The sequence below is a fragment of the Bactrocera dorsalis genome, chromosome 3 (assembly GCF_023373825.1).
Source record: "Bactrocera dorsalis isolate Fly_Bdor chromosome 3, ASM2337382v1, whole genome shotgun sequence".
Classification (NCBI taxonomy): Eukaryota; Metazoa; Arthropoda; class Insecta; order Diptera; family Tephritidae; genus Bactrocera; species Bactrocera dorsalis.
In genome coordinates, this window is record NC_064305.1 from 18105420 (window position 1) to 18177508 (window position 72089).

At 38.2% G+C, this 72089-nt stretch overlaps 3 protein-coding genes across 5 annotated transcripts in view; all 3 read left to right on the top strand.

Moving 5' to 3' along the window:
• The first annotated feature begins 323 nt into the window (after positions 1-323).
• On the top strand, positions 324-6503 carry LOC115066039 (uncharacterized). Its single transcript, XM_049452553.1, has 3 exons — positions 324-1067; positions 1175-1654; positions 5474-6503. The coding sequence occupies exons 1-3, from the start codon at positions 639-641 to the stop codon at positions 6449-6451; spliced, it is 1887 nt and encodes a 628-aa protein (XP_049308510.1). The 5' UTR covers positions 324-638; the 3' UTR covers positions 6452-6503.
• Positions 6504-13838: 7335 nt separating this feature from the next.
• Positions 13839-48414, top strand: LOC105224709 (sphingomyelin phosphodiesterase). Of its 3 annotated transcripts, none has more exons than XM_049452551.1 (7): positions 13839-14347; positions 41954-42165; positions 42227-43475; positions 43539-43792; positions 43862-44156; positions 44920-45105; positions 47562-48414. In XM_049452551.1, exons 2-7 carry the CDS (start codon positions 42090-42092, stop codon positions 47617-47619), a joined length of 2118 nt encoding a protein of 705 aa, XP_049308508.1. In that variant the 5' UTR covers positions 13839-14347; positions 41954-42089; the 3' UTR covers positions 47620-48414. The 3 variants fall into 3 exon arrangements, with proteins under 3 accessions (XP_049308508.1, XP_049308507.1, XP_049308509.1); XM_049452550.1 differs by lacking the exon at positions 47562-48414 and adding an exon at positions 47161-47455; XM_049452552.1 differs by lacking the exon at positions 47562-48414 and adding an exon at positions 45629-46025.
• A 21837-nt stretch (positions 48415-70251) lies between these two features.
• LOC105224710 (CCAAT/enhancer-binding protein) overlaps positions 70252-72089 on the top strand; it is a 4880-nt gene continuing 3042 nt past the window's right edge. Inside the window, exon 1 of the mRNA XM_011202872.4 lies at positions 70252-72089. This exon is cut by the window's right edge and continues 3042 nt beyond it. Coding sequence (XP_011201174.2) covers positions 70802-72089 — 1288 coding nt within the window. The 5' untranslated portion in view covers positions 70252-70801.

Consider the following 72089-nt stretch of genomic DNA (forward strand, 5'->3'; position numbering starts at 1 on the left):
GAGCTTTCCATTTCCAGGCGTAGGTGTAGTTTATTGCGGTCTCGTTGAAATAGGGAGTCGTTGTATCCCCTCCAATGGTTTCCTGTGTGAGATTTTTCTGACCGCGTTCCTCTATACCAAAGCATCGCAAATTATGATTGGTTTGACAAGCACTGTAACTTAAGGACCAAAGGACATATGCAAAATCTCAGAACATTATCTCAAAATTTAACACATTAGTTCGCATATATGCGGACAGACGTTACTAAACCGAGTCAGCTTTGTCCCGCCGATAATGATCATTTAAATAACTTATAAACCTTTCTTTATAGGGTCTACGACGTTTTCCTATCCATAAGTTTAAAAATATAACTTCTTGACCTGTATTTCGACCGTCTCATAGTTTTTTAGCTGCTAGACTAAAATATATGCGATCCTGTCTTGACAAAATCGACCAGAATATTCTCAATTTCTATCCCTGTTCCAATTTTATTTAGTCCTTGCCTCAGAGAGTTTGTGAAGTACTGTAAAAATCTAAGTAATATCCTCTTAACAAATTTGTTATTTAACTCTTTCCATATTCACGAAATGACTGTTCCCACAAAACCGGAAGACTTAGCCTCGTAGTAGACCGATTTCTGGTTCACTGGTTACAAAATATGGCCTGCTTGTTTGAAAATCGAAAATACATTGAAAACGCCGTACGCCACGCCAAAAGTACGCTCAACGTAAGCGGAGCGCAGGGATTTGCTAGTGATGACGAAGTGGTAGTGGAGGATGGCTTTACCAACAACAGCGCAGAAAATGACACTAAAATATTCGTCGTGGGAACATATATCGGCATATTCAAGGAGGATCTGATCACGGTGACCGCCACCGAACGTATTACGCTCACAACCGTTATGTCGTTGTTGCTGGTTATTTCGCTTTGTGGCAACATCTGCTCGTTGCTTGCGAACATGCGACGACAACTCCGGCCGTTTTTTCGTGCTTGTCTCATATCGTTGGCGATTAGCGATTTGATTAACAGCACCTTCCTCACAACGGCCTATTTAAGTCAAATATTACAGGAATATTCGCAGGTTTGGGTAAGTCAGTGGTGTGTATCACACGTCTATATGGATTATATAATATGATTTGTTTGCGCTCGAAGTAAAAGTGTTCCTATTTAAAGTTAACTCGTTCGATTTTTCAGCTACTCGGACGTGGCATGTGCCGTGTGGTGCCATCCATCACCACTGCCGCGATTTTGGTGAGCTCAATAACGCTTGTCGGCATAGCAATGGATCGTTATTTTGCCGTTATGCGCGCGGTAATTAGTTTTTGGAATCCGGGTGTCATTTTCTGTGTGCTCAGCATGCTCACCTTATGGGCAGCGGCCATTGGCACATCATGGCCGGTGTCTCGTGTCTATGAATTATACCCCGTTCACATACTAACGAGACACTGGATTCCTACACACAACACGAACAACACTACCACTGCCAGTGCCGGCTCAGCTACGGTAACAACAGCAACAACTGTAGCGGAATCTCGCACAACTATGCCCACGTTATATGCAAACTCTGTCGAAACAGTAACAAAAAGCCATTGGGAACAACAGACGGCCAACAACAATCAGTCTTACACCATGCTGTTGACGTCTGAGCTGGTGATGATGTGCGTATCCGATCAGGTATGTATGTATGTGTTTGCTTTACTAGCGTTTCCATTTTCGGGAATGTGTACCAGTGGAAGCATAAGTGCGTGTGCGTGTGTGTGTTGGGTTGTGTGAAATGTGACTGCTGACGCTGGCGTGCACTCAAAATTCGCATTTATCTTTGCTGCTCATTGCGGGCGCTCACGCTAGCACACCTGTACGTGCACATATGTTAGTAGCTATATACCCACATCTGTCATTCTGCCGGCGAATTCGTTTGACTGACCTAATTAGTGCCACCGACGACAAATGAGGCCACGCATCAACCTAAAACGCAATATTTTTCTGAAATTGACCGATAATAGCCAAACTGTCAAGATATTTTGTATTGTCCTGTCAACTTTCAATTTTCCCCAAAGTTATCTCACTGCTGATAGAAACAATATTATTTGTTATCAATATTAGTTAGTCGAGTACATGATAAACTAGTACAAGGAAGGGCTAAGTGCGGGTGTATCCGAGAAATTTATACGCTTGCAACTTGTAAGGTTGTAATATCTAATCCATCACCAATATATAGTGAGTAAAGTCAACCGGTTGTTTCCGAATCCTTATATTAGTCAAAGTGGGGTTATGGTGTTGGTGGTATAAAGTTAGAAAGCCGAAAAAAGCGAATTTTCAAAATTTAGTTTGAGGAATTTGTTAAACTTATTGATTCAATCAGCCGTCGCTGGCTTGTTGGCATAAACCATAGACTTGACTTGGCTCCACAGGAAATTGTCTAACGGCGTCGAAACACACGATCGCGGCAGTCAATTGACTGGACCACTTCGTGAGATAACAGGGTCATCAAACTTGGTTTTCAATAAATCGATTGTAACATTCGCTGTGTGGCTTCAGTCGCCGTCCTATTGTAACCACTTATTGTCCAAGTGTATATCATGCGATTCGGGCCAAAAATTTGAGGGTTATCATTGAGCGATGGCGATCCCCATTCACAGCAACGTGCTGGTCTTGATCACCACGGAAGAAGTACGGCCCAATGACGCCGCCGGCCCATACACCGCTCCAAGCCGTAATTTTTTCGGAATGCAGTGGTGACTCATGGAGTACGTGTGGATTGCTGCCTGGCCAATACCGCATATTTTGCTTATTGACAAAGCCATTCAGCTGGAAAAGAGTCTCATCGCTAAAATGATTTTTCGATGAAAATCCGGATCATTTTCAGTTCTTGCTCAGCCCAAATCATGAACATACGACGATTCTGGTGATCAATCGGCTTCAGTTCTTTCGTCAATTTGATCTTGTAAGAATGTAGGCCAAGACCTTTTCGCAAAATTCGCCACAACGACGTCACAGAGATGCCCAACGCTTGAGAACGACGTGTGTGAGAGACTGATTTGGATCTGCCTCAATTGATGCGCTAGCGATAGCAATATTCTTGACACTAGGGACACTTCTTTGTCTCACTGGCACGGAAACATTTTGTGCTGTACCTGTGGATTCAAATTTTTCTAATAGACGCTCAATTGTTGATCTGACGACGACGATTATCACGACCATAAATTGGACGCAGCACTCCTAAAGTTGAGGCCGCTAACTCCGAATTTCGGTAATAAATTTTATTAATTTCGACTAGTTGTTTAATCGTATATCTTTCGGTGATGAAATGGCAAGCCTTACTGAAGAGAATTGTTAAAAGAGCGGGAAAAAATATGATGTCGTTTGCTGTCCCCATCAGTCTGCTTTTGAAAACCCCGTTATTATTAGATACAAAGATTTTACGTTATTACATTACTCACATTGCCGATATCTATATCTATATATATAAAAGAAAGTTGTTGTTAGTTACACCATTTATAACTCAAGAACGGCTCAACCGATTTGTCTGAAAATTGGTGGAGAGGTAGCTTAGAACCAGGGTAAGGACATAGGATACCTTTTATCTCTTTATGTCAAAGTTTAATACAACTCATAAATACAAAAATTATATTTCAAATCATAAGCATTTGTTCAAAATTCATGTTTGTAGGAATCATTTGAATATATTCGTACAATTCTTCCTCAAAAAATTGCTAAGTATTTGGAATAGTAGAAAAGAAGTGCAACCAAATATGCAGTGAAATAGATTATAACTGGCTCGGTAATCAATCATTGAGTATGTATTATACCACCTTCATCCAAAAGACTGATGTAATAACCTTTCTAGCCGCCTTTTTCGTCTTTCCACGCCTGAGAACCGGTTCATCATATGCAGTCCACTAGAATTACTCTCGATTGGACTCCAGTGGGAAATGTTGGAGCAATGTTTCTATCACCGACGCAAAAATTCGGCTTGCGAGGTACCTACTTTGCACAGAGCTTTCGCCTCTTTAAGCTTAGCAAATATATTTTCATCGGTGGATTTCCCTGAGCTCAAATTCAACAGTATTTTCCTCCAAAAAGCAATGATTTATTAACACACGAAATGCTCTATGATCCATTTTTTTGTAAACTGACAGAAGTAGCTTCATATATTTCATTTTGTAAACTGACAGAAGTTGCTTCATATATTTCATTAACTAATAATTATAATCCAACTAATAGAAATAATATAGATGGTAGTAGTAGTATTATCTATGTATCAGCCACAGTGAAGCGTGAACGGGTCCTCTAGTATGCGATAAAAGTTAAACGAAACTTCGGAAGTATTTCTATCTGAAACATGAGGGCTAAAAGCAGTATTGTGCCGATTCAATTCAATTTTGACACACATACATACATATTATTAGCAGGATAAGATTCTCTATGAATTTCAGTTATATATCTCCCATATTGACCGATATTTTCGTTAAAAAGTGAGCCATAAACACTGGGTTTTATATATCCCGTATCAGGGGGTGCAGTTGGGTGCAGTTAAGATCCGATTTTGCCACATTTTTGGATTAGTTATGTTAATGGTGTGGGGACTTTAGAGTCCGGAAATATAGTAAGTGATTTTATCTAAAAGTGAGCGGTGCTTCGTCCATTGCCCAATTTCAATACCGGCGTCTATTAAGCCTTCCTGTACATTTCGAATCTCAGTTTACTGACTCTGACGCATTTATTTATTGATTCACCGCACTTCTATTAGTTTTTAACAAAAAAGTTATAAGGAAAATTTGAGGGGTTATCAGCATTGCACCTATATATTTTCCCACCGTTGGAAGAGCAGCCGTAAGGATTTTTCATTTGGAAATTTGGGTGATATAGCTTGAATAGTTTGGGAGATATATACATAAAACCTAATAGAGAAACAATTGTGAAAAGGGAAGAAATGAAAAGTTTGGCCATAGAGGAACAGCTTATAGTAGCTGATTCCCTGCCAAACTCAACCAAACACACAGTAAATTTTTTCTGGCAGTCAATCTTGGCTTGTTCACCGTTTACCCACCCAAGCACCCACTTTTTATTACCAGTAACCAACAGCTTCTGTTATGTACAGGGTTTCTTGCGTTTCGCTGATAGAAATTCGGTGCAAGGAGTTTTGCGTCTGGCACCCATACAACGAGCTTCTTTTAGTATCCAGCCTTATATAAATGATTTCAATCCGTGTTTAACACAAAGTTTATGGGCAATCGAAACAGAGCTTACACAATGATCGAACTTGACGATATGCATGATTTGATCGACATTTTCGACAATTGGCCTTACAGAGGGCAACCTTTGACATCATTGATATCTCACCCACAAACACTATTTACGTTTTGAGGCGCCTGACTTGGGAGTTTCCATTACTTAATAATTTTTTTTTCGCTGGAATAAAACAAACCCGTTACTTTCCATCATATTTTATTTATAATGTATAATAATTGTTCCCACTTGACATCTTTTCAGTCATCTATCGCCATGTACTACTTTGCAATTTTTGGTGTCATTTTTGTTCCCACAATAATTGCTTTTATATGGATGAACTCGGTGATTGCAAAGCAATTGTGGAAAAGTCGTCGAACCGCCGCTACAAGTAAGAGACACAGTAAAAATTGGTGGAGACACCTCCCCTGCATCTGTTCGAGAAAATGTAAAGACGACGAACGGAACTTAAAAGAGGATCCAGTCGATTCGAAGGGACGACAAAGCAGCTGCCTAACTATTTCGAATGGAGCTGGCATAAATACGACCGACTTGAAAATACCGCCATTAAGTCAGCCGAGCGTAACCAACATTACTTTTCCGACGAAGGTTACAAGTTCTGCGCCTATTAGGACGAGCAACAGCAACAATCGTGAAACACGTCATCTTCGCATGTTTACCGTTATCATTTTGTTAATTACCGCTTTTCTCTTTCTGCGTTCACCCACCTGGATTTTGATGTTAATGCGCATAGGTGGCATTTATGCCGGTCACTTTCCAATAATTTTGCATTACTTTTTCGGCATACTCAACTTAACCAATTCCATGCTGAACCCCTTCTTTTACACCTTTCTAACCGATATCTTAAAATTTGCGCACTTTATTAAGACTACTTTCTGCAGTGGATTTTGCAGTTTTCGGTTGCGTAATCAAAGCAAACAGCATATCCCCAAGTATCCAACGGCAAGCTCTGCTGGATTGGGTGAGGATGGTGGTGCATCGCAGCTAGCGTCGACATCCACTTGTTGTGGCCGCTTTTGGATAAATAAAATGGCCGCGCTTACTCGGAGTTTGTGCTGCAAACCTGCTGCGCGAAAAAGTAGCGGTGTTACCAAGCTTCGGATTCAACCGTTAGATGATAAACTGAAGGGCGACAGCGAATTGTATGGCAATGAGCGGGACGAAGGTGTCGATTGTAGCGATGCAAGTGGTTATAGTAAAGAGCTGGATTCGGCGCAATAAACCGGTATATACCTGTGGAACGGATTCAATTATTTATACTGCTTTGGCACATTCAGCTAATATATGTATGTACAAAATATTTGAAATGAATAATAATATATACTGTACTACTATATTCTTATATTCATTACTCTGCTCTTCTCTTGCGCTCTACCGTTGGATTTATGAACTATACGCAATCTTAGCAAGCGCTGATCAGCACCCAGAACTTGTACGGCTACAAGATCCTCCTTGCTTAGGATATTTGTGGAATTCAAGATATCCTCTGAACTACTATCCCTTAGCAAAGTTCTAAGCGCTGTATGTAGACGGTGTTCTGGGTTCCATCTGGTGAATACGCTGGTTGATCGATGGTATTCGTTGCGATTTTGGCTTTAAATTCAGTCACAGTTGTGACTCGAGGCGAAGATGCATTATTATAGCGTAAAATCCATGAATTGTTCTTCCACTTTGCTTCAGAAGAAACTTTTGGCTGTTAAGCGAAACGAGGTTATGGCTTGCTTGGCTTTGAAGGTAGACGTTAACTCTGGTGTATTAAAAGCTCCATGGCTTCCCAATAGCAAAGACTTATATTTGAAATAAGTTGCAGTGTTGACTGCTCCAACTGTTTCCTCCATTCTCCCTATAAATGTTTCACATATTTCAGGCAGAGAAAATATATTAATTCAGCGCCATTACCCACTGAGCTATGCCAGAAGGTTACATATGTATGTCAATTGTCCTGCAGCAAGTAGTTCTCCCCTCGATTTTCCAGTTCAGTTCTCAGTGAGGTGAGGTCTATAGGTGGCAGCTCCAACACTAGTTCATAAGCCGTCGTTACAGCGCAGAAAGTCTCCAAACCCTTTCCATTGGCCTCCGGTAAGTATTATAGATTTACATAAACATTTCCACCAAACTAGAAAAAAACAAGAAAATCCGTCTTCTTTAGATCCAATACCAGAATCGGTTTCGATGTTCTGTCGAGAAGACTTTGCTATCTAAGTTCTGTAACAGTTTCTTAAGAATAAATATGCATGGCGACGGAGGTAGCACTCCATCCTACGGAGTGCCTCTATAGACTTGCTTGATCATTACATCGTCGTTCTCTTCTTGTTTTATGCTTCTTGTTGCCTGGTATTATTCAGAATCGGTTCCGTAGAATCATATTAAATGCTTCAGAAATGTAAAGGAACACTTCCAGAGAGCATTCTTTACAGGTATATTTCCGATCTTTTTTTAATTTTTACTACACATCAGTACGTGGAGTACAGTCTTTACGGATCTGCTTTAGTGTATGCCTCTTGATTCCAGCTGATGATGTGACCTTGATTTGTACGTTCAAGATTTTCTCTAACGTTACCAGCAGGAAGGAAGTTTTAAGCTTATAGGCTTTCGCGTAGGTCGAGTGACTTCTCTTAGATTCCGGCATGAAAACCACCCTCGCTTCTCTTTAGTGCAATTTTATAAAATTATTGACTTCTTTTGTTTTTTTAAAAGACTGATAAAAACCGCAAAGAAAGAAGCGAATTGCACATTTGGCTCACAAAATTCGTGCAGCTCCAATCCCTTTACTCGAAGCACTTTGTTATTGCCAATACAAAGCTGCCAAAGCGATTGCCATTGCAGCAAAGTGGCGGAGTATCGCCAATAACGCAACACCGTGAAGGGTGCGAGTTACTTATTTATGCATGTAGAACTTAATAAAGATGGCGCAAACTGTAGGGGATTTGTACGAGGGAGCAAAAGTTCGGCAAGTCACAAGTACAAATAGTTTTAGTTAAGCCACGCACAACACTTATGATCGGATATACAAAACAAGCCCAAAACATTTGCAAGCAACTTAATACAGACACTGCCAAAAATTGGTGGAGAACTCTTTAAAGAGAATACACCACGTATTACTCTCTATAGGGAACAATTATGAATGATATTAGATTCGATATACATATCTCTGGGTTACAGTTATGTAAGTATTAATTAGTACGAACAAATAGCTTTAGTGCGTTGAATCTTTGTTTAATTTTGCCTTCAATGCTACCATAGAGCAGATTTATAATTAGTCTCTTTTCGTAGGATTTGGGGTGAGAGGGCGGAAAATGCCTTCCACATCGTTAGAGCTGTCGTCACAGCAACGGTATGTGCCACTTGTAGGTCAGTAAAAACCCTTCTCTAAGGAACCGTCGGCCACCGGACCGCATGATGGCTCTTTGACTTTACCCATACTATGAAGGCTCTTTCAGAAATATCCGTGTTCGGATAGCAACTGTGTTGTGTAGAAGACGACTTCTTCAAATTTACGACTTGTCCATGAGTTTAAATATCTTATAAGTCTAGCCGTTATTCTTTCGATTGCGCTTTTGTTATTTTCATCTGCTTTCTTTGGCTCCCACAGCATTTTTCTTTCGTGCGCTAGTAGATCAATGGAAGCATTACAACTTAAGACTAATATTGTATTACCTGGCACAGTTCGGTAAGCTGTTTCTAACTACTCTGAGCGCTGTGAAGCGTTGTCCTCCGTATAGTAAGACGCTGGTGGTTGTTAACATTAAGAGCTTTCACTTTTCTTATGTGGACCCTCCTATGTTGACCATTAGTCTGCTAAGATAGGAGCTGATGTTCGCTGAATTGCCTGCGGCTTACTAAATTTATACCTAGAAGTTTAATCAGGGGACAAGCCTTTCGTCTAGGTTATGTAAGCCAAGCCAGTTTTGCGTCCGAATCATGACCTGATTCAGCTTTCTTCGAGCTTCCTCTGTGTCTCGGGCTGTGATAACTGCTGCTATATCATCCACGTAGCCGATTAAATATGATTTATGACATTTTCAGTTTCAGTATTCTGTCTTAACTAATGTTCCACAGGATTGGTTATAAAATGGACCCTTGTGCTGCTTCTAACGTAAGTTCTATTTGTCGTGATCCCTCTCTAGTCTGATACAGCAGTTTTCTGTATTAAAATAGCTCCGTACCACAACATCGAGGTAAGCGGGGATACTGAAATTTTTTTCTAAAGCGTCGATGATGTCCGCCCATCTCGCGCTATTGAAGGCGTTTCGAACATTTATAGTAGCCACCAACTATTCGCTTGAATTTGGGGCTAACGGAACTATTCGCTTGTACTTTGGCTTTGTGATATAACAACGTACAATTCGGCTCTTTATAAGACAGACTGAAACAAAAAGGAACAGTTCGTTACATTTAAAAAGATTTGTAACACTATTATTCACTTGTTGCTTTGAGACTAATCGCGGACTAATCCCAGACTTGTCTCATTTTTGCAGGGTTCATTCTGCAACATTTCGGCGTAAATGTGGTGTGTTTATGTACTTGTTTTCGCGCAATCCGCTGAAGTGCAAACCGAGAAGTTTGGTGCAACTTTGTAAGCATTTGTTACCGTTATAGCTTAGAGATATAGAATATGGAGTAAAAACGGCCATGCTAAGCGCATGTTTAGGTATCTGCTCATATAAATATGTACAAGCATGAGTAAGCATTTTGCACGTGGAGAGCGGTACATCAATGCTGCCGCAACTAACTTTCGCTTGCGCTTTTAAATGGCACTATCGAGGAAAGTACGAGTATGTTTGAAGTCAATTGCACTGTCACTAGCTCAAGGGTACAGTTGTGTCGTCGGCAGTTAGGAGTCAAGCCACTTGAAAGTTCAAAACTATGTGAGCGGTTCAAAGGGAATATATATGTATATTGGAACATCCAACGAAAAGTGGAAGTTTACAAAATCGCATTTCATATTACAAAGGTAGCTTTTTACAGATATCGGGTTTAAATGCCTAGAAGCCCATTGGAAGTTACTGTATAATATACTTTAAAATGATGAGTATTAATAGAAACAATAGATAAAGATAGATAAAGGGACACCTCAGGTTTTGGAACACAAGCAAAACAGGATACAAAATTACCCAGGGGGAGTGTTGACAGTGGGCAGACCAAAAGGCTGATACTTCTATATACTCACAAATCCTGCGAAAAAGCGTCAAGGGTGACGGCGGCGCTAACGATGGCTAACATTGGTGGAACAAGCTAGATTAGACGAGCAGTTTTGGCAAAAGTAAGTCTGTCCATACTTACGTACGCTGCACCTATGCAGAAAATCTACTCAGAAAAGGCGAAGTCAATAATCCGACTAAGTGCAATCAGGGTTCCATGTGTCTACTGAACTCCATCACATCAGGCGGCTGAAGTCATAGCAGGTCTCATGCCATCACAGATAAAAGCATGGAAATTAATTCGATGAAACTTACTAGTCTTATCAGGTTTTAAGAGAAGATCGTTGTTATAGAGAATATTTCTTCAAATATGGACGCAATGCACAAATTGCTCCTTCTGCAGCAGCCCAAAGTATAAAAAGAGAGATTTGAAGTAGAGAAACTGATAAACAATCCAGTGACGCCGGAGAATATCGGTCTTATATGATCCAATCGAACGTGATCTGAGACACAGAGAGAGCGTGGGCAGCTATAACTATGCAAGAGCTAAGCAGGAAATAGTGGCAACACGGCGAAAACAGAAGGATTAACCGGACTTATGGCGAAAACGCATGACTGAAGAGCCGAATGGCTAATGCTTGGCAATTTTGTGGGTCGGAATGCAGGGCCCGCATGGAGGATGATGAGACGTTGAAATATTAGCCCGGCCTTCAGCCGAATGAGAGGATTGAAAAGAATCAGGTTTTTTTGTTTATGTACTAAAATACACTCCGTTGGTAGACACGGCTTATTGTGATTAACACCCTGGAGCACCAAGTGACCTCATTATGACTTAACAGGGACAACCGCTCAGATCGTTTTGTGATTGTTGGACTCAGTATTTTTTAAGCACGCGTGCAAAATTTGACAATTTTTCTTCGATAAAGATGAGAACCTAAGCCAGGCGGCTGAATATATGAAAAGTTTTTATGATTGTAATCCATTCATTTGGGATTACTCAGAAACGATCTTTTACATATGCCTCAAGCAGTTCACGACTTCCGCTCTTAGACCAAGTATCCTCTGGCTAGCCAAAAAAGCGAGCTAAACATACATATGTACAGTGGCGTGCACAAATGAGTACATAATTCATTTCTTAACTTTTCTGAACGATAAAATAAGTAATAACAAAGAAAATAATAACAAATATTTTTTCGTTTATTCGTTGTTCCATTCTGAATAAAACAACAAAAAATTCAAAACATAAAGCAACAAATTCATAGAGATAAAAAACCATAACAAAAATAACTCGCATGTACTCAATTTTGCACTTTTGTATGTACTCAGCATAAAGCCAGTTTATACCGTTAGTTTTGAATTGTTTGCTATCGTCTACGACCAGTAATGCAAATTTATGTGTAAAAACGTGTGATTAGTAATAAATAAAGTGTTATATCAAGTGTACCGCAATAATATTCTGTATTTAAAAAAATGAAAAAGTTATCGCGTGATGTGGAGAATAATGTAGTTTCCTTAACAAATAATGGTGCTTCATCTCGGGAAATAGCCAAGGAGTTAAATATTAGTCAATCTGTGGTCATTCGCGTTCAAAAAAGACGACATACTGCTCCCAAAGAGCAAACCAAAGGCCGCCGCAAACTGTTGACCGACGCGGATGCACGTCTTATGATGGCAGAAATGAGGCAGAACAAGACCATTACACCGAAAAATACTTTAGTTGCCAAAAATAAGCACGTTAGTGAATGGACAGCACGACGAGCGCTCCACAACATTGGCTATATTTCAGCCGTTAAAAAAATAAACCTGCATTGTCCAAAAAAAACCAAAAGGCGCGAATGAAATTTGCAAAAGAGCATAAAAATTGGACGATAAATGACTGGCAACGAGTTATTTGGTCAGATGAATCAAAATTTAATCGTTTCCAATCGGACGGTAAGCAGTACTGCTGGCGTCGCCCTGGTGATAGCATTCAACGCCACCACGTCAAGCAAACTGCGAGGCATGGTGGTGGAAACATCATGGTTTGGGGATGCTTTACTTGGTGGCATATTGGGCCATTACACAGAATTGAAGGTATAATGAAAAAGGAAGATTACCTCACCATTTTGCAGACTCATCTTCCCGAGTTCGTTGACAAGTGTGCGTATCCTGAAGAAGAAGTCGTGTTTCAGCAGGATGGTGACCCAAAGCATACTGCGAAAATAGTGAAAAAATGGTTGAGTGAGCAAAATTTTCATCTGATGAATTGGCCAGCCCAAAGCCCCGACCTCAACCCGATTGAGAATTTATGATCAATCGTGGGAAGACGGCTGGGGTTGTACCAATCAGCTCCATCAAACCTAGAAGAGCTATGGGCACGAGTACAGCTAGAGTGGCAGAATGTACCAAAAGAAATAATACAGGAACTGGTTGAAAGCATGCCAAAGCGCATTAATATGGTACTAAAAAATAAAGGGTTATGGACCAAGTACTAAAAAAGTGCTCCACTAACAATTTTATTGAAAAGTGCAAAATTGAGTACATGCGAGTTATTTTTGTTATGGTTTTTTATCTCTATGAATTTGTTGCTTTATGTTTTGAATTTTTTGTTGTTTTATTCAGAATGGAACAACGAATAAACGGAAAAATATTTGTTATTATTTTCTTTGTTATTACTTATTTTATCGTTCAGAAAAGTTAAGAAATGAATTATGTACTCATTTGTGCACGCCACTGTATATCGCAACGATATCGATACCATTTCTAAACCGGAAGGTTACAGCTGCTGAAAAGTAGAACAATTACGGCAACGTCAAGCGAAACGGTCGCGTTTGAAACGCGGTGAATGAAAAAAACGGTGGGAAATTCAGGATTGACGGTCAGGAAGATTTTGCTATGTTTTTGATAAGATTGGGTGGGAATCATCTACTATACACTGCGGCCAAACTCTTTTCACGGATTTCAACTATAAACAATTGAACGATCATACAGATTTACGAGCGTACAGATTTAGCTTATAGGAGAGGAACAGTAGTCAATCAGATCATCTTGTTCGCTGGTGTAGTCTAGTTAACAAGAACGCGAATCGTTTCTTCTTTTCGTAATTTGGCGAAATAAAATTTTTAATTTAATACTAAGAGATATCTTTTCACTAGATCCCTTTGTAAAGATTAAGGTGAGCTTTTATTTTTTTGCTTGCACTTATCTTTTACAAACCACTGTGAAGCTCAAAAAAAGCTTCAGAAAGCTCATACAAAGTTTTCAATCAAATGGGTGTTCACCATAAAGTGCTGTGCCCAGTGATCGTGTAACTGTTAGCTTTGAAAGCATAAACCGCCCACACGGCAAGCTTCACTGTAAGACATATACGAAGCTCCAAGCTCCAAGCTAACGCTAAACGAGCATAAAGCTCGCGTTAACCCATAGTCACTTCTTCATACGCTCCATCCGACTACTCGTTAGACGCAAGAGCACAGAAAGCTAAAATAACAGTTGGTCAGTTGAGTGCGGTACTTAGCAGCAAGCGGACGTGTCTTTCTTCGCCGACAGTGGAACTAGACGGACCGTGGCGATCAAGCGTGCGTGTGTGTGTATGTACGTTAGCAAGTGCGAACGCATAGCGATTGTTGTGTTTTGTTTTTGCTCCCGTGCGAATATATAATATAATAGAAATGAGGAAATAAATACATGCGTATCAAAAAAAAAGAGAAAACACAATTTAAAAGTGACAACACGGCGATGTGTTTTGCATAAATTTGCTCTAGAATACAACAACAAAGCGCAGCATAAATTGAAAGAAAAATTGTGTGTTTCGAAAGAAATAAAGCAAAAAGTGCAGAGGGCGGGCGGAGAAAGGCGCGCAAAGAATATAGAAAGTGACCTTTAGCGTAAATTTCGAGACGGCAGCACGTTTTCGAAAGCGAGTGACAGGCTGGAGCCGTCGTTAGCAGTGGCTGCTCCTGTAAATTGAAATTAAACGCCGCACAGTCGATGCAAGGTAAAGTTTTTGAGTTCGTTTCTTTTTTTTCGAAACAAGTTGCGCGCATGCGCAGACTGCCATGTCATGTGAAGTTTCCCCCTGCCGCTGGCAGCTCATATGAAATACAAAGTAGCCGTTGTGGACCCGCTCGTAACATGTTGTTTGCATTTTGTGTTATTGTGGCATAAACGCGATATCTTCGATCTGATCTTGCGCGTGTCTTCAGCCACTGTTGGTACTTTTCCGAAGATGCGATTCGGTTTCAACGTACGTCCTGTTGCTCATGCTTCTTTCACTTTTATCGCGGCTGCCTTGCGTGTCAAGCGGTTATTTATGGTTGCACCCGCCCAACGAAAATTCGCGCATGTGCAATCTGCACAGCTGTTTGTCGCGTTGCGCTGTGTATTGTTGCAGTGCAGTGTTGCCATATCGCGCGCGCGCGCACTTTTTCAGCTTTGTGTTGTGTTGCAGCATTCGCTATTATTAAGTCGTCAAAAAAAAATAAAAAAAATAGTTGACTATATAATGAAAGGCAAGCGAAACAGGTAAATACTCGTAGAAAAAAGAAATCGCATTCTTTGGCGTCTGCTCAGCTGGCTGTCGGTGGCGGAATACAAGCGCAGCTTAGCAAGCGGCGATTGCTTAACATAACGTTTATGGTCTCCGGCATTTCGTGCTTTTCTTTTACCGTTGCGCTCTTTATCTCATGCTTCGATTTCTTTGCATTGAATTATGTTTTCTACGCTTGTTATTTACTCGCATTGTAACGAGTACGCCAGTCGCTTATTATTCATTTTATTTTACTTCATTTTTTTATTAATTTTGTGTGAAACGTGTGCGGAATTTTCAATTGTCACTGGCCGCAGTGGCCTTTTGTGTGTTGACGTGTGTTATTTCTTTACCTTAGCTGCCATAGTGGTTCAATTGTTAATGGCCCAAATTGTAAGTCACATTGATTGCGATTGAAACTGCTATTGCGTACTGAACGAGTTCGCTGGTACTAGCAATATTGAAGGTATGACATGAGTTTATTACCTTTATTGTAGACTGGACTCTCTTAAGCCGAACTCGCAGTTAAGTGATCCCCTTTACAGTCTATAACGATATATAATCCTCTCTTTAAGGGGGGGTGCTAGTCTAGAAATCTGAAAAATCGATTTTTTGTTTCAAATTTAAAATCGAGGTATTTTTTAAGTGAGACTATAATTTCAAAAATTAAAAAAGTATTTATAATGTATATATAAGGACCACATATAGGAATCACATCTCTTCGCTAGCCCTCTGCAGTATAGTATATTGGACTTTATCAATATGTTGGGACTAGGTGAGTCCTTATGATTTGAGAAAAGGCAAAATAGAACTATAATCGCAGTGCATTCCTCGTTTATCAATCATATATAATAATATATAATTTTTACTAAATGAGTATGTATAAAATATTTTAAAAACAAGAAAAAATTAACTTCGCTTACAAAGAAGCTATAAAATCTTTCAGAGCTTCAGAGCAAATAAAAAAGTTTTTCATACAATCACTTGATTCTGTTGGTTCCAAGCTGTCTGACAACTACATCCTATAGTGGTCCGATATCGGCGGTTCGAACCAATGTACTTGAGGAGTAAAGAAGATGGAAAAAAATTCAAATCGATATCTCAAAAATTGGTGAGTTAGTTGGCCTACACGGATATACCGCTATGGCTAAACCGACTCAGCTCGTCACGTGGAAAGCGTATAAACACATATCTTGATATTGATCGACAATTTGTATGTGAACTACTTACTATAGTATTCCCATCTGAGCAATATATTCGGAAACTTTAGGGTTATCTTGGACAAAACGCTATCTTCATGTAGATACCTCGTCAAATGAGAAGGTTTTCCATACAAGAAGTTGAATTTGGTCGATCGACTCGTATGGCAGCTATATGCTAAAATTGTCCGATCTGAACAACTTTTACTCAGATTATAAAACTGCTTTGTGTAATAATTTATGTCAAATTTCATGACGATATCTAGTCAAATAAAAAAGTTTGGCATACAAGGATTTGATTTTCGTCGATCAGTTTGTATGGCAGCTATAAGCTATAGTTAACCGATCCGAACAATTTCTACTGAGATTGTAGCGCTATCTTAGAAAATAAATTTCGCCAAATTTCATGTAGATATCTCGTCAAATAAAAAAGTTTTTCATACAATCACTTGATTCTGTTGGTTCCAAGCTGTCTGACAACTACATCCTAAATTGGTCCGATGTCGGCGGTTCGAACCAATGTTCTTGAGGAGGAAAGCAGGTAGGTAAAATTTCAGATCGATATCTCAAAAACTGCATAAATTTACGGTTAGTTGGTCTATATACCGACATCACTAACCCACTCAGCTCGTCACGTGGATTATTCTATACCTTCTAGCCTGCGAAAAAAAGCTCAAAACTATTTATAGATTGCGAAAATGTATTTTATGTTGCATTTATTAGAATTTTTTGCATTGCTAAGACAAGCATGTGTCAAGTATATTTAAATCTGTGATCTTCCATTATGCACCACATGCCTCACTGCTCGTGCTCTCTAACTATTACGACTGTTGTAAATAGCGCTTGAAACAATGTCATGCGCGATCTGTTATCACTGCATATTATCACTATATATATGAACTTTTGTCCATTCATTATTCAAGTAAATCTGTAAGCATGTAGTCTGTACTCCACATCAAATATATGAGTCAAGTTTTGTTGGCTTCAGAAAATAAACATACATAACTGTGTATACTCACTGTATATGCTTAAATGACAGCTGATAAGAAGCGCTGTCAGTCAGCAAAGTAAATAAGTACACAATTTACATATGTATGTTATATAGCTTGTAATTATTTTTTAGGTGAAATAAACTTTTTTATTATGGTATCAAATATTTATCAAATGAAGATGACTAAACAGTTCCATAAAATTCGATATACATATGTATGTATGTACATATGTATTTATATACATACAAAAGACTATTTTTTGAAGTTCAGCAGTAAATATAACCCCTTAAATCAATCAGAAGCTTAGAAATATTCGACAGCAGCATAAGACGGCTAGCACCGCCACAAATGTAGGAGCATTATTTGCTCTGTTTTGGACCCTTTATTAATACGCGAGTATTCTATTATGTTATGATTAGAAAGAAAAATAAATTGTTGACCATAAAAAAGTGTGTTCCACAAGTGATTCATCATATTTTGATTTATAGCTTGTACTTATCTTGGAAGACTTGAACAGAACCTTTACTTTAGTTGTGGTCGCTCTATTACGCTGAAATTTCTTGAAGAAATGCACAAATTCCAGAGCTTTTATAAACAAGTCCGCGCATAAATTACATATGTATGTACTTGAACATACCACATATATATGTATGTATATATGGATGTGTATGTATAAGCCCTCTTTTCAAGCATAGGCTTCTGGTAGATATTATGCACTGTCGTGCATATTAATGGTAGCGTGGGTAAGTGATTATATTTGCAGGTATGATAAATAACTACATACATATGCAAGTATTTGTATAAGTAACCACTAACCTGCATATTACGCAATGGTAAAATAATTTGCGCCGCAAGAAAGTGCAAAAAGTAGCAATTATCAGAAAATACAGTTTTACGTATGTGCGAATTTCCTCATATAAAGCCGACTTTTTTGTGCCCTGTAGAGAAAATTTGGAAATTCTTACTGGTGCGGGAAATATACATTTGCTTATTTCTCAAGTGCTATGCGGCAAAAGCACTAGTATCGCCTTTTTTTTTTTTGAAAGATTTTTTTGGTGAAAAATTTTAACAAACAAAGTCGTTTTAGGTAAACTAATACCTATAATTAATTTTAAGTCTTAAGTTACGAAAACAATAATAATAAACAAAAACGTTGACTTTGGTTGCAGCGAAGCTATCCTTTATAAATACAAAATATTCTATATAAAAACTTGAACTTGATCGGTTGTTGTTGTTATAGCATCAGAAATCTGCCGAGTTGACAGTCCTTGGCCGGATAAAAATCCGGGTTCGTACTGGTTACGTAGAGCTATGCGCTATAGAAAAATTCGCGCATATACAGACATATGTATGGTTGGACAAACGTACATGGTTAAGCTCGGTTCGTCATGCTAATATATAAGTATGTGTATATAGTATGTGTATTTTATAGGCTCTTCGACGCTTCCTTCTATTATGTTTCTTCTATTCAGGGTATAAAGCATATTGAGCCATTATCAAAAGAAAAAAACTGATCAAAAATGTCTGAAACCAAATTCGATAGAATTGAAAATAGCACTTTTACCAATTTAGTGAGTTGTTACTGCTTTTGCACGTATTTTTTTACAAGAAGGCAGCGCGAGAGAAAATAGAGCAGCAAGCAAGTCTTACGTAAGTTGCGTATTATACTTCGGGTTTTGGCAACCCTAGTATTACAATCTGAAAACTCTCAGAACGTTTTGACAAATGAGCGCTATTTATGTTGTTTACAGTAACTTAAAATATTCATCTTGATCAAAAAGTGGAATTAAAATTGGGTTATTTTTTACAATATTCGACGTAGTTTATCTCAGCAACAGTGCATCGATAAACTTTGTTCAATTTTTGGTAATGAAGCACCATATAGGTCTAGTATTTATTGATGGGGTTTTTAATCCAATAGAGGTGGTAGATCAAGACCAATATGAATTTCGTGAAGATCGTCCACAATCAGTTCTTGTCCAAGAAACTGTAGTCGCTGTGCATAAACTACTATTGCTAGTAACAATATAAAAAATTAACTGCAAAAAAAAAGAAGAAAGGCTTGTGGCCGAGAGAAGTGTTAAAAAAATACGATAGCGGTCTTCTAAACTCGTTTATGACAACACGAGAGGTGATGAATCATGGATTTATAAGTATGAGCCCGAAAGTAAACAGCATTTTTTTTATAGTAGGAGGAAGCATCCGGGACTTTAATCCGCTAAACCTAACCTACTCCCAACTCAAGAGAAGTTTTTACTTCAGCATTGGGCTGTATGGGTGATTCAAAATGAGCCAAAACCAACAAAAATTGTTTGCGCACGAAGCATTTCCAACAAATGGTTGTCTGTTTTTTTTTTTTTTTGGAAAACTGGACAAATTGCAACTATATCACTAGAGCAACGCAGAATAATATATTCTAAGTGGGACGCAACCATTTGTTTGGCAGTTGAACATCATACAAGAAATCGGGAAAACCAAAGACGGATCACTCCTCAGCACGGCAATGCGAGCTCTCACACATCGCATTTCACAAATACATTTGCTGAGTCATTCACTTTGTAGTCCCCACTTGTTTCCTAGTGACTCCATTTTATTCCCTTACTTAAAAACTAAACTAAGTGGTCAACGTAAACCTTGTCGAAATATCCGAAGAGGCGGTTGAAGCGTTCAGAACGCCTGTTTCGGAGATACCTCTATCAGAGAGGCAAAGTTGCGTTGATAATTGGTTCCAACGCATGCAAATGTCTATAGATCTTAACGGAGACATGTTTTGAAAAACAATAAAGCGATTTTGGATCATTAATGTTTCTTATTGTTCTCTAACCCCGAAATATAAAATTATGGTTAAGCGATCTCCGGGTGTTCACAAATATCAAAAGTACTAAAGACTACGATCAATTGAAGTACGAGTATACCTATAGTTTAGGTAGTAATATTTGCGATATACAAGGAACGTTCCAAAGTAAACAGGACTTAAAAAAAACAGAACAAATGGTTTTTTCGACAAAATCAATTTATTTTATTCAAAATAGGAGACTTTTTCTGCTTCAATACAGCTTTTCGCACGGTCCAAAAGCATGTCGAACGAGTGTTTTAGCTCGTTGGCCGATATGGCCGCCAGTATGCCGGTACAAGCCTTTTGAATGGCCTCTACGTTTGTATAACGCTTTCCTTTCATAGGCAAATGCATTTTTCCGTAAGGCAAGAAGACGCACGGTGCCATATCAGGCGAATACGTGGAGTGGTTAATGGTTAAAATGTGATTTTGGATCAAATAATGATATCCTTTGAATGTTGGATTCTGAGCAATTTTTGGTCATTAGTCAGTTTGTGCGGAGCAAATAGTGCAGACATCTTTCGTAAGCCCAAATGTTCGGTCAAAATGCGATAAATCGATGTTTTGGAGATGTTCAATTCCATTTCCATGAATTTCAATAATGATTTCGACAGATTTTTGATGCATTCACGCACAGTTTCGATGGAATTTCCGGTGAACACGGATTTTGATGGGTCCACATGTTGATCGTCATTTATGTATGTTCTCACGACCACTTTGAAAATGTTGAAATCACTCGTGCACTATGCTACGGAATTGACAATCATCGTCATAAACGTGTTTCATTAATTGAAAAGTTTCAGTAAAAGTTTTACCAATTTTAAAATAAAATTTAATGTTGGCTCTTTGTTCGAAACTCATTTTCGCGCCGATAACACAAACATACTGACACAATAACTTCACTTGCAATCCATAAAATGTCATAAACTTTTCACTGGACAATCGATAAAGTTAGAAAATTCTAATGCACTAGTTGATGGCGCCACCAGCGGGCGCTAGATTCAAAAAGTCCTGTTTACTTTGGTGCGCACCTTGCATGAACTGACAAAAAACTCTAAAAAAAGGTTTAAATAAGTACCAAGGTGAGACCTAGTTATTGAAATGAGTGCGGCTAAAGTTTCCTTTTAGTAACCAAAAAAAAAACAAACTTAGCAAATATAATTTCATAACAAAATGTAATAAATTTTCTTATTTACTGCTAGTATAATTCATTCGAATTGTAAAATCACCGGATACACTACATGCCCAGTGACATTTAAAGCATTTTAATTTAGATTTGAATTTCTGTTGACCATTGAACTGTTTTTTAAGGCGCACACCATTTAATTTACTAATTGAATGGCTGCTTTCATTCTTCGTCAACGTTTTTATTTCTCATTTAAGTGTAATCTACATATGTATGTACTATATAAATATATAAGTAGTATGTACATATATGTTTTGTATAAACGCACATCCATTGAAATGCCGACTGGTAGTCAGCAGATAACAATATGATACTGTGTACACAGATTCAGTTATGTTTGAAATTGAGCCACGCTGAAGCTCAAATTTAATGAATTTTTATACCCTGCATAGGCTCAATAAAATGTGTCACAATGTTTTTTATACTCAGGGAAAACGACGGAGATCCTATTCGTATTTATCTGTCAGTTCTACTCAAAAGTACTCTGCCTATCACAGGAAATTTTTTTTTTTTGGCAAAATTCGTTTTCTTTTTCTTCAACACTGTACCTTTCTAGGTTGATATACTGATTGAACAATGGCCTGAGCAGGAGTAGTTGGAATATTTTTTAGAATCTTAGTACGAAATACACTGCTTATAGCGACTCTCCAACTCTTCGATACTATTTTTGTAATACGATCTGTCCTTTGTTTCAAAATAGACCTCAGTTTCGGTGAACACTTCTTTATTCGACGAAAATTTCTTCTAGCAAGCACTCTTTTGAAATCTGAGAACAGAAAATAGTCGTTGAGAGCCAAATCTGGAGAATGTGAGGGATGTGGAAGCATTGCGCTTCGACAATTTATTGATTTTTGCCATCGTTTTCACTCACTTGTGACACGGTGCATTGCCTTGGTGAAACAGCGCTTTCTTATCTTAAATGCGTCAGTTTTTTGGCGATTTCGTCCTTTAAACGGTCCAATAATGCTACACAAATGTCACTGCTAATGGTCCTTCCTTTTTCGAGGTAGTCAATAAGAACTATTCCATGCGCCTACCAAAATACAGACGCAGTAACTTTGTTAGCCGCCTGTTGCGTTTTTTCAAGCTTTGCAGCGGATTCATCGTACGCAGTCCACTCGGATGACTATCGATTGGAATGCGGAATGAAATGATGGAGCTACGTTACATCCATTGTTAAATATCAATGCAAAAACTCTGGTTTATCACACTTGAGCATCACCAAACCATGCTCCGCATCATCAACTCATCGCTGTTTTTGATCAAAAGTGAGCGCGGAGTAGCTACCTTGCACAGAGCTCTCTCATACCCAAGTATTCGTGAATGTTATGATGTACATCTTCAATTGATATCTTTAGAGTGTCTACTATCTCGAACAACTTCATTTTGCGATCACTCAAAATTATATTGTGGACTTATTTGATGTCTTCGTCGGTAACAAGCTCTTTTGGGGATCGTCTCCTTTCAACGTCTTGGGTGCTTACTTCACCACATCTAAACTTAGTATATCATTCCTTGTTGGCTGATTTTCCTGGTTCAGTGGGACCGGAAACTTATTACCAAGCTAAGTTTTTCTGCAACTGTACTTCTTCTCTTCAAAAAGCAATATTTGAGCGAAATTGCTTTGGATCCATTTTTTCACAAGAAAAAGATTGCTTCAATCAAAATGATATAATTCACAAATTAATGAACCGACAGTTGCCAAATTTATGCACGCGTCTATTGAAGGTTAGGGGTAACTAAAAATCTTATGGATTTAACTCTAGCAGCGCCATCTATGTGCCGGACCGAGTATTTTTGAATCAACCAAACTAACTTGTGTCCAATTGTACCCTTCAGAAAATAGTTTGGTGTGTACTCGCTTTAAATATTTTTCGAGGAAATTTTTTGCCAGAAAATCACAAATCAACTATAAAATATTCATACATACAAACATACATATTTGCATTTAATTCAGTGCATTTACTTATTCATACATTTGTTGATGGCAGTGTCAATGAAGTTATTCGCTGGCTGTGTCTGTTTAATTAGGCAGTCGCCCCCAAGTATTCGAGTGACAAACAGCGATTTACTCACGTTTCGTTAGTAAATACTTTTTCCGTTTATTTGTTTATAATTGTATCGATTTCACCGACACACACACCCACCAGCCACGCCAGCACACCTGCCGACTGCAGACACAAGCTAGCTGCCACACGCTGCTCGCCGCTGCTGCAATTATTTACATACAAGTATATATGTATGTATGCATGTATATAACACATATTCATACATGTTTGTACATCAATTTGAGCTTAACAATGCATGTTTGTGTGTGTGTTTGAGCGCTCGAGTGTGTGAGCCTTTGGCATTGTCGCCAATTACGCTTATTCGATTAAATGCAGCTCGTATATTAATGGTGATATTGTTATTGCTGTTTTTGCGCGCGCCGTTGCAGCGAGAACTTGCGCTGGTGACAATACGCCACTGACAGTCTTGCGCTACTTAGTATGCGCAAAATGACAACAAAAACAAAACAATGCCATGCAAATGCATGTCTGTCTATGTGTGTGTGTGTGTGTATAACTATCGTGTATCGACAACAGCGGCAGCAACATCGATATGTAACGGTATCAACAAGCAATTGCAATAATTAGATTCAAATTAAAGCCATCCGCAATTTGTGCAATTTGTGATTCGCTCAGAGCAGCGCTGGGCCGGATTATCGCGCTGCGATCGCAAGGCAAACAATTAAAGGGAAAAAGCGAATGAAAGTGGCGCTGAGAAAATAAAATTTAATTGCAATTAAGTTCTGTACACACGCGCAAATATCACTTTCATTGGTATAACAAGTGTTTATGTATCATAAATATGTGTGGGTAGTTTCATTTCTACGTGTTGGATCAATTAAGCTCAAGTTGCAAGCCCGTTAATTTGAGCTTTGCGACAACTTACAAAGAAATCGTTTTGATCTTGATATTTGTGACAAGAATTAGTCGACGAAGCCCTTTAATACGAGTACCGCTCTTCAGCAGCTTGACCTCATATTCAATAAAGTAAACCAAATAAACCTCGGCCAGTCCTCGGCGACTCTTCGAAGCAATAAACACTTTTAAATAAATTTCAATTTATTGTAAACAAAATTTTAATATTGTAAACAGAATGTTCTGACTTTGATTCATCCAAAAACAAGAATAACTATATAGGGGGAACCATTTCGAGGTTCCCTACTTTTTTTTAAAGAAGAAATTTCAAATTTAATTGATAATGTTTATCCTCTCTCGAAAGAACATTTTTTGTCATTTATTTATTGAAGATTATCTCTTTCAAATGTTGGCCGCGGCTACGTCTAAGATGGTCCATCTGTTGAATTCAAATTTCGATGACTCGTTCGAGCATTTCGACTGGTATCCGGCGAATGACACGCGTGATATTTTGCTCCAAGGACTTTACATATCCTCGCAGGAAATAGTTTAGCGATGTGATATCACATGATCTTGGCCAATCGACCGGCTTTCGATGGAACGATGAGCTGTAGGAGATATACGACGACATTAACATAGTTCAGCGAATTAAGAGAAAGTCTGAAAGTATTCGACGCAGTACCCGCCGGAGGAAAGAGATGAAGAGGAAGACCTCCACTCCGTTGGAAGGACCAGGTGGAGAAGGGCCTTGCTTCGCTTGGAATCTCCAATTGGCACCACCTTGCGAAAAGAAGAAGTGACAGGCTGCGCCAGTAAAGAAGAAGAAGATGTGATGTGTGGAAGTGTCATGTGTGGGAAGTGACATTGAGACAGAAGTGGGCCACATAGTTGAACAAAGTTTGGCTCGCAAACGTCGGATCTTCTTGGAACTTTCCAAGAGCCCGTATAGCAAAGCGATGTCACCTGAGATGGCGGCTTCAGTTCAAGCTTTATTTTGTACGTTTTCAATTTAAGATCTCGACGTAAAATGCACGTTCCTTACATCAACAATGGTTGTTTACTTGAGTACCTGCCGGTTACGGCCTAACCTCACGATACTTTTAAAAGCACATACATATGTAGATCAATACCATGCGTTGGTCAACACCCCCAATAACACATGTATTTTTTGGTTCCAGTTGGTCGGGTGGAAGGGACACCTTTTCCACCTTGGTCGGGTTCGAGGCCGATCAAAAATCTCCGCCGTGCTGTGGGTCCAACACCCGTCCCCCAGTGCGACTCCACGCTGAATTGAGTTTAAACTACAGTCACCACGAATCTCCCAATGGACTAAACCCAATAAGCAGGTTGAACCAAATTACATGGACTAACTGCTACTCGTGGTACCAGACTTCAATCAGACCCTTGTAGCTTTTGCTACTACCAGTTAAGCACCCAACAAACTCCGTGACTGGTGACATTCGTCGCTTGAACTTCAAATATCTTTCTTCATTAGAAGGAAATTCATTCAAAGTCTATAATATCATTTCAAGCTGAGTACTATAGCTGTTTTTCTGACAAAGGCAATTTTGAAATTACGAGGCAAGTTAAAAATACAGACATAGTGCATATGGATTTTAGTCGTTTCTTACGACAGGTTCCATATGTTAGTCCGAGTTGCTGCGAAAGGCGCCGAATCGACTTTTCACGGGCTTCGTGTATACTCTCAAAAAAAGAGGTTATCGAAAAAGTACCGCTGCCTGGATCACCCGTTATATATTACCTTTCAAAAATACAAAATATTCCTAAGAACTTTATGCCGATTGTTCAGTTTGTATGGCAGCGTAAGAAAGACATGACGTGTGCAAATTTTCATAACGTTATCTCACTGAGAGACTACTTTGGGTATATGTATACAAACAGGTACGGCTAAATCGGCGCAACTGTATAAATTTTCATAATAAATACCGAAAAGTTATTCGACAATGACAATGCTATTCAAATACCGACAAAAAGTTGCGCGCCCTCACATTAATCTTCATTTCACTCGCATAAGGTCGCTTCATCTCCATTGTAATTAAAAATTTTCCTTTCTTTCTACGCACAACTAAAATTCTTTTCACATTTTCTTACCAACAACTTTCATTTTCATTCCGTTTAACTTTTCTCGGTAATCACTTTCTTATGTAAATTTCATAATATCGCTATCATTTACAACAACACAATAGCAACAATGCCCCTTCGCCAGCACGCTTGGACCCACCACACCAATTTTGGTGCATTCAGTAGCCAGCCACAACCAAGACAAGATTGTTCGAGTGTGCTCAATAACGAACATGAAAGCTGCATTTTCTACTACGCCTTCCGCTCTCTCGCCGCAACGCTCTGTATGCGTTGACGCTTTTAAGTAGCGCAGGGCGCGAGTATTTAAGGCATTCCGATTGTTGTATACCATTAACGCTATTTAGCACATTTCCCCAAATTTTTGCCCATTACACACCCTTTTATGTTGCGTTTTTTTGTTGTTTGTTGTTTTTTGTTTTTATTTTTTATCATTATCGTTCAATTCGCTTGACTGAAAAGAAAGAGTTAAGCGGCAAACTCTGCGATAAAGTTAATTTTGTTTACTTGTTTGCGCTTGCTTGTTGGTATTGTTACTGTTGTTAGTGCTGTTGCTATTGTAAATTATGAGCATGTTGTCAATGACGCATCGCTCGAAGCGAAGGTGAAAGTGTACCCGTACGAACAAGCGAACATTCGAATGTGTTTCTTTGCTTCGCTTTAAATGCCAGTTTCAATGGCCTTTGCGAGCACATTTCACATTCAGCTTAAAGAAATTTGATTGAAATTAATTTTTCATTTTTAATTAATTATTTGTATTTTGAGTTTCCTTTGGCGCAAGTTATTTCCTCAAAGAAGTGAGTCGCAGTAATGCAAGAAAACAGTCGTAAGACTTTATCTCGGTTTTTATCGGTCAGTTTGTATGACAGCTGTATGATATAGTAGTACGATCTGAACAATTTCTTCGGAGATTATATTGTTGTCCTGGACAATAATCTATGCCAAATCTTGTGATGATGTCTTGTGAAATATAAGAGTTTGATTTTGATGGGTCAGTTTGTATGGCAGCTATATGCTATAGTAGTCCGATCTGAATAATTTCTTCAGAGATTGCATGTTTATATTGGAAAATAATCTATGATAAATTTCGTTAAGATTACTCGTCAAATAAACAAGTTTTCTATACAAGCATTTGTTTCCGATCGTTCAGTTTGTATGGCAACTATATGATATAGTAATCCAACCCAAACAATTTCTTCGAAGATTATACCTTTATTTTGGAAAATAATCTGTGCCAAATTTCGTGAAGATATCTCATCAAATAAAAAAGTTGTCTATACAAGCATTTGTTTCCGATCGTTCAGTTTGTAAGGAAGCTTTACTCTATAGTCAGCCAATCTGAACAATTTCTTCGCAGATTACACTACTGCCTTAGGCAAAAACTCATACTAAATTCCGTGAAGATACCTCGCTAAATAACAAACTTTTCCATACAAGGACTTAAGTCCGCTGGTTCAGTTTATATGGCAACTATAGCCTATAGTGGTCAGATATCGGCAATTCTTGCAAATGACAAGCTTCTTGGTAAGTAAAAGACGTGTGCTAAATTTCAGATAAGTATCTCAAAAACTGAGAGACTTATTCGTGAGAATACACAGAGACGTATAGACAGATCGGCTCAAGTCACTGGTCCAAAATAGAAGAACGAAATTCGACCGAGAATAAAAGACAATTGTATTTGCAGACAAAAAAAGAGAGAGACCGAAATGCGTGAGTACGAAGAGCTTGATAAGCTGGCCGACAGGGGTAGGGTTCGAAAATTCTACGAAAAGATGGTTTCAAGGCCGGAGCATATTCTTGTAGAACCCCCAGAGGTGATTTAGTGACTGATGCCAAGAGCATACTAAAATTGTGGAGTGAACACATCTCCAGCCTGCTGAATGGCAGTGAAAGCATAACACCAAGAGATGGTGAACTCGATTACTCAATCGATGACGATGGAGAGGATTTTCCATTGCCCGACCATGAAAAAGTTCGAATACCGAACGCTCCGCCAAAATCGGGAAGAACTTCTCCGTGCCCTTCAATACCAAACAAGGTTTCAGACAAGACGACTTCTTGTCATCCGACTTCTTCAATGTTCTGGTAAAGAAAATATTTCGAACCGCGGAGCTGACTCGAGAAGGCATAATCTTTTACAAAAGTTTACAGCTGCTGGCCAACGCAGAAGAACTCCTATCGACATGTGCTACTTCGGACCGAGTTGGCAATTAAGAAATTAAGTCCGCTCTCAACGAACATAGACTAAACTCTATTAGTCACTCATCATTCCAGTCCTGCTATATGAAAAAACAAGGTGGAAAAGGACATGGCTACAATTGGAATCACCAATTGGCGAAAAGTAAGAACGACTCGGCTATAATCGCATAAGGAATTCTAGAGTTGGTCCGCGGTGGAAGAAGTAAATTCACCCCAGTAAAAAGACGATTGAAAATGGAGTAACTAAAGTTAGATTGATGCTAGTTGAGCTCAAGGGTTGGCCACAAGGGGTTCTAAGGTTGAACCATGATTAAAGCAGCTGTACTTTTTGGACCTTACTTACGAAAACACTTTCTTTCCTTACATAAATTTAAAAAATTTGCACTCAAGTAATATTCTTTAATCACTAAGAAGACGCGCTGTCATTTTAAGAAGTGTCTGAAAAACAATTACAAAGACATTCTACTTGTGAAAGTCAAGTCGCAGTTGAAATATCTGGCAAAAAGTGCAGATTATTTCTTTTCTTCACTTGTTCGTTACAATCGTTTCGACAGCAGGAGATAAAAAGCGGCGCAATGGTGAGAGTTCAAAAATTGATAATCAACAAAGTACGTCGGTGCTGCGTGTTTTTGCGTTTTCGAATGCGACAATCAAAGCCCAAAGGTCTGCCACCTTTCGCAAAACCAAAAACAGCAAAAAATTTATTGAGTGCAGTGAAATAAATGCATTAACTGTTTAAACGACAAAGTTTTATGGCGTGCGAGTTGCAACGACAGGAATGCCAAGATGACGCTTCGTTTTTGTGCCGATTTTTCAGTTTACGCCGCAGCAGTAAACTTTCCTGTATTTGTGCGGTATTTAGTCGATGGAAAGTTACGTTAATGTTTTTAAAGAGAATCACCAAAATGTTGCGTATTTGGGTCACAATAGAGTGCTGCAATAAAGGATGTTTCAGAGTGATTGGTGATATTGTATTTATATTCTGAACGGGATATCTTTAATTTGTCACGAAGTTCGAAATAGCCAGCACAAATGTGGAGACCTCATAAATTATTTACCGCGTCTACCATCAGGGTTGATAATGAGTTTGACAGCTCGTGGTGAATATATTTTTTTATGGATTTGTGTTAAATTTCGTCAGTGTGTTCAGAAAGATTTCTCATTTCACCAGGTCATGGTACGACACTTGGAAATTGTTCAAGAATTTTACGCAAATTCACGTTCTCCGGTGGCTACAATAAGAGTTGATCGTGCAAGACAAAGTCGGCATACTTCTGCGCGCTTTTCAACGCATAACTGCATAAGTCGAAAGTGATTATTGGCTCCACGAGTTTGCCACCTTTCTGCCAAAGAAAAGTCCGTAGTGAAAGAAATATCGCTGCCGTTTAGGCCAGTACTGAGATCTGGCCGAATCAGTCGGTTCAACGTCGTTCTGCACAGTTGGGTGCTATTTGACTCTGCATCCGTATACGACTAAATTTTGTTGGCAGAAGAACTGAGGTTGTCCGACCATTTGAGGTATGTATGTAGCTTTGCCAATTAGATGTTGGAAGCGATGGAAGCCAATGACGATTTTCATCGAAAAATCATGTTCTCAGATGTGACCTACTAATGGCTTAATGGTTTCTTCAACAAAAAATTATCGCTATTGGGTGATTGAGTTAAAGCCTCCCGCGGTTAGGAAATACAATAGCATCCCAAAAAACTTTAACCTTTGGTGCCGATTGTGGTATGGCGGGCCTTTATCGGGCCCAATTTTTTTTGAAATTAGGCAGGGCATATCATTACCATCAATAGCGAGCGTTATAAAACGATGACGACAGACTTTTTTTCCGGAATTTTCTAAAAATATTGCTCAGATCGGATATTCATATACAAAAATATAATTTTTATAAAAAATTTAATATTGCACGTTACGATTGCTTGAATAGAGACAAGCTGTAAATAATAACATCACTTGAATTTTTTTAGAACTTTTGTCCAGGAATTACAACTCCACGCTCTGTTGATTACATGTGCGAAAAAGGTGGTGTTGCTGTGTCTAACTAATTTGCCGCCGAAGTAATTAAGTATTCACTGAATTTGAATTGTTCTCGTCCATAGCATGACTATCGACCGTATAAAAAATTATATTATACCATATATGAATTGTTAATTGTCACACAAGTAATAACTGCATAATCGATAAGTATAGTATGCAAAAACCATTAGCCATTAGTGTGAGGCTTTAATTGTTGTTTTAATTTACCGATCGAAGATACGGCAAACTATTGATTTGCATGTGAGCAAATGCGCTTTATTGGTATATTCATTATTTTACTATATTGAAATTTAAAATTTATTAAATTAATTTGTATCAATTTATTTATGAAATTTTTTGGGTATTATAATATATACGAGTATTACTGCATGAAATGAAAAATTTATATCGCACAGAATGAGATGGAAAAGTTTTTACTTATATTTATATTTTTTATACTCTGGTCAGTACAGGGTCCGGCACGTGTAACCAATTAAAAAAGCCATAAATTCAGATTGGAAAATTATTTTTATTTATTTTAAAGTACAAAATGTGTAAAAATAATCATAAATTCAGGATCAATTCACTTTTGCTCGATATGACCACCTTTTGCCTATGCCATTGAGACGGTCAAAAACGAATCGCAAGCTGCCCGAATGTGACTTGCCGGTATTTTGGCCCACTCACGAACAATGGCTTTCTTCAGCATCTCGAGACTGGTGTATTTTTTACTTAGGACCTTGCTCTTCAAAATGGTCCAGAGAGAATAATCCATTGGATTCGCATCTGGTGAATTCGAGAGCCATTGTGTGGTCGTAATGAAGTTCGGAATGTTGTTTCTCAGTCATTCTTGGTTCACTCACGCTTTGTGAGACGGTGCTGAGTCTTGTTGAAACGTCCATGGTTTGCGACCGAAATGTTTGTTTGCCCACGGCTTCAAAGCAGCCTCCAGAACACTTTCCCGATAATATGTCGCATTTACTTTGACGCCAGGCTCGATGAAAACAATTGGAGAGCGCCCATCTGCGGTGACAGCGGCCCAAACCATTATTTGTGGCGGGTGCTGCCTCCTGGTGGCCAACCGATGACTTTGATTCTCGTATGAACGGTCGGTCAAATAAACCCTATCGTTTTGAGAGTTTACGAATTGCTCAATTTCGTCAGAAAGCACAATGTTCGGAAATTGACCGCTTTCGGCCAAGCAAAGCAACTGCTTTGCTCTCCCAAGTCTTACTTGTTGCTGCTTCGGTGTGAGATCATGGGCCTTTTGGAACTTGTAAGGCTTGACCTTGAGCTCATTTTTCAATATGTATCGGATGCTGCGGACGGATATTTTCAGTTCTTTAGCCATTTGATTCGTGGATTTCGCTCAAGTCGCTTCTTCACTTTCCGAAACATCTCACATGACGTTGCAGTTTTTTGATGACCACCTCCATGGCGTTTTGCGATGCTACCAGTATCATTGTAACGAATGATGGTGCGATAAACAAACACTTTATTCACATTAAGGTGTTTGAGCTCACGAACAATTGCTGGCTGTGATTTTCCAACTAAATATAAAGCAATCACACTATTACTTACGTTTTAATTCCATCGCTGCTCACTTTTTTTGCGTTCACTTTTGGCAAAACGCTTTTGTACACTTGTGAACAATACTCCGAACTGTCATTCAGCAAATTTATAAACAGTTGATTCCAGTGCGACAGCTGCGCGAACGGACTGAAGTAAGTTACACTTCGAGTGCCGGACCCTGTATACATATGTACACATATTCAGTTTGCCATGACGTTTGTAATACCAAGAAGTATTTCGAGACCCTAAAAAATGTATAATACATACATAAGTGATCAGCGTGATGGTGTGAGCTGATTTGAGCCATGACCGTCTGTTCGGCTGTCTTGATGAAACCTCTTCACTAGTATTGCAAATGGGCCCAATTGGCCCACAGCCATGCCTCCAAAAGGCATTTAATCGAAAACAGTACATTCGATGCCATTATATATGGAACTCGATTTCTTTTGCGTGACCACCGCGAGGACGCTTAGATAAGTTCAGGCACTGCACAGGCACCAAACCTAATTTTTCCGGGATGCAATTGTGACTCATGAAGTACGTGTGGACTGCTGCCTGGCCAATAACGCATATTTTACTTAACGAAGCCATTCAGCCAGAAATGAGTCTCATCATTGAATATGATTTCTCGATGAAAATCTGGAACTTTTTCAAATTGTTGCTCAACCCAACTCGCGAACATACGACTATTCTGGTACTCAAGCGGCTTTAGTTCTTACGTCAATTTGAACTTGTAGGGATGTAGGCCAAGATCTTTTCGCAAAATTCGTCACAACGACGTCACAGAGATGCCCAACGCTTCAGAACGACGTGTAAGAGACTGATTTGGGTCTTCCTCAATTGATGCACTAGCGGCAGCATTATACTCGACACAACGGGCATTTCTTTGTTTCACTGGCTCGGAAACATTTTGTACTGTGCCTGGAGATTCAAATTTTTCCACTCGACGCTGAGTTGTTGATCTGACAGGACGATTATGACGACCATAAATTGGACGTAGCGCTCTTAAAGTTGAGACTACTGACTCCGAGTTTCAGTAGTAAATTTTAATAATTTCGACTCGTTGTTGGATCGTATATCTTTCCACGATGAAATGGCAAACCTTACCGAAGAGAAATGCGAAAATAGCGGAAAAAATATGGCGTCGTTTGCTATCCCTATTGGTTTACTTTTGTATAACCCTATTGAAAAACTCGTTAGTATGTCTGTACATCAAAAATGTGTTGAAACGAGTCAATATACATATCTCTCAGTAAATCATATATATATCAAAAAAAAATTTGGAACTTCAGGCTGACTTTACCCTCCATATATCAGCCAATATATGAGTTACCCTAATATAATTGAGTGAGCGTGTTTTTCTCATAAGAGTACATCTTTGCGTCATAAATGGATAAAGTCGTGTTGAAACCAGCCCAATCTCCCATATAACTAATATCAAGATTTAAACATCCAGTTGTTTTTACTTCATATTATTTTGATGGTATGTCAGGTAACTTAATGAAACTCAGAAAGCATATTTTTCCGTCAAAAATATGTTGGAAAGACAAAAATAGATAAAATCAGGTTAATATTATCTCTATCTTCCATACACTTAATCTAAGATTTTCAAACTTCTGGTATGTCAATATCGAAGATATCTTTTCAAAATTAACTGAACATATATTAATATATATACTATACTTTATTGACGAAATCACACTGTCAAATTGAAAAGGCCTTCTAGAAAAAGATTTCGAAGCTGTTGTTATTATGCAAGTTTTACCCACTTACTACTTATAGGTACTCGTATTATCAATTATCAGCCAAATAACTAACCAAACAAACAAGTAATTCTCATTTAGTTTAAGATGATTTAATCATATAACTATATATGCAAATGTATATATAATATTGTATATTTGTATGTATGTAATATGTCATTGCAGTGAGCAAACCAGTGTACTATATGCCAGTGAGCGCACTGAAACTACTGCCTTTCCAAAAACCGGATTGTTTTAGTAAGATATTAAATAGTTCAAGAGACTTTATGTGTTAACTTTTCAAGGGCGAATACGAGTATTATTCGTTAGATGCGAAAGAGAGACACACTCTTAGACATGTTGTAATGCAAATTCAAATGGAAATAAATGCTAAGTAAATGCAGATTTGCGAAGATTTCGTATATCTAAATAGTATCTAATGTATGTATTTCTATGTATTATATGTACACATATGTATATATATTACATGTGCAAATATTTTAAAATGAAATATGCAATATCTCATGTAATAAAAACATACCATACCACAGAGTCTTAAAATGCTTAAAGCGTCGAAATTTTTTCAGGCAAAATCAGCGAATTCATACTCACATTAAAATTGCTATTTGAACTGTCATGCATCGATGTCATAAAAGTAGTATGTGAATGGTCTTTTAAACTTACATGATAAAACGAGATATTCAAATATGTAAAGAGTAGTAACCAGTTTATTCTCCCCCGCTTTCCAACAAAAAACTTCTAATACTAGATTCCGGATTTTTAGCTCCACCATTCAATCCATAAGAATTTAATAAAAAGAAAAGCTGACATTCTCTTTTTAAATGAATGAGTTAATGAAATTTATTCAGTAAAATACTCGTACATATGTATAAAAAATGCAAAATCGTGTTAATGTTCGCTTCGTGAATGCTGAATTCATAAAAAAATCGCAAGATAACTATCATGAAATCTTAAGACAGAAGAGTGCGTGACTCATTTTGGTGACTCAAGTTGGTGCAATTACCTTTAGTTTTCAGTTAATAATTGGATTGGTTACTTTAAATTGCCCATAATAGAATTCGCAAGTGAACTGGACAAGCAACTTATGGCAAAAGAGCGTGTGACTCATTTAATCACCTTTTAAGAAGAGCTTTCTTGAAATTTAATCTGTGGTTATGTTGATAAAAAGGAGAGGGAGGTCATTTAACATTCTTATAATAATGTATCCTTGTGTCAAAAATTCATTGAGTTGGTATGATATGTACTCCAGCGCTTATATACATACATATTTATTTTTATATATTTATTTATTTGGAAGAGGGCTATACATATCTAAGGTTTTTCAAGTGTCCGGTTGACTTTATACTATGTACGAGTATGTACATATGTACAACTGTGATTCTTTAACACTTCTCACAAATCAATTTCATTCTCTTCAAATCTCAATCCTCGTCTGATAAAATTAATTCTTTCCAAAGTGTATTCCAGTCCCGGAAACAGTCAGAATACTCCTTTTCCAGCATAGCCTTCAAACCCCTCTATCCGATTTTTATCTCTTCAATCGTGTCAAAACGATGTCGGTGTCCACTCATTGGTCTTTGGAATTTCTTGAACAATCAGAAGTCGCATGGAGTCAAATTGAGCGAAAACGGTGGTTGAGGAATGGTATAAATCTGGTGTTTTGCAAAAAAGTATCGAAAACCCGACGACAGTATGACATTGCAACGCAGGCACTGAGCGTTGTTCGTCCATAATTTCGGCCGTGTCGAACAAACGACGAATAACGCTCAAATAATACTCTCCGTTGACAGTTTAGCCCGGCGAAGGGAGTTCATAGTGCTCTACACATACATATATAATCATTTCACCTTACTTTTTGATCACATTGTTGGATAATTTTCAATATTTGGCGAACTTATAATCTTGTTTATACTATTATATACAATATTAACACAAATGGAATCAAAGCTCATGGCTTATGATAAGACAGAGACATTTACAACATATTATCCGTCAGTCTGTCCGTACAATAGAGGAGACTTAAATGTCTTCTTCATTCCCATGAAGTAATATTTTGTCTAGTCGTCCTGTGGGAGAGACATGAGATGGAAGTAGGTTAGGCTTAGTGGATTAAATCCCGCACTCCGGCTTTCTAAATCTCATGGCTATGGATTCGTAGAAAATGTTGCAGAAGTGTTTTTTAGAATCTCTTTTAGCACGAAGATAAGTATGTATTTGAATGGCACAAACCGCTCAGTGAAAGTCGAAAGGTTATGGAAAAATTGCCTCATACAAGTCATCCAACCACCTCTATTAATGACAATAATATTGAAAAAGCTAAAGACACAGTGCTTGAAAGCCGTCGTGTCGAAATGAAAGAAATAGCAGAGGATCTCCCTATCTTATCTTTTATGGTTAATGTTTTGGGTATTAAGCGTGTCCGTGTCAGACTTGTACCAAGAGAATCGAATCCTTTGCAAAAACAATCTCCAGCAAAGTTCGCCAAGGGGTTATGGTTAGAGATAGGTTGAGAGGTCAATCCATAAAGAGATCTCACTTAGAAAGCTAGAACACCGGTTCGTTGTGGTACCTAAAACTCCTTTATAATTGATCATACGACTATTACAAATTGGCAAAGCGTTTCGAGCTTAGCACAAAAAAGCAAAAATACATGCTTGACAACGTAACTGACTACCCCACATTCTTCAAACGTATAGTATCATTAATAGAGTCGATATGTGGGGTTATGAATGAAAATGCAAATAACTAAAGTTCGCTGAAGGCACTGAAGGCCATACCAGCCCTTGGAGCACACCTTGTATGATCATTATTCTAGGTTACTTAAAGTCGGCTATAAAGGCGTAAGCGGTGTCTACGCCAATAAAGAAGAAGGTAAGATCAGTCAAAGCTGACTTGATCGTCCGAATTTAGTTATCTTCATGAAATTGTGCGAAAATATGTTCTGGAGCATAGTTTAGTTTAATGTCAAAAATAAATGCAATCAGCTCAGACCTCGCTCTAGCATCAATATACGCGATATAGAGTTTCCTAGACGATCGGTTAAAATCGGTCGAATCTTTAGTCTAACCTCCATACCCTAACTACACTGACTTGAGCCGCTCTGGTTGTCTATTCATCGCAAATAAAGTTGTTCATTTAAGAAAAAAATAAAAACTTTCAAGCAACACCTGAAAATATTTCCCTCTCCTCAATTTCTGAATATTACTTTATTGTAATTACTTTGTTTTTTTGCTTAAAAATTCCAAACAGATGGCTGCTTTTTGCTTGTTATCATTCGAGAAAAATCCAGAAAAATATTATTTCGCTTAAGCCATCATAAAGATAACTTTATTACAATTTGCAACAACAAAAATACACACTACAAAAGACACACAACACTTGTGCACATTTTCGCCGCCTATCCTCTCAGCGAAAACGGTAAAATATCCAAAAGTATGCAAACCATTAAAATATAATTCAATCAACCGTCACAGGCGATTCATCCATCAAATGCCAGCGAACGCGTTGCCCAAGTGCGTGTGTGTGTGTGTCTATGTACATGTATGTTGGTCAAGTGATGTTGTGCGAGCAGCCGTCCATCCACCTGGCATTGAACAGCTACTCGGCACTCTTCTTCTTTTCGCCACCGTTCGGTGTTTATATTGCGAAATTGATTGTTTATGCATGCAACACCTGTTGTGGGCTAACTTTGCGGTTTAATTTTTCTGGTGTTGATTGAACACATCTTCTTCTTTGTCGTTCGTTTTAGAATCACCGTTAAGAAGCGTTCTATTAGAAGAGACGCACGTCGAAATGCTGCACATTCGAGCTGAGCGCTTCTCTCGCAGAGAGGTTTGGGATTTATGCAACTTTGTTCGATAGTTTAGGTCACCGGTGGTGACGACTTTAAAGCTGACTAAACCGCAGTAATTATTAATAAATGTACTCAGCGGAAATGCCCAATTAATTACATACTTTTCTAGTATTTCAAATTAGATGTATTACAAGTATCTATTAAATGGCTTAGTCAGGCTGCTTTTCTGTTTCACTTTTGTAAGGAAGTTTTGAACTTCGAGGTAGGTCTAGGTAATTTCAAAATACTACACTCACTGTAACCCTCGTTCCTGTTGACAAAAAACTGAGCCAGTGAGCTTCTCTTGCTACGAATTTTTCAACATTAAAATCATTCGTTACAGACAAGAACAGGTAGTAATTCCTTGGTGCCAGTTCTGGACTATGAGATGGATGTATAAGAATATCCCAACTTAGCTCCGGGATCTTGCGGCTCACTTCGGATATGGTGGCCCAGCGTTGTCCTTATGGACTACAATTCCTCTCATATTGGCCTAAGCTGCCTGCATCTGGGTGATTACTACCTTCAGAAAGTCCAGTAGTTGATAGCTCAAGTCCGAAAAAAGGAAGTGCGCCGTAGGAGACCAACTCATGCTAGATGATTATCTGCTACCCCCACCAAATATACAGCAAACCTTCCCGACCGTCAATCTTGGCTTGACTACTGTTTGCGCCGGCTCACCGCGATTCGTTCACGATCGATTTCACTTGAATTTGTCGTAAGTGAGCCGCTTTTCATCACCTGCAATCAACCGCTAAAGAAATCAATCAATTTTGTTGAGATACAGACATGATTTTCAGATGGAAATACGATCTTATGAGGTCTTTCTTGCGTTAACTCGAATAGCATTCATACATCGAGCTTTTATTTGTATGCGGCTTTACTTAAAAGGTTCCAAACGGGGTTTTTTAAAATGCTTAGCTCCTGGGGAATCGAAATAGACGAACTCGATATTTTCGATAGAAGGTCATCCATAAAGTGGCTCATCTTTGACTTCAAAATTACTGGAATGGAATCAACGAAACAAAAATTCCAATCGGCTTTTACAGTATTAGAACCATAAACACTACTCCGATTTTGAATTCATTTTCCTGGTTTGTTTTTGCAAAATAAGTCTGGTTAGGTTAAGATGACGATCCTAACAGAATTCTGACTTGGACAGCTTAGTACGCCAGTCCGTTGAGGTATCTATAACGTCTGTGTACTAGATCTTAAGACACTTTACAATCGACAAAGTTCTTTGAGTCTATCACAAATTCGTTGAGGCGGCTAAAGTCAGTTTCGGCTATGTAATTTGGTTCGTCGAAAGTAATACCAAGTCACGTATACACTAAACTTTCTGTGAAGGTTTTATTAGTTTAAACTCATATAATACTAAGGCCTTATAATGTAACCCGATCGCACTTTTACAACATGAGATCTTCATCATAAATTCCTGTATCTCATACTGAAGCATAGAGCATCAATAAATCATTTCCTCTTCATCGATTTCCTTTTTTAGGGTTCTCGAGAACTTGCTGTCAACTTCTGTACCATGTATTTTCGCAATTTCATATAGTTAGCCAAGGGTTCCAGATTGGATTTTTTATATAGATCGTCGTTGCTGATGAGGTTATGCCACCACACCTTGAGATTATGCTTTAAGCGTCTGTTAACACAGTTCTGAATCTGTCCAGTAATGTAGTCCGTTACAAGCCGAGTTCGAGAAACGTTGGACTTAGATAGTCTGATTTTTATTTGGATCCATTTCTACTTTTCTAAAGTAAAAACACAAACATTTATTATTTTTTGAAGATTATCTCTTTTAAATGTCCGCGACTTCGTATCCAACGGTCCATCCGTTGAGTCAAATTTTCGATGACCCGTTCGAGCATTTAGACTGGTAATTGGCGAATGACACGCGTAATGTTTTGCTCCAAGATCTGAATCGAAGCGAGATTATTCGCATAGACTTTAAACTTTACATAGCCCCACAGGAAAAATTGTAGAAGTGATATCACACGATCGTGGTGGCCAATCGAATGGACCAAACGTGAACTTATCTGCTCACCGAAGTGTTCTCTGCATAAATCAATTGATTGGCATCAAATAGTGAGTTATATAGCATAAGAACGGTCGTCATTGGTGGTTACGTTCGGCATCATTTTTGAAGAAATATGAACCGAAGATTCCACCGGCCCATAAACCATATTAAACCGTTGTTATTTCTGGATGAAATAGCAACTCTTGAATCTCTTCGGTTTGCTCTTTATTCCAATTGCGAAAATTTTTCTTTCAATGGGTATGTATTGAGCCAGAAAGGGGGTCATCGCTGGAAAAAAATTGGCTCGAAAAAGTCGGATCTTCTTGGAGCTTTTCAAGATCCTACAGAGCGAAGCGATATCGCTTGTGAAGTTCGAGCGGCTTCGGGTCTTGTACGAACTGTATTTCTGAGTAATCTAAGTTCTCGATGTAAAATGAGTCAAGTCGTTCCAAACATCAGTCTGAGTTGCTTTGAACGGCGCGGAATCGACTCTCCATGGCCTTCGTGTTCACTCTCAGCTACGGCTGCTGTATTTTCTTCACTTGGATCTTTAGATATCTTTTTACTTAACCTTATAAAGGGTGATTTTTTAAGAGCTTGATAACTTTTTTAAAAAAAAAAACGCATAAAATTTGCAAAATCTCATCGGTTCTTTATTTGAAACGTTAGATTGGTTCATGACATTTACTTTTTGAAGATAATTTCATTTAAATGTTGACCGCGGCTGCGTCTTAGGTGGTCCATTCGGAAAGTCCAATTTTGGGCAACTTTTTCGAGCATTTCGGCCGGAATAGCCCGAATTTCTTCGGAAATGTTGTCTTCCAAAGCTGGAATAGTTGCTGGCTTATTTCTGTAGACTTTAGACTTGACGTAGCCCCACAAAAAATAGTCTAAAGGCGTTAAATCGCATGATCTTGGTGGCCAACTTACGGGTCCATTTCTTGAGATGAATTGTTGTCCGAAGTTTTCCCTCAAAATGGCCATAGAATCGCGAGCTGTGTGGCATGTAGCGCCATCTTGTTGAAACCACATGTCAACCAAGTTCAGTTCTTCCATTTTTGGCAACAAAAAGTTTGTTAGCATCGAACGATAGCGATCGCCATTCACCGTAACGTTGCGTCCAACAGCATCTTTGAAAAAATACGGTCCAATGATTCCACCAGCGTACAAACCACACCAAACAGTGCATTTTTCGGGATGCATGGGCAGTTCTTGAACGGCTTCTGGTTGCTCTTCACCCCAAATGCGGCAATTTTGCTTATTTACGTAGCCATTCAACCAGAAATGAGCCTCATCGCTGAACAAAATTTGTCGATAAACACATTTCGAACCGAACACTGATTTTGGTAATAAAATTCAATGATTTGCAAGCGTTGCTCGTTAGTAAGTCTATTCATGATGAAATGTCAAAGCATACTGAGCATCTTTCTCTTTGACACCATGTCTGAAATCCCACGTGATCTGTCAAATACTAATGCATGAAAATCCTAACCTCAAAAAAATCACCCGTTATATGTATATATTTGTCTAAAACGATGTAAACTATTCAGCCTTGTACATATGTTTGTTTAAATATATCGAAAATCTTTCAGTAAACTAGTGCGATCATTCCCTCAAGCACTAAAGAGTTCACTGACAGCAATTTCTTAAGAACGTTCTGCAGCATAAGCTTCGAAACTCGCTAACAAATATATACTACATAAGTGCACTTATATAACTTCCCTTCAAGCACGTTTGGCCACCCAAAATTTTACAATACCAACAATTTAATTTAGGTCAACTGTTCTTCAATAATCATTTACCGTTTAAGCACTTTTCACTTGCAACCGAAATTATGCAATTCACTTCATAGCCGGCAATCAGTAGGAAAAATAGTACGAAAAGCAGACCGAAACTTTACGGAAATCTCACCTCAAGCCACTTGAGCAACTGTGGTGGTGGCAGCACTGCCTATCAGGCGCATCAACGCTCTCGATCTGATGCAGCCAGCGTCTGGTCAACAGACAATTGATGACGGCGCATAAACTTCGCGGTCCAGTAGTTAAGTTGGCTTATGTAACAGCGCGATGATGCGGACAAGCATTGTGGGAAGAGAGTTTGCGGCGAGAATTGAGGGCAGAAGATAGCCGGACAGCATCGTCACTTGAGTAAACGCTGCAACTGAATTTCAAGTGAAGCAGTGCTCAGCACCCATTCGGTGCTTGATTGGTTTTCTATAACTCGTATATTTAGTCGAACACTTTTTGTTTTAGCAAGTTTCCTTTGAACTTTAATTGCGCGCCTTGCTGCACGTTTCCAATTAAACTTTTGTAATTAGAATGAATGAGCGGGGAAAATTTCACGAGAATTAATTTTTGCATTGCGTTATCAATACACTTAAAGCAAGCAATTATATTTATAAACTATGAATTCTAACTAACTGTGATTTACTATTTATTTCACTTTAAAAGGTGGCGCGTATGCAGCTGTGTAGCATAGTTACCTGAACCGACAACCCCACAACGAGATTTAGACGATAGCAGCTGGAACCTATTAACGGCTGTGACACGCAGCGGTTGGCTCAGTTGGAGTTGAAGTGCGCACAAAATGACAACCCGCCAACACAGTTTCCGATGGCGCCTGCTTATGACGGCTGCGATTTTACTGCTGCCAACGGCATATGGTAAGTCCGCACACTGAAGCGCCTGCATACCCTAAAAACTATAGTAATTTTCTCTTTGCAGGCTTTCCTTTCATCTTCAACAGCAACCGTAAGGTAATCAACTGGACTGTGCCGGAAGACGATTGGGAAATCCATGCAGCGCCGCGCAGCATAACGCCGCACGTCGAACTGAAGAAGTTTCCGAACCGCACAAACGCCGAACCGGCACAGAGCGATGAAGAGTTTTTGGCGCGTTTGCGTCAACTCAAACGCAACGACACAATGGCGCGCATGCTGTGGTATGACACCACACCGGATGGGCTCAGCTACCCACCGTTCGTGGACAAGGCGCTGAAGCTCTTCAATCTCAAGCAGGTGGCGTTCGAGATCGAGAACAGCGTAATGTCCAAAGTCTCATGCACCGCCTGCAAGGCCGGCGCTGGACTGCTGCAGCATTACATACGCGCTGGCAAGACCGAGGCCCAGATCATCAAACTGATTTACGAATTTTGCGTCAACCTCAACATACAAAGTCCACGCGTGTGTGAGGGCGTCTCGACACTCTTCGGCAGTGAAGTGATTTATGTGCTGCAGCGCGTCAATCTCGGCCCAGATGAGATTTGCAGTTTTGTGATCGGCGACGCTTGTGGTGATGTCTACAATCCGTATCACGAATGGGAAGTTATATTTCCGCCGGTGCCTAAACCACCGGTTGCCGAAGTCGGTATGCCTAAAGAGGCGGCGCCATTCTTCAAAGTACTACACATCTCAGATACACACTACGATCCGCACTATGTGGAAGGCTCCAATGCTAACTGCAATGAGCCATTATGTTGTCGGCTGAGTAGCGGACGTCCCTCGAATCCGAACGATGCGGCTGGTAAGTGGGGTGACTACCGCAAGTGCGATACTCCCAAACGCACGGTGGATAATATGTTGGAGCATATCGCCGATACGCACAAAGATATTGACTATATACTGTGGACGGGAGATCTGCCGCCACATGACGTTTGGAATCAAACGAAGGAGGAGAACTTGGAGATTATCAAGGAGACTGTACGCCAGATGACGGAAAAGTTTCCCGGCATACCGATCTTCCCCGCCTTGGGCAATCACGAAAGTGCGCCCGTGAACAGCTTTCCACCGCCGTATGTGAACCAAGTGGACATCTCTATATCGTGGTTATATGATGAATTAGATGTGCAGTGGCGTCGTTGGCTGCCACAGAGTGTCTCGCATACTGTGCGGCGTGGCGCTTTCTATTCGGTACTCGTGCGGCCGGGCTTCCGTATTATTTCGCTCAATATGAACTATTGCAATAATAAAAATTGGTGAGTCAAAACTATAATTTTAAAGCGTTTCGGTTTGTTGTACTAAATTGATGCATTCTCCAGGTGGTTACTGCTAAACTCCACAGATCCGGCGACAGAGCTGCAATGGTTCATATATGAGCTGCAAAGCGCTGAGTTCTCCAACGAGAAAGTACACGTGATCGGTCACATACCGCCAGGTCATCCGGATTGCTTGAAGGTCTGGTCACGTAACTTCTATCGCATCATTTCGCGTTACGAGAGCACAATTACTGCACAGTTCTATGGCCACACGCACTTCGACGAATTCGAAATGTTCTACGATCCGCATGATCTTAGTGAGTAGTCTTAAAATAAATAAAATGCTGAAAAAGTGAAATTATTAATAAACGGCGTTACGCTCTCAGGTCATCCCACAAGTATAGCATATATTGGTCCATCGGTATCACCCTATTATGATCTAAATCCCGGCTATCGTGTGTACTATGTTGATGGTGATCACGACACCACCACACGTCTGGTCGTGGATCACGAATCTTGGATTATGAATTTGAAAGAGGCAAACCTTTACGACTACCCGATATGGTATAAGTTGTATACGACACGTGCGGCGTATAATATGAAAGCACTTAGGCCTGTGGACTGGAGTAACCTGATCGATGAGATGGCGAATAATCAAGAATTATTTGATTTATATTACAAGTAAGTGAGATGGTCATACATTTAAAGTAAGAATGATGGAACCGATTTGGATGAGCTCGAAGTTGTGTAATTAGCTTCAATTCCAAAGACCAAAATAACACAGTTTCGGTTTCGTCGATTCTGTTCCTATAAAGTTTATGTCAAGGATGTACGCAATTGACAGTCGAGTCCGACCGTCTTGTAAGCACTGCTCGATTGCCCAGGAGTTAAGAATTGCACAAAAACCGTTTTGAACCATTTACATAACGAAAGCCGCCGTAAACCAGGGTTGAACGGGTCAGGATTGCCTTTATGGAAGGTTTTGTTATGTGTTTGGTGGGTTTGGCAGAGAATCATCTATCATGAGCTAACTCCTTTCAGCCAAACTCATAACTCAGGCCTGTACTGGCATCAGTCGGACCGTCTGAAGGAAGCAATCGTCCAGAGGCTGCGGCCTTTAGCTAACAGGAGAAGAATTATGTTCCATCAATCCAATATCATGTCTTACACACAACGATAGTGCCTCACCAGATGCTCTGGGAACTTGGTCGGGAGGTTCTTAGGTATCCATTTTATAGTCCGGATCTGCCTTTAGGTCTTTACAGCTTCTGACTGGACCGGATATCCATGCAATGAGTAACAAATAATTTACCGAAAGCGTCTTTTATTATAAAATATTATCGTCTTCTTTGACTAAAAAATGCAAATCTTCCTTAATTTTAACCATAAATAAAAACTTACCTCTAGATTGGCCATAAATGCTCATTATTTCCCGCCTTTGCAGAAATTACTGGAAGAACTCACCCATACGGCCGGTCTGTGACGCCGAATGCCGGAAACGTATGCTGTGCGATTGCAAGAGCGGACGTTCGCACGACCGACGGCATTTCTGTGAAGACGTCGAGGCGAAAGTGGACGACGGCTCGTCGAAATCCTGGAAGTCATGGCTGTATCGCGGCTTGACGAACTCGTACGTAAAACTTTTTGCGTGAATGCATTACCGTTATGTACTTAAACATTAAAAAAAAAGTTTTGTCAGGTGAAATTGTTATTGGTATATTGTCTTGGAATCGGCTTATAAATGTTGGGGTATATTAGAAAAAATGTTGCATCATTAGTATTAGTATTTAAAGGTAGTAAGAAGCATATTGTGTAGCATAAGTGGATTCTGTGTTCATACTAACCCTTTGTACATATTTATACCGTTTTATTTGTATATATTTATAGCCCTTTATTATATGAATTTTATCACCTTATACATTACGCTATATTACCTTACAGATTACCTTATATTTTACCCTATATACATATTATCCTATTATAACCTTATCTTTCCTTTTATTATATGTCTATTCATCACAAAAAAATTTGCTTTAAAATTTTCAAATTCTTTTCCTGTGTCCATTGTCCTCTCGTTCTGCCACTAACCAATGCTTGTCAGCTGCTTTCCATTGTACATTATCTGTTATCTCTTATCTTTGCTTATCTTGTAGTGTTTCCGCAGTCACCTACACATATGAAGCTGTTTCAAACATTTTTAGTGACTAAGTACCTGTAAATAAATTAGAAAATAAATTTAATTAATTAATTAATTAGTTTAATTAGCGCTAATCATTTACACATCGTATACACCTTAACTATTTGCGCGACAACTTCGGTTGCGGCGACGTAGAGCGAGTTCATTTAAGGGGTTATATCCACTTCAAGTCAGAATTTTTCTTGTGAATTCTTCTTAAGAGACTTTTTTAAATAAATAACTAAAAAAACTAATGTACAGTTAAAGCATTTTAAGTACTTTAATAATTGGTGATTAATTTTAAGATATTTTGGATTACCTTGAACCTGTAGCCGAACTCCAGCGGACTGTCGAAAAAGGGAGCATGCGAAAAAGAATTTTCTGCTTAAAATTAACTCAAAACCGAAAACCAAAAAAAAAAAATTATTACAGATGAATACGAATGATTTAGGAACTAGTCAATAATTTTATTTTTGAGAAAATGGCAACGGCCAAAAAAGTTTTCGTTTTCTGTGAAAAAATTTACGCTACGTCGAGCAAAAATGGCCTATTTTAGTATTTTTTGTTTCAAATAAAAATTAAATATTTTAGTCAGACTTGTTATTATTCCTAGGATACATATTTTACAAAGAGTTTGTGAAGTTTTGAAAGGAAAATATTCAAAGCTCCACCATTGCGACATCTTTTTCGCACATTATTGTCTTATTTGATACATTTTTCCTCTCCTGTTACCATTCGCTTCAGAAATGGTTAGATTTCACTTCATTTCATCAAAGAATCGCAGATTCGGTTCATTCAATCTTTCACAGACAATTAATGTGGCACCCAAACATGGAGCTTCTTTTTGTAGCCAGCCTTTTTTGAATAGATCAATACCATTTGATGATGAAAGTTAGGTTCCTTAGCGATGTTATGGCTGTTTATGTCACGGTTCTTGTCAATCTTTTCCAGCGATAGATCGACCAGAGATGGGTGTATCTTTCACCTATAACTACATGGGTGTCCCTTTAAAAATCTAAATTAATATTCAAAACTTTATTTCCTCGACCATTACCTGGTAAATATAGCTAAGAAGGCGGTGTGAAAATTCAAGTCGATTGGTCCAGAAAGCTTTCTCTTCAACTTCGATGCCGCATTTCCGGAAAAACTCGTTTAAAGCCAAACATTATTTTTTTCAAATCCGTTCATATCTTCCAAATTATTTGCCGGTTTAGCGCCAATGTATTCAGAATAGCTATTTAAGTAAGCAGAAAATCGCCTTTTCGTACATTCACCAGAGGATATAACTCCTCAAAGAGTAGTGGATATAGCCCCTTAAAGAGTAGTGCCGGCATTTTAACCAAAAACTAACACATTTTACTTATTAATTATGCTTCAATAAACACACTTATGCAACAAAACGGTGTTTGGAACAACAACAACAACAAAAACACATATGCACTGCAAAACAAAATATTTGGCTAAACACAAAACACGGTGCGGCTAACGGCACAAATTGCAACTCGTCAGCGAGGAGAACACAGTCGAGACCACAACCGAAAAGTGGCGAGTGCCCGATGTGCTTTACATATTTAGACGTTGAGCGGGTGAAGGTGGCTGAAAACGCGGCTTGCTTTTTATTTAAGAATTTTATATAATTTTAATTTTGAATAATTTTACAATTGGATATAATTTTGTAAATGGATTTGGATTTGGAATATGATTTATGGTGGATGGTGGCGCTTTATGCCGAGTTACTGAGCACTTGAAAATCAAAAGTTCGTGCAACCAACGCACCAAACTGTGAATATAAAATGTATATATAAATTATAAACATTTTTAATTATTACAAATACAAATAAAACATATGAAAATGGGTTCCAACAAAAGCGCTTTACACATTTCTTCTGCAATCCCACTCAAATATATAGTTATAGTCTGATCTCGTCCATCACGTACCTGCCCAAGTACCTGATGGGCTTCGGCTGAAGCGGAGTTGGCGCCAGCGACAGCTGATGTAAGGCTGCTAGTATCCTAATAAAAGAAAAAGGCCAAAACGAATATACAACACGAGGACTTGAAATCGAGAGAGCGAGAGAGAGGGACCAGAGCTGTACATACTGTAGCAAATTGAGAGAATTTCTCCTGTAAAAGTGCAAACAAAGCAAACTCATATGCAAATTTTTATTATAAAATATTTTAATTATAGAAATTGTTTAGCTTGTAGCTGTAAAATAGTGTGTGTGTGTGTATTAGGGTGGGTCAAAAAAATTTTTGAATTTGGTGGTTCATTTTAAGAAAATTTTGTATTACACGATTTTGGTTGCCGATCTGGACGAGGAACTCCAAAAAATGGTGTCTATCGTTGCGCAAAGTTTCCAGCTTAAAATTAACTCAGAACCTTAGATATCATCAAAAAACATGTGAAAACTTTAAGAAAATTAAAATATCTAAACTTTTCAAAACTTTCAACTATTATTTTAATAATTTTTTTCTCGTCATTTCGAACATTATTTTATAAAAAAAAAAATTTTGTAAAATAATTTTTGTAAAATTATTATTTTTTAATTAAAATTGTTAAAATTAAAAAAAAAAACTTTATTAGGATCAAAAATTATTATTTAAAAAAAACTTTAAAAATGAAATTAAAATCTGCCCACCCTAATGTATATACATTAGTTATGTGATTATTAGCATTAAGCATAATTTTATTTAAGTAGTACCTTAAAGCAGCAATCTTAACAAAATGAAAGTCAAATATTTATAAGAACACGCACACACACATACACACATAAATTAAAAAAAAAAATATCAAAAGCTGTCTGGAATACTCGAAAAATTTAAGTTAAACATAATTTTTAACCTAAAAAGTCAAAGCTAACCGTAAACGCACACACACAGTCATAAAGTAAGCATAGCCCGCACACCTGCAAATACACTCATACCGTTAGTTTCAATGCGTATGCAATAACAATGTGCATATACTCGTTGTAAGTTATATTAATGTAGCTTTAATAACAAAATAAATAAAAAATATATTTTAAATCAAATATTTGCATTTCAATTGTCATTAAAGCTTTATGAATTTTTGTTCGTACTGTAAGTGAAAAAGTTTTGGTTTTGAGCTTAGCGAAGACATACACCGCATGCGCTAACAGTTTGGTAGCCATTGTGTTTGCTATTTAGATATTAGGGGTGTTCACAGCAACAACGTTGTTTCTTCTTTTGTGATAATTTATTTACTTAATATATGGGTCAAGCGAAGGACTGAATATAATTGCTTTAAGGATATGGCGGTTAGACTAAGGTGTAGTTCGCTTTCATTCATATTCAATCCAAGAAATTCTCACGAAAGTAAGGAAATTATTATTTTCTTCTCCAGCTGTGGAGGTCTTCCTTTTCCTCGGCTTCCACTGCCGGGTACTGAATCGAATACTTTCAAAACTGGAGTGCTATCATCCATTTTCACAACATTATATATATATCTAGTCAATGTCATCGTATAACTCGTACATCTTGTCGTTCCATCGCCGGTATTCTCCTATGTCAAAAGATCATAAATCTTCTGCAAAACCTTTCTCCCGAAACTAATCGTAACGCCCACTCATCAAGTATTGTCGTCGTCCGTGCCTCTGTACTATATAGAAGATCGGGGATGATGAATAACTTCTACAATTTGGTCCTTGCTTTTCAGTTGCCTACTCAATCCAAAGTAACACCTGTTGGCTAGAGCTATTTTGCGTTAGATTTCGAGGCAGACGTTGTTGTTGGTATGGCCAATGACATCAATGTAGAAGATTGTACTTTCACTATTCAGCTATGCACCTCGAATTATTTTCTCAAGGAGTAGATGGACGAAGTCGCATGATAGGGAGTCACCTTGTCTGAAACCTTGTTTGGTATCGAAGGACTCAGTGAGGTCCCCCGCAATTCTGACGAACCATTTGGTGTTGCCCTAAGGCTTCTCATACCATCTCGGATGTAAAATTTAATGTCTCTGGTGTATTTAGTTATTGATTTATCGCGATTTTAGTGGCTTTTAATAGTACCGTTACATCCATACCGTCCATTTTTACACTGTCGTGGGCCTATAAGAATTGTTTAAGTGAATTTAGTTATTGTAGATCTAGGAGATATCTACATTAAACCTATTGGAGGGCAGGGTCACGCCCACTTTTTCAAAATTTTCTCCACATATCGAATGTATCGATATGGCGGTAGATTGCCGGATTGCTATTTTAATTCAGCAGCGAAAAACTGATAACGTGCGTGTATGAGCTTCTTTACAAGATACTAATGGAAGAAAGCATGCCCGACGAATGGAATTTAAGTGGGCTGTCGGAGAAAAATTGAACGATGGGCTTGGCACCAATTTTAGGTAAAATCATGTGTACATATGTATATCTTGAGTCCGGCCCAAATTTGGTATGTGACATTCCTCTTGCGCGAAATCGGACTGTAGCCCCACCTAACTGGTAGTAGCTTAGGCTACGAGGTCTAACAGGAGACCGTAGAGTACCACGTTGAGTAGGAGCCCTTGGAGTTTACTCCAACCTGCTCATGTGGGCTGGCCCCTCGGGGAGTATCGTGATGGTTGTGGGAAGAACTGACTTTTTCAATTGAATATGGAGTTGCACTGCAACCGGGGGCCGGACCCAAAGCACGGCAGAGGTTTTAGTGTGCCCATTCCACACTGCCATTTGTTACTGAAGATTCCTAGCATTCTCAGGGCGCTGATCAACGCATTGATTTGATCCGCTGTGCTTTTGAGCGCCGTGGGGTAAGGCTGTCGTCAGCAGGTACCCACGTTAAACACATCGGACGTGGTAGCTTCGCCTACTTCCCATATAACATACATAGTTTTAAATTACATCTGATTCTTTTCTTTCAGGGGTATAAATCAAGAAGCACTAATGGGATAAAACTTTACACAAATAATGACTTTAGTGTGTGCCACCTTATGCCTAGAAATTATCTAAATCCAACAGAAACTGTTCAAGACCATAGGTACCGAATATTTGGAGGCCAGTAGCTATAATTAACTTTTGAACGAAAATGTCGGCCAATGTGTGAGATATATAATTGAAATTCAGAGAGAATCTTTTCCTGATAGTGGTATGTCTGTCTGCTAGAAATGTGTTGAATTGGGTCAATATTTGCCTTAGTCCCCATATACCTAAAATGAAGATTTTAGAAAATTTGGGTGATTTGAAATGTAATTGAGCTATGATATGTATTGAGAGAGTAAGAATGAAAAAAAGAAAAGGAAAATTTTCTCAGGTCTCGACTGATCGTACTTATCGAAACAAAACTCTTCTACCAAGCCTGTCCTCTCTTTTTATCTTCAGTATAAATCAGTCGCCAGTCTTCCATAGTCTGCCACTTCTTCTTCTTCTTCTTAATTGGCGTAGGCACCGCTTATGCGATTATAGCCGAGTTAATAACCGCGCGCCAGTCGTTTCTTCTTTTCGCAACGTGGCGCCAATTGGATATTCCAAGCGAGGCCAGGTCCTTCTCCACTTGGTCCTTCCAACGGAGTGGAGGTCTTCCTCTTCCTCTGCTTCCCGCGGCGGGTACTGCGTCGAATACTTTCAGAGCTGGAGTGTTTTCGTCCATCCGGACAACATGACCTAGCCAGCGTAGCCGCTGTCTTTTAATTCGCTGAACTATGTCAATGTCGTCGTATATCTCGTACAGCTCATCGTTCCATCGTATGCGATATTCGCCGTGGCCAACGCGCAAAGGACCATAAATCTTTCGCAGAACTTTTCTCTCGAAAACTCGCAACGTCGACTCATCTGTTGTTGACATCGTCCAGGCCTCTGCACCATAAAGCAGGACGGGAATTATGAGTGACTTATAGAGTTTGGTTTTTGTTTGTCGGGAGAGGACTTTGCTTCTCAATTGCCTACTTAGTCCGAAGTAGCACCTGTTGGCAAGAGTTATCCTGCGTTGGATTTCTAGGCTGACATTGTTGGTGGTGTTTACGCTGGTTCCAAGATAGACGAAATTATCTACAACTTCAAAGTTATGACTGTCAACAGTGACGTGAGTGCCAAGTCGCGAGTGCGACGACTGTTTGTTTGATGACAGGAGATATTTCGTCTTGTCCTCGTTCACTGCCAGACCCATTTCTTTTGCTTCCTTGTCCAGTCTGGAGAAAGCAGAACTAACGGCGCGGGTGTTAAGGCCGATGATATCAATATCATCGGCATACGCCAGCAGTTGTACACTCTTATAGAAGATGGTACCTTCTCTGTTGAGTTCTGCAGCTCGAACTATTTTCTCCAGAAGCAGGTTGAAAAAGTCGCACGATAGGGAATCGCCTTGTCTGAAACCTCGTTTGGTATCGAACGGCTCGGAGAGGTCCTTCCCGATCCTGACGGAGCTTTTCGTGTTGCTCAACGTCAGTTTACACAGCCGTATTAGTTTTGCGGGGATACCAAATTCAGACATCGCGGCATAAAGGCAGCTCCTTTTCGTGCTGTCGAAAGCAGCTTTGAAATCGACGAATAGGTGGTGAGTGTCGATTCTCCTTTCACGGGTCTTTTCCAAGATTTGGCGCATGGTGAATATCTGGTCGGTTGTTGATTTACCAGGTCTGAAGCCACACTGATAAGGTCCAATCAGTTTGTTGACGGTGGGCTTTAATCTCTCACACAGTACGCTCGACAGAACCTTATATGCGATGTTGAGGAGGCTTATCCCACGGTAGTTGGCGCAGATTGTGGGGTCTCCTTTTTTATGGATTGGGCAGAGCACACTTAGATTCCAATCGTTGGGCATGCTTTCGTCCGACCATATTTTACAAAGAAGTTGATGCATGCTCCTTATCAGTTCTTCGCCTGCCGCTTTGTTGTTTTTCAGACGGGCAATTGCTATTCGAACTTCTTCATGATCGGGCAATGGAACGTCTGCTCCATCGTCATCGATTGGGGTATCGGGTTCGCCTTCTCCTGCTGTTGTGCGTTCACTGCCATTCAGCAGGCTGGAGAAGTGTTCCCTCCATAATTTAAGTATGCTCTGGGCATCGGTGGCTAGATCACCTTGGGGGGTTCTACAGGAGTATGCTCCGGTCTTGAAACCTTCTGTAAGCCGCCGCATTTTTTCGTAGAATTTTCGAGCATTACCCCTGTCGGCCAGCTTGTCAAGCTGCTCGTACTCACGCATTTCGGCCTCTTTCTTCTTCTGTCTGAAAATGCGTCTCGCTTCCCTCTTCAACTCTCGGTATCTATCCCATCCCGCACGTGTTGTGGTCGATCGTAACGTTGCGAGGTAGGCAGCCTGTTTTCTCTCCGCTGCGACACGGCACTCTTCGTCCTTCGGAGGATGGAGTCATGTGTAGGAGTTCACGCAAGTGAGGAAAGTTCTCTGATTGCCATTCACTTGGGAGTGGCCAGAAACGATTCTTTTACATGTGACTCAAGCAGCTCACGACTTCCGGTCTTTGACCAAGTATCCTCTGGGTAGCCTAAGAACATCCGTTTGAAGGCGAGCTAACGTGAGAAGGCGAAACATCCCCTGCATAGGGTTGTGCGCTGGGTTTGGGACCCGCCACGTAAAAAAACACTCCAGTGAATAGCCACTTCTAGGGAATAAAATTTACCGATCTCGCTCTGCTCGACGAGCTTTCACTGTATATTTTATATGCCCACTCGTATTTGCATATATTCATGTTCTTCACTGCAGCAAAGCTTCAGCGCAATGGAATTCTTTGTTAGCCAAAAACTGAATGAGTTGTTCGTTGCCGCGATCGCAATAATCGCTTACTACCGATAAACCCACTGAGTACATTAATGTGTCGTAATTAATGCCAATACTCAATTACATAGATCAAATTTAGATATGAGCAATAGAAAATTGAGACCATAGTTGAGGCGTATTGGCGAATCGTCAAACGGTCTACTTGCCATTTAAAGAGGAAATGCTGTCTAAGGTACCAAAAGGTAATCAGATCGAATCAGGTAAATTTGAGAACTCAGTTGCAGTTTAGCAAATGTAACGGTGAGTATGGTTTTTTTGAATGGGACTTAGAGTAAAATGAATGAAAAAATATTCTTTATTAAAAAAAGAACGATTTCTTCCCTTTTCTACTTTCTAGCGTTCTAATTACTTTGCGAACTTTTTGCTAGCCGTTCGGGCGGCAATAAGTATTATACTTACGCAACAGAGCTGTGTTAATCGAAATGTATCACCCTTTATATCAAATATCAAATCAGTTGACTGTATTAAAATTATTGATTATTCAACTACAATTAATTGCTGCTTAATGACCAGCACTTAATTGCTGATTTGAGGAATTCCTTCTTGGCATTTAGAAATACACCACGCTTACCTCTCCGACTTTTGTCTAGTTCAGCATGTTTCATTGCACTGTCCATATTTGAAGTGGACACGTTTTCCACTGACTAATGCAAATACATTGAAAATATTATAAATTATAACAATAAAAAATTTTGCTCGGTCCAAAGTTGGAGCACGAAAAGTAAACACATGAGTATTAAGGTCGTAGAACTCTTGTGAACTCTGCCGGTGAGTTCTTCTAAAGAAAGAGGTGTGAACACTGCTGATTCAAGCTGAATTGTTTGCCGCTGCTTGGAAAAGATATGCAAGTACACTTCACTTCAAATATATTTGTATGTAAGTATGTTTGAACAGAGGTAGTCGAATTATGCATTTATTCGACTGGGAAAGCGTTATTGTCAGCAAGAAGAGCGCGTTACATACAGACAGGGTATTTGACGAAAAGTATGTATTGCTATTTGTGGGGAACGGTTGTCTCAATGATCAAGTGTAGACTGGCTTCTCCTAATTTTTTGATCTTCAAATATTTTCATCTTTATTTGAATCAGTATCAGGTTGCTGACAGAGTCGGAAATAGAAGTTTAACTAGATCTATTTAAGATACATATGACGATGGACAACCCGAAATTCCAGCCATTAGTTGTAGAAATTACTTAAAACGCGCTTCAAATATTATGAAATTACTCTAATGAATTATTAGTGGAAAAATGTATGCTAAAAGCGCCTCTAAAAGAGTTAGTTATGAGGTAAGACCCTTCCTTTAAACAGCTTAGAACGCCGGTGCGTAACGGACCTCCAATATAATAGATCATAAGACCCTTACAAATCGACAATGCTTTCAGCCTCTCAAAATTTGTTGAAACGGTTAATGGCAGCTTCGGTTATGCTCTCTGGTTCACCGACGGCAAGTCTGCCGAGTTGTTTCAACTTCAGTCTTTGCAAGAGCGAAACAATGGTTGAGAAAGTGCTGGGATATTTCCAACTCACACTCCTCCATACAACTTTATATGTCTGTTAGAGAATATACAGCAAAAACTCCTACGATTACGGCAAGATGAACTTTGCTAAAGACAAGTAGTTCAGATGATCTCCTGCGTGCTGCTCATCGCATACTAAGCGAATGCGGGGTAAATTAGTCCCTTGGTAGAACTCAAGCTGCCAACGGAAATCCAACTAGTACTCATACCAATGTGCAAGGGAGCCTCCTTTGGCTACCTCGACAGTTTTGCAGTTGCCAGCGACTCCGCTGTGACCAAAGACCGAAATGTCTGATGGTAGAGTAGCTTATTGCTATTTCGAGTGAGGACAGACACTCCTTGACTAGCTTTGAATGTACGCTAGTATTGTCTCTCTGCTGCCAGAGTGAGTTCTCGCCTCCCACAAAGAGTATGTACTTCGCAGTAGTATGTCTACCGTCACCTCAATAGTAGCAATTTCTGCCTGAAAAAAACTACAATGGTGCGGTAGCTTGAAGTTAGGATTTACGGAAGATCTATACGGAAAACTCTCCCACCAATCTTCCTTCCTAACTTCGACTCATCCGTAAAAAAGCACTGCGCCTCTTATCCAGCAACTCTTTCCAATCTAAATACATATCCCTCGTCGGTCTGTGGGTAGAGTAAAAGCTTAAGTGCTATTGTTGATGTAGTCTGCAGTGTACTGGAGATGGGTCTGAGAGCCTTTTGGGTATATTAGCAGTGTAGAACTTCAACAGACAAATAGACCATAATTATCGGCTTGTTGAAAGTCCCTACCTTTTTCCTACAGCCCCTCATTAGCAATATAAGGCAACCGATGACTAACTTACTTACTACTCAATATTTGGCCTCTATGAAAGCTTTCTATCAAGGAAAATACTAAGGTATTTCACCTCATCAACAGATTGAAGACGTGACCTTCCGAATGAGGGAAGAGGCTCGTTTGGGATCTTATAAATACATACCTCTTGGTAAATAAAACCATTTACTTGGGTTCATAGTTAAGCCGCGTCTATTCACCCAGTTGGATACCACGTTGAAGTATCCTAAAAGGCTCTTATATAAAAATTAGAATGATTATGATTATTCCTTGCAAGCATTGAGAAAATTCGTAAAATACCCTTCAAGTAGCTGAGCAAAAAGGAATGCGTTCAGTTCAACTTAGTTTCGTTAGTGCTCAGACTTTGTACTGTTTTTCTGTCTGAAGATGAATCGTCGATACTAATGGTTATTGCGAAAATGGTATATTTAAAAATGTTTTGAATCTGTGGTTTACAATTTTTTAAAAGTCTCTAGATAACAGTACATGGGGATCTAAGTACATTGTTTGACTCTTTTCGAAAATATCAGTCACTCTGCGCGATATATTAATGAAATCGTTGCAGTAACTTACTTTTCTAATATAAAGTTTTGCAACACCTGAAAATACACATGACCCCCGCTTTGATCTTTCGAAATTCCAAGCGCTTGAAATATTCTGTTATAAACTCTTCTTACATATTATTACTCGTATGACGATATGCTAATGCACTTCGATGGGTTTTCACGGAAATAATATTTCTGCTGCATCTGAAAGGTGGCGCCACAAGTACCGTTTTCCAGCAAATAGTGTCAGCAAAAAGGCGTTCTGAATTTCAAACGAATTAGAGCAATGAACAAAGCATTAGCGATTCAATCTACCTTTCTACCTTTTTCCTAAGAAACTCAGATAAATTCGGCGCAACAAGCATACCGCTGGGCTAAATGCATTTAGGAATATTTCGAATGTAAGCAAAACGGCACAACAAATTCTGCTATTTAGATGCAGGTTTATTGAACCCGGTTTGCCTGTGAAATTATCGAATAACAGTTGATATTAATTTTGATAATCAATTCTATGGACATGAACCATATATGTATGTATATAACTATGTACATTTGTACATATATATACAATGTATGTATATCAAATGCTTTTATTTATATTTAAGCGCATTGAGTGGTGCTTCCCTGAACACGAAGTTTTTCGAATTTATATAAACATTAGGGTAAACCGAAAAAAATATCCACATCAGGAAATTTTTTAAAAATTATATTTTTACTTTTATTAATAATTTATATTTACACGAACTGAGTGTCCCTGAAATAAAAGTTTTGTGAGTCTATATACGCATTAGGGTGAGCCAAAAAAAATATCCCTACAAGATTTATTTTAAATTATTTTTTTTAATTTTATTTTTTGAATTTATTTTAAATGAATATGAAGTTTTGCGAATTTATAAATACATTAAGGTAAGCCGAAAAACCGAAAAACTTATATTTTGATTTCTTTCACTTTTAGTAGTAATTTATATTTACATGAACTACGTGTTAACGAATAAAAAGTTTTGTGATATTATATGTAGATTAGGGTGAGCCTAAAAATTAACCCTGTAGGTTTTTTTTAATTATTTATTTATTTTTTTTTTCAATTTTCTAAATCTTTTAAATAAACCTAGTTTTGTACAGAAAAATATCCCGGCGAAGTTTTTTTTTAAGAAATTTTATGCTCTACAATCCTTATGCATAGGTTCTCGAATTTATAAGGCATTAGGTTGACTCGCTCGAAAAAATATCCCCACAAGGAAAATTTTTTAAATTCCCTTATTTTTCTTTTTTCGAAAGCTTTTAAATGTACGAATTTTCGAAAAAATACCCTCTAGGTAAAGTTTTCAGAAAGTTTTATGCTTTATTTTTAGAGAATTTTATGATCTAGAAGAATCCCATAAAAATATACCTACAGAGAAATTTTTTAAATTCTATTTTTTCACTTTCGAGAGCTTTTAAATGTACGAATTTTCGAATTGAAAAAAAACCTCGAGGTAGAGTTCTTATGTAGTTTTATACTCTACAAGAATACATTTTTTTATTTATATTTTGATTTTTTTCACTTTTCTAGGGCTTTTAAGTACACCAATTTGTGTACTGAAAAAATATCCCGGAGTATTTTTTTTTTAGGAAATTTTATGCTCTAAAAGAATTTGTATGCAGAAGTTTTCAAATTTATATATATATTAAGTTGACCCATAAAAATATCCCTACAGGGAAATTTTTTTAAATTTAACTTTTTCACTTTTCTAAAGTTTTTAAATGTATAAATTTTTGAATTGCATAAATAACCCCAAGGTAGATTCACGAATTTAGTATATTGAAAAAATACCTTCGAAGTATATTTTTAAGGAATTTTATGCTCCGTTATGCTGAAGGAATTGAAAAAATACCCCCGAGATAGATTTTTTAGGAAATTTTATGCTCTAGAAGAATCCGTTATTCGAAATGGTTCAAAAGTTGTTGAATTTTTAATGAAAAAGAATTTTTACTTTTTAATTGAATGGGAACCTTGATTTCTCACCGAAACTCCCCAAAATTTGTAAAAAATATTTCCGTATGGGAATATATTTTCTTCTGAACCGATAAATTCCATATATAAGTTTTTACCTCACCCTAATACAAATTTGTATACCCATATATACATATATTTGCTTTATCTAATGATGTTTTGAATTGGTCGAAAGTGAACGATAAGAATTGCAGCAACTGTGTGCAAGCTCACGGCTGGTGGAGGGAGAAATTTCTCACACGTTTTAGCACAAATAAAAGTTTTCCTTAACAAATCAGCAAAAAAACAGACATTCAAATTATGGATATGCGCGTATGTGTACAGGCTGGGCGTGCGAACGTTTGCAGATTAGATTATTTTATCTGTCGTTGCTTTGTTTTTCGTGCTACCGAGTCTGTTGGGTTCGCTGCCACTGACTGTGGCTGATTCAGCGCTTAGTTCAATGCTCGAATTCGCGAAGTATGAGTACTTTTATTATTTTCTACGTTTTAGCGATCTTAACCACCTACGCTTATCAGTCATTTGCAGTTTTTACCCATGGCTTCTCATTGTTTTTTTTTTTTTTAACTGTTGCACTTCGTTCGCCGCAGTTTTTGCGTTATGGCTGGGTCTATAAATGAATATGGTGTCGTCTTAAGGGCAACTGAAAACGAATTTTGGCTAAAAAGAATAACAATTGGTACTCGCTGGGTAACAATCGAAAGTAAACAGTGTTTCTAGACTTATCATCTTGTATTTAAATAAAGATCTCAATCGAGTTAAATTAGGCCTTAAAGGGTCCTAAGGGAAAACGTTGACTCTTATATAAACCTAACCGTTTCAGCAATAGTTGAAGGCTTGAATTCGATTCCTAGTTTCAATCCAGTATCTAAACCATTGTTTTTCCGATATACTCGTACATAAATGTGCCTCCCATAACATTTATTAGTCATTCGGAAACATCTTCAAACTTTTTTCAAAGAAAAACATAATTAAGGCATACACCACTCTATATACGAATTCGAATCCTTCCTTTGCCAAATTAAGACAAAAAAAACCTCGAAACTCATACTTTTAGACATCTAGGTGAAATAGCGAAAATAGAAGTGAAGCCCTTGATCAGAATAAAACACGATACTTACCGTGTTACTAATATCCAACTAGAGGAGATTTTCATCTGGCTTCACAAAGGACTGAACATATAACATCATAGTCTTAATGTGGTCCTTCCATCCTAAGGGATTATACATCTAATCTAACATGGAATGAAAAGTCCTTAGTCTAACATTGGCTTCAATGTCTAATCGCTCCAACAAGCATAGTAATATATTTACAATAATTTTATAAAAGTGGAACCTTTGGAAAAAGGTCTTTGACGGATTTCGTCTTTGTAATAAAACTATTGCCTGAAATTATACTGATGATCAATTTAGAGATCAATTTATGAAGCGTATTGTTACTGGCAACGAAAAGAGGGTCATTTACAAAAATGTAAAGCGCAAGAGATTATGATCTATAAATAATGAACCACCTCAAATCACTTCGAAGGCCAGTAGTCACCAAAACAAAGTTGTGTTTTCCGTTTGGTGGGATTTCAAAAGGATCGTTTGTTTTGAGCTTTTGTTCGAAAATACTACGATTGAATCTGAAATGTATTGTGAACAAGCTGTGGCATGAATTAAAACAGATAGGCCAGAAAAGGTGTAATGTTCCAACAGTATAATGCGAGAATCATACAAGTCTGATGATTCAAGGAAACTTTTGCATTTTGAATGGGATGTTCTAACACACTCATCATATTCTCCACACTTGGTATCTTTAGACCAATACTTGTTCCGGTCTCTGAAAAAATTTTTGATATAAGAGCCTTTCCTTAAATCAGGTTGACAAAGATCACTTACGAGGGCTGCTATAAATATTTCTGGCCTAGGCAACACTAAGTGTTGCCAGGTGCAATCTGACATTTCCATTGAAAAGTTTGACATGTTTTAGCATAACATCACTCAGAACGTTTTGTCGTTTAATCGTGAATTCTTTTATTTACAGGGAATTAAAAAATTCATCTCGGCCAAAAAATGGAATTAACTCGTAAACATTTTCGTGCGATCATTTTTCACAATTTCGACGTGGATTATCACGACAAGAGTGCATCGATGAACTAAAATCTTTGTGTGGCTATGAAGCACCATTCTATAGCACTGTGAAAAACTAGTACAACGAATTCAATCGTGGTCGACGCTCGCTCAAAGACGAATTCCGTGAAGGTCGTCCAAAAACAGCCGTTGTGCCAGAAAACATCGATGCCGTACGTGAACTGATAATGTAAGACCGTCATGTAACAACCTTTAGATAGAAGCATACCTATGCATTTCTCTCACCAGCATACATTCGATATTGCATGAACACCTGGCCGTAAAAAAGGTTTGTTCTCGTTGGATCCCGCACAATTTGGCAATCGCTCAAAAAAGGCTCGTGTGGATTGGTGTAAAGAAATGCTGAAAAAATACGATCGCGGTGCTTCAAAAGACGTTTATAAGATCGTCACAGGTGACGAATCATGGATCTATGCGTATGAGCCCGAAAAAAAACAGCAATCGACCGTGTGGGTCTTCCAAGACGAGCCAAATCCAACGAAAGTTGTTCGTGGAAGAAGCACTTCGAAGCAAATGGTCGCCTGTTTCTTCGGCAAAACTGGTCATGTGGCGACTGTTCCGCTTGAGCAACGTAGGACTGTCAATTCTGAGTGGTATACCACCATTTGTTTGCCTGAAGTCTTCGTAGAAATTCGAAAAACGAAGACGAAGACAATGCGAGCTCTCACACATCGGCTCAAACCAGCGCCTTTTGGACCGGCCAAAACGTCGAATTGATGGGTCATCCGCCGTACAGCCCTGACTCGTCACCCAATGACTTCTTTTTATTCCCACACATCAAGAAAATAATGCGTGCTCAACGATTTTCGTCGCCAGAAGATGCCGTTGAAGCATTCAAAAACCCATGTTTTGGAGGTGCCTCAATCGGAGTGGAAAAAGTGCTTCGAAAATTGGTTTGAGCGCATGCAAAAATGTATAAATCTTGATGGAGAATATTTTGAAAAACAATAAAACCATTTTCGTTGATAAATATTCCTATTTTCATTATTAGGCCAGAAATATATATAGCAGTCCTCGTACAAATTTAAGGATTCATCTTTTGCAACTTGCAAAACCACTATATTCTCCAAGGTTAAAAAGTTTTACACAATAAAAAAATGTGTTTAAATTGCCCTTAAAATTACAAATTACGACCCAAAACAATACCGAAATCGAGCACAATCTGTTTCGTTGTTAAAAAAAATATACAGAACATTCCTATGACAACCTTCGAAATATTTCATAGGAAACTAAGTCTCACATATTTATTTTTAGATTCTCTAACGTTGGAGTTAGTTCGATCTAGCATTTCTTGTATTATTTCTCGCAACAATTTTTATAACCACCCTCTGCTTGACTCGAAATCTTAACACCTTTTTTACGTATCCCTGACACCGTATTATTACACAATACAATTTTTCTTCAATAAAAAAGTACCAAGCACACCTCTTCTTTATTTCCGGCTAATGTTATCAATATGGTTTTTCTTTGTTGTATGTTTTCCAATGATTTTCGCAATCCTTCATGTGAAATCATCATACCATAATTACTCAATTTGTATGCTCTCTATCAGGCAATACTTTATCAATACCATTGCGAAACTTGGAGTCATTGCAAAATGCGTACCAGGAAGAAAACTCCTGAGTGCACGATTACGAAAAGATGCACCTACTTGTATGTATAATTACAAATGGCATTTCAACAAAGAATGATGTGTCCATTGATTGTTATGCAACGTTTCAAGGAAGGGAAAATATATTTTTTATACTCATGCACAGCTTGTTGGGTGAGGGTGTGTCACTACGTTTATGATGGACTTTGATTTCATTCCCGTCCGATTCATTTAATAAAGAATATAATAGTTAGTAAAACTCAGCTGGAAAGTCGGAAAACACTATATAGGGTATATTGGGGTAAGAGAGGATCTGCTCTGATTACTTTTGACTTTACTCAAACTTGCTCGAGAACATAATGCGACGCAATTTTATGAGGATAACAATAATCATGATTTGCGGCAGACGGAGCTGAAGTAACTCATAAATCGATTTCACCTATACATATACATATACTTGAACAATATCCAATATTACCGTATACGTTCACTCAATTTTCCAAGATATCTAACATATAAAGTCAACCGCAAGTCTGAAAACTCTGAAATTATATTTATGGGGCTAGAGGCAGTATTGAACCGATACCTTACAGATTAAATAATGTTAAAAATCAGTAATATTCAGTGGGATCTACATATTCGATATCTGAAGAATTGAAAAAATATGGTCCGACTTCTATAATTTTTGGAAATGACATGTCAATTGACAAGTCCTCGGCCTACCATAGTAAAACACGCTTTTTGGGAAAAATTTATCTTTTTTATATTCAACGTAGTTCTGGTGATACACTGATTATAGTGGCTCTCCAACGTTTCGATACCATTTTTGTAGTACAATTTGTCCTTTCCAGAGAGCATACTTTTGAAATCTGTGAACAGAAAATGGTCGCTAGGGGCTAGATCTGAAGAATCCGGTGAAAACGGAAGCATTTCGAAGCCCAATTTATGTAATTTTGCCATCGTTTTCACTGAGTTGTGACACGATGCATTGGCTTGGTAAAACAGCACTATCTTTTTCTTCAAATGCCGCCGTTTTTCGGAGATTTCGTCCTTTAAATGGCACAATAGCATTATGCAATAATCATAATGTTGACAGTCCTTCCTTTTCCGTGGTAGTTAAAAAAATTGCTCCACGCGTATCCCAAAATACAGACGTCATAACCTTGTCAGCCGATTGTTGAGTTTGCACTTTGCACAGAGCTTCCTCATACCCAAATATTGGCTAGTCCTTTCGTATTTTGTCAAGTATATTTCCAGCGTTACCAATCACATTGTGTCATACCATTTAGTGTTATAAAGGTGAGATTTTAAGCTTCATTTAACTAAAAAAAATTAAATTCGGGGTTGAAAAAAGTTACAGCTGTTCAAAAATGAGTGAAAATAATGAACAAATTCGCTATGTTTTGAAATATTTGTATGCCTCACAAGCCACCAATGAAATTTGTAAAGTTTACGGAGGCGGTGTTGTATCAGTTCGTGTAGCACAACAATTGTTCGCTTGCTTCCGTTCTGGAAGTTTCGTTGTGAAAGATGCACCTCGCTCTGGTCGACCTAACGAAAAAGTCGATGAAATTACAAAAAATATTGACTAAGACCGTCACATTAGCAGCCAATGTACTACCATTCATCATCAACCGGGTTTGAACCATTTAAAAAAGGCTGGCTACAAAAAAAAGCTCGATGTGTGGCTATCACATGAATTTTCTGTGAAATTTTTATTGGTCCGTATTAACTTCTGCGATTCTTTGTTGAAACGAAATGAAATCGAACCACTTCTGAAGTGAATGATAATAAGAGAAGAAAAATGAAAAAAAAAAAATGAAATGAAAATACGAGAATAATGTGCGAAAAAGATCATGGTCCAAGTGTGGTGAAGCACAACAAATGAACGCAAAGCCATGATTGGCGCCACGAAAGATTTGCTGAGTGTTTGGTTCCCACCAAAAGTAAAGGGAAAGGAATCATCCAGTATGAGCTGCTCCAACCTGGTCGAACGATTGATTCTACATTTTACTGTCAACAACTGATAAGACTAAAGCAAGCAATCGAAAAAAAGAAGTGATCAACAGAAAAGTCTCGTTTTCCATCAGGACAACGCTGAACCACAAACATCTTTAAGGACTCGGCAAAAGCTGGGAAAGCTTGGCTGAGAAGTTTTGATGCATCTACCATATAGTCCTGACCTTAAACCATCGGACTACCATTTGTTTCGGTCAATGAGGAACTCCCTTCATGGAGTAAACTTGGCTTCAAGAGAAGCCTGTGAAAATTACTTGTTGCATTTTTTCGCCTAGAAACCAGAAAAGTTTTACAGTGATGGAATATTGCCTTTAACGGAAAAGTGGTCGACCAAAATGGTACAATCTGGTTCATTAAAGTTCATTATAAATAAAAAAAAAAAAACAATAAGTTGAAGTTTGATTAGAAAAACGAAAAAGCCTTTTTCGACTACACAATACTTTTGAATGATATGACCTACACGTTCAGTTAAAATCTTCAGAATGTTTGCTATATTGAACAACTTCACTTTATGATCATCCAAAATTATTTTGTGAACTTTTTTGATGCTTTCGTCGGTAACAACCGCTTTTGGGCATCCACTGCACTCACCGTATTCGTTGCCCATTTCACCACGTCTAAACTTAGCTTATCAATCCTGAATGGCTGATTTTTCTGGGGTAGTGTCCGGGAACTTGTCATCAAGCCGAGTTCTTGCTTCAACTGTATTTCTTCCTTTCAAAAAGCAATAGCTTAATTATCATCACGCGAAATTCCTTTTTATCCATTTTTTCACAACAACAAAAGTTACTTTACTCAAAATGATATACTTCACAAACCGTTGATCCGACAGCTGTTAAATTTATACACGCTGAGGGATAGCTCAGAATCATGTGAAATTAATTTTAGTAGCGCCATTTACTCGTATGTGTCAGGTCGGGGACTTTTCACTTGACCTTTTATGAATTAACTTGATTTTAACCATTATTACTGGAAAAAGATTGTCTTTGAATTTTATTAATATACCTTGCAGATTGACCAATATATGGGAGGAAACCATGGTTGTAGGGCGGCTTCGCCCATTTTTACACAACAACATAAAGATATCACGATAATATTTAGCACCAAATTTTGTTTAAATTTATGGAATCGTTCCTGAGATGTTGGGTTTTACTTACAAAAAGGCGGTCCTACGCCCCTTTTCAGATAATACAATAAAATTTGTTCTCAGGAAGTTTCTTTGATATACTTTCATATTTTGTGGGTTATGTGTATTGAACCTATTAGAAAACACGATCACTACTGTTTTTTTAAACATTGACATGCCTTTCCATACTTTGCAATACATATTATTGACGTTTACACCCTGTGTATGTGTCCAGAAGAGTCCAATGAAATGGTGAGATTTTGCTTTTGTGCGATTACGGTTCAAGGACATTTTCTGACACTTTTTTTTCTTAATATTCAAAACAAAAATTTGCTACAATAATTATCTCATAGTAAATATAACGCAGTTCTCACGATATGAAAAAGATAGTATAAACTCACACATTTGCAATCAACGCCACAACAAAAAGCGGCAGAGCAACACTTATTAACAATCAGCTGATAACGGTACTCACGAGTTACGTCTGCTACCAAGCATAGCACTTCACCCCACATCCGCCTACTTATCGAAACAACTTGCAAAGCGTAAACAGAGAGCAATCGACAGCGTTCACGACAACTGAGTTGGCGTCGAAATCGAAACTAACGCCAACGCGTATCTCCGAATCGGAAATGAAAGCGAGAGTGGCATGAATCTCGATCGTGTTTGTGTTTATGTACACTCATACACATAAATATGTAAAGCTGTTGTTGCTAGCTTGGGGCTCGTTTTGGTGAGCTTATATATCTAGCATACTCGCGTATGTATGCTTTTGTGTATGTACAAATAGTACCGTTAGAGTACGAATGTAGTAGAGAGTGCAGAAAAATAAACTACGGAAAAGCGATTGCATGACGTCACAAAGAGAGAGAGAGAGAATGGGAAACAGAACTAGTTTTAACAAAGCCAAATTGCTGTGCAATTCGATCGCGGAAACACATGAATATTTGGTTTGGGAAATACTTTAATAAAAGTTATGATGTTACGAGGATGTTTAGGAGAATGCGAATCCCATCTGCATATTTTCCCTCTAATTATGGAAAATAGTATTTAGGGAATCGTGGCTAAGTTAGATTTGCCAACTTACTTTACGTCCAAACGAAGGTCTTACCTTTTAGAAAAATGTATTTCAAAAGATCTTGTCTGATGTCAGGCTCAATAGCACATATCTTTTAGAAAAACTCGACACAATATGCAGTCTTTTCGAACTCGAAGAATTGGTAAGCCCGTAAAAATAATAAACCCGTTCAAATGATTGACAAACTCGTTCCCCAACTCTTACCCAACCGATGTGTAGTCAGTAATCTGCATAAAAGCGGAATTTTTTTGAGCCTTCGAAGTCCTGAGAGATTTTTAAGCCTTGAGCCCAATATAACCCCAATAGAGAAACTAAAAATTTAAATGTCGAGAGAGAGAGAGATAAACCAATTTATATAAGGGGTTTTAGAATGTTATACTTATTAAGAACAGTTTTTTAGGGAATTATTCTAGTTCGGAAATAAAAAATAAAAGGTTTTTTATTTTGGGAGCTATAGGTATTTTGCTGACTCAGTATCCAAACTGGTTCAGCTGAAACTTATATTTTAAAGGCGTTTTTCTCGAAAAGGACGTTTTCAAAACCATCCTCGTTTTCTCAGGTTCTAACTGACCGCATTGCCTGAAATTTTTAGAGAGTGAAGAATATGTTTCGTTCGCTTCGCTCAACTTATATCAACATAATCGGCATACTGGGCGCACACCATCAGCCTTCTTGAGACCCAGCACTCATTATTGGATAATATTCGACCGAATAGACCACGTCCAGGACACAGTGATGAAAATATGCCAGCCGTATCTGAGAATGTACAATAGGACCGTAGATAGTCGATTCGGAGTTGCTTTTTTCATCCAGAAAGTGGTGGAATCATCGGTCTCTATTTCTTCAAACGTAAGTGAGAACGTAACTGCCAATGGCGAATGAAGCTCATAATCTTGGCAACATTTGGTTTCTACAAGGCGGCGCCACTTCCCCCTCGCATCAATCAATGGATTTATGATAGAATACTTTAGTGAACAGATAATTTCACGTTTTGGACAGGTCAATTGGCTATCGTGTAATATCATACCTGGACTGGGGATATGCAAAGTCTAAAGTCTATGCAGACAATACCTATTCGATTCAGGTCTTGGAGCAAAACATCATGCTTGTTGTTCGCCAGTCAAAATGCTCAAACGAGTCATTGAAAATTCGACTCAACGGATGGATTGTGGGATTATCTGAGACGTAGACGTAGCGTTCATCATTTGAAAGAGATAATACTCAAAAAATAAATCCGAAAGAATATTGTTTCGAAGAATAATAAACATTCCCCATTAAATTGAAAGCTTCTGTGTTTTATAATTGGTGGTTGATTTTCAAAAAATTTCGATGCCCTTAATCCAGTAGCTGAAGTGGAACTATCAAAATATTGACTAAACAACAAAAATGAACCCATTACTTTGACTAGAGACTAGCTGGCAAATCCAATACAACTGGCTCTCCAAAGCTCTCTATGACGTATACGTACTTTGTGATATCCACAAATAGAAAACAGTAAAAAATTCACTGATAGTGTTGAGGGCATGGCAAGCGGCCAGCTGAATGACCAGCCAAACAAACAGCAAGCAGGCGAACTGCATTCCATAAATGAGAGCGAAAGTGATTTTGGGCACATTGAGAGTGTATCGTACACAATGCGCCACACGAGCGGATGATTGTGGCGGACTGTAACTGACTGAGAGAGCCCCCCTTTGTAATAGCAACGGGCGATCCACAGGTAGTTGCAGCGGCTACGGCAATGCAGTAATTTGCTTACAAAAGCACACGCGTTTCAGTGTGGGATAGGGGGAACTGTGCCTTCGGTTTTGTGTGCCATATTCGTATAGAGGAATATATGTACATATACTATGTAATTATGTATATGGCTTTTGTGTTTTACGATCAGTCTGTATGAGTGGTTTATTTGTGTTTACAGAGTCGTGTGTAGGTTTGTAAGTTTCGGCAACTTCTTTTGGACTGGCGAAGATTTCTTTTTACAATTTACTTCTGTGTACGCCTTTCCCGTTTCGCTTTGATACTCTTTCTTCGGAGTGTGTGTACTTTTTCGACTGTTGGCGGGAATTACAACGACGAATTGCAGTTCAAATTTTAGTTACAATTTACCAATTGTGGCGCTAAGACGTGTGGAACGCTTCGTACGTATTCACACTAGATAACGCTGCGAGGCAAGTAACTGCGTTAACAATTAAAAAAGCAGTAGAGCGTTTTTTGGGCGTAACTCTTTGCTCGTGGAGCTTGTAAAGTGCTGAGAACGTGTTTCCAACAGTCAGAGTTGGCGAGCTTCCCCGCGCATACTACGTCATTCGTCATTGCATAAACGACGTCACTGTGGTTTTGTTGTGCGCGAGTGGTTAGCGGTCGGGTGACTCGGTTACTTGGTCGGTGGTTGTATAGCTGGCTAGGCGGTGTGCGCTTTGTTTTTCGGCGCTTTGCGTTTTTTGTGTTGCGCGCTAGCGTAGTGCGGCAGTGTGCAGTCGCCGCTGTAAGCTTACGAAGACATCTTCGTCATTATTGGGCCAAAACGAAGACGCTGAAGACTTGTCAAAGAGTCATTACAGCGCCGCTGACGCAGTAGTAGCAGCAGCAACAGCGGCGATAAGTGCAAGTGAGTGAGTTGGTTAGTTGGTTACACTCACGAGCGGATGCGGACGCGCACGTCGTATAAGTGGAAAATATAAAATCGGTTGCATCATTTGTGAAACACTTCAGTCAACCGAGGAAGGTTGTTGAGTAAAAGTGACGCCGCGCGCGATATTCCAGTTGAAGACAGCCGCCCGTAATGACAATAACGCAAGACAGTTACAAATTTTGAAAGCAACAAAGTAGAGAGAAAATATTAAAAAACAAAAATAAATAAAAAGTTGAATCAAATTGATTTAAAAAATTTAAAAGGCGCTTAAAACATTGTGAGAATTCTAAATTACCAAAAACAAAAAAAAAACATTTGTGGCATAACACGTGAACTGTGAAAGCTTAAAAACATTAAAAAAAATATTTTTAAAAAATATTTATGAAAGCTGTGAATTCAAAAATAAAAAGTTGTTTATTTGAAAATATTTGATGTTCGAGAAAATAAATACAAAAACAACACCGAAATTTAAAAAAAAATACAAAATTGTAATTTAAAGAATAATTAAAATAATTAATTTAAAAAACAATTAAAACAAAATAATTAAAAAAACAGCTTAAACAAAATAGTTTAAAAATTTGGTTTATTTGAAAATAAATACAAAAATCAAATTGAAAATTCAAAAATAATTAAAAAATTATTAAAAATTATTACTAAAAAACTTATTCAAATTTAAAAAACAATAAAAAAATAATTAAAAAAATTAAATTTAAAAAATAATTTTAAAAATTGTGGTTTAAAATATAATTTAAAAAATTAGTTAAAAAAAAAATTAAAAATAATTTGATAAATTCTAAATTAAAAAATAATTTTAAACACAATTTTGAAAGATACAAATTTCAAAAATAGTTAAAAAATTTTAAAGAAAGTTGAAATATTAAAATAATATTAATAAAAACGAATTTTTAACACACAATATACAAATTTAAAAATTAAACTACAAAATAAATTTAAAAAATAAAGAAAATTTAATATAAAAAGAAAAAAATTAAAAAAAATTTTAAAGCAAAATAAGTTTAATAAAAGTATACAAAATTTATTTAAAAACTTATTATAATACTTATCAAAAATTTTAACTTAAAAAAAATTAAGAGAAATTTAAAAAATTAAAACAAAATAAATTTAACTAAAAAATAAACCTCAAAATAAATTTAAAAAAATATACTAAAATATTTTTAAACAAAATTTTAATATAAAAATTAATTCAGAAAATTTTATTGCAATTAAAAAAATTAATTAAAAAATTAAAAAAAAAAATAATTAAAAAATTAAAAAAAAAATTAATTACAAAATTAAAAAATAATAATTAAAATTATTTTAAAAAAATTAAAAAAAAAACAGTCTAATTGAAAATGTAATTTAAAAAAAGTAACAAAAAATTTTAATTTAAAAAATAATTAAGAAAAGTTAACAAAAAAATTTAATTCAAAAAATAAGAAAATTTAACAAAACAATTTTAATAAAAGAAAAACAATTAAGAAAAATTAAGAACAATAAAAAAATTAATTTAAAAAATTAACCCTGTGACAACATTTATAAAAAAAAATCCAAAGATTTTACCTCAGATAAGAAGTGGATAAGAGCATAAAAGCCAAAAGAAGTTTTATACACAGAATAAAAAAAATACATACATATTAATATATATATTTAAAAAAATTCTGAAACACATATTATAAAATATTTAAAGAAACTTAAATGCGACAAACTTTGAAAAAAAGTAAAAAAATTAACTTTTTCCCCAAATCAACTTTAAATGTGAACAACTTTTGAAAAAAGTGAAAGAAAATAACTATAGTGAACCAGAAAGCAGTGCAACCGCTGAAATGTGCTAAGTTCTGCCACGCCCCCAAACAATTTGTGCAAAAACGGTATAACAAAACTCAGCCCCCTTCAACTTGCGAGACAAAAGCAGTCAGTATAAACAGCAAACATTTTGCCCTCATTTGCACAGCTAAAAATGCTCAATATGGAGTCACCACAGATGTACGACACCGTGCAGACACTCTCCCAGCTGGACCTCAAAAAGCAACCACCGCCCCAACAGGCGATCATCGGCCAGATCACGCTGACGGCCATGTCCAGCGGCCAGCAGCAGCAGCAGAACAACAACGCTGCAAACAATATTAACAACAACAACCCAAACAACAACAATGGCACAGATGCCAACAACAATAACAGTAATAATGTTGGCAATTTGGCTGCCGCCGCAGCTGTTGCTGCACAACAACAACAAAACGCTGGATTGGTGGTCAAACAGCATGCGGTGCATCAAATGCAGCATGCCGCCGCCGCGCTCAACAATAACAATAATGCCTCCGCCATTAATGCGAATGTGAATAATGTGAATAATTTGCTGCAAAAACAAATGCTACAACAGTATACACAATCCGATTTGGATGAGTTGACCGCGCAGGAGATCACTTTGGATCTGCAACACCTGATCGACGATCAGTTTCGCGAGCAAGAGGGTTTGGGCATCTTCAGCGATATGGTCACCAGTCCGGGCGGTTTGTCGGCCACGCTGCCGCCCAACGGCATGGTTAGTGCCGCGGCCAAAGTGCTGCAACAACATCAGCTACAACAACAAACGTTACGCACACAACAACACAACTATGGACGCAGCGCTTTGGCCTACATGCCACAAGCGGTGCACTCGGGCGCAGCATACAGCAACAATTCCAGTGATGAGAACTCCTCGGTGGGTTCGGACTCGTCGACCATCAAAGAGGAACCCATCGATCCGGAATATCGCCGTCATCTACAAGAAACCAATGCAAATAATGCAGCCGCCGCCGCTTTCATAACAAATAGTGGCGCCAATGGGCTCTACAATCCGTATCAGACGGCGGCCAACAATGGGCCGGTGGGCAATAACGGTGGCATGAGCAATGGCGTTGGCGGCGGTGCGCCCAACTTCACCAATCTGACCTCAGCCAATGTGTTGGCACATCACTCTGTGAATTTACCGCATTTGGCGGCCGGCGCACACCTACTCAAACACCACAACAAACAGCTGCACCATCAACGCAAATCTTCGCTGAAACATGTCGATAAGGGTAGCGAAGAGTATCGTCGGCGACGCGAACGCAACAACATAGCGGTGCGTAAGTCGCGCGAGAAGGCCAAGGTGCGTTCACGCGAAGTGGAGGAGCGCGTCAAGACGTTGCTCAAAGAGAAGGAGGCGCTGTTGCGTCAACTGCAGGAGATGACCAACGAAATCCAGTTACACAAACAGATCTACATGC

Excerpts from the sequence above, each read along its gene's own strand:
- LOC105224709 (XM_049452550.1), top strand. The coding sequence starts at position 42,090 with ATGACAACCCGCCAACACAGTTTCCGATGGCGCCTGCTTATGACGGCT. Across the intron at positions 42,166-42,226 it reads ACTGCTGCCAACGGCATATG|GCTTTCCTTTCATCTTCAAC; the intron begins GTAAGTCCGCAC and ends TTCTCTTTGCAG. Across the intron at positions 44,157-44,919 it reads TTATTTGATTTATATTACAA|AAATTACTGGAAGAACTCAC; the intron begins GTAAGTGAGATG and ends CCGCCTTTGCAG.
- LOC115066039 (XM_049452553.1), top strand. The coding sequence starts at position 639 with ATGGCCTGCTTGTTTGAAAATCGAAAATACATTGAAAACGCCGTACGC. Across the intron at positions 1,068-1,174 it reads AGGAATATTCGCAGGTTTGG|CTACTCGGACGTGGCATGTG; the intron begins GTAAGTCAGTGG and ends TCGATTTTTCAG. Across the intron at positions 1,655-5,473 it reads TGATGTGCGTATCCGATCAG|TCATCTATCGCCATGTACTA; the intron begins GTATGTATGTAT and ends ACATCTTTTCAG.